This window comes from Peromyscus eremicus, chromosome 2 (genome assembly GCF_949786415.1).
Source record: "Peromyscus eremicus chromosome 2, PerEre_H2_v1, whole genome shotgun sequence".
In the NCBI taxonomy this organism is placed as follows: domain Eukaryota; kingdom Metazoa; phylum Chordata; class Mammalia; order Rodentia; family Cricetidae; genus Peromyscus; species Peromyscus eremicus.
The window spans coordinates 105,372,368-105,444,456 of NC_081417.1; positions in this window are offsets into that span (position 1 = coordinate 105,372,368).

Below are 72,089 nucleotides of genomic sequence, written 5' to 3' on the forward strand. Positions count from 1 at the left end.
CCAGTGGTGAGGTCTGGGGTTAATGTTACATGTACATGGTGAGCCTATCAGATAGTTTTACAAATAATTATATATCTGTGTGCTATATCAATATTTATATTTATTCCATAGACTAGTGTTTCTCTCTGCTTTGGTCACAGAAGCTTCAGTTATCAGTGTGAAACAGTTACTTCAGAGCCACAAAAATGGCTAACATTATGAAAAACAAGTTAAAGATGAGTGTTCAGTCCTAAATGAGACACCTATGTGGTCCATTCAATGATCAAGTATCATCACAGAAGAGGGAGCAGAAAAGGTGTAAGTGCAAGAGCAAGGGATGGAGTGTCAGGAATACTTCTTGGCATGACATGGTCAATGCAATCTTGAACTCTTGCAGCTGTGACTACTTGTACAAAATTGGGCCCAAAGATATTTAATCATGGAGAAAGGAGGAGCTTATGAGGCCCCACCCTTCCCAAGGATCTGTAGAAAGTTCATCATTGATCAGAGATCTAGTCCCTGGTAATATGTTGCCCATACTACTGTAAAATAATGTCTCACCCATGTTCCTATAGATACTTTAACTAAACTCATTATCTCATCCAAATAGGAAGCCATGAAAGTACAAGAAAGACTAGTCTGTAAAAGGAAAGGAGTCACTAGGAGTGGGAGGGGGAGAGAAAAAGTAATAGGAGGGTGGATGTGATCAGAATATATGTATCTATATAAAATCTAGAGAATATATGTGAAAGGAAATATGCTTGTCTTCTGAGTTGTCTTTTAATTCAGTTAATATAGTAATCTCCAGAGTCAGCCATTTCCCCACAAGCAATATAACTTCAATCTTTGTTATGGCTGAAGGAAATTCTATTGAGGTTATACTTTATATAGTCTTTATCCATATTCCTATCACTGTATGTAAGGCTTGCTTCACTACTTATTTATTGTGACTCCAATAAATATTGATAGGGAAATCTCTCTGTGATGTGGTTACTTGGGGATCCTTTGAAAAATGTCCTGAAATCATATATCTGGATCATGAAGGGGTCTTTTGATATTTAATTTTTGTGAATTACTTTGTTTAATTAATTATTTTTTTGTTTTCAATACATGCTGACCACAGCTTCTCTCCCTCCACTCCTCTCAGTCTTCCCCACAATTCTCAGAGTCTCCCTATTCCTTTCTCCCTCAGATCCACTCCTCCTCTGTTTCCCTTCAGAAAAGAGCAGGTCTCCAACGTATATTTACTGAACATAGCATAATAAGATACACTAAGACTAGGCACAACCCTCATATCAAGATTGGGCATGGCCTTTCAGTAGGAGGAAAAGGGTCCCAGGAGGAGATGAAAGAATCAGAGACACCCCCCCTACACACACACACACACACACACACACACACACACACACACACACACACACACTCCCATTATTAGGAGTTCTACAAAAACACCATGCTAACAACCATTACACATATGCAGAAGACCTAGCATGGACCAATGCAGGCTCTGTGATTGCTGTTTCAGTTTCTGTGAGCTGCTATTAACCCTGCTTAGTTGATGTCTATGGGCCATGTTCTCCTATGTCCTCAACCCCTCTATCTCTTACAATCCTTCCTCCCTCTCTTCCACTGAGTTCCCTGAACTCCAAGGGGAGTGACACAGTGAAGATCTCTAACTTGGGCTCTCTCCCTAACATTTGACTGTGGGTCTCGGCTCTGCATCTGCTCCCATCCTGATGCCAGAGGAATTCTCTCTGATGATGATTGAGCCAAACACCAATCTATGAATATATAAAGACTATCATTAGGAATCATTTTTATTGATTTTTTTCTATCCTAGGTCTCTGGGCTATCCAGTCTCTGATTCCTCCTCATTCAGGCAGTGTCAGGCCTGGACTTCCTGTCATGGCTTGTGCCTCAAGTTAGACCCGTCATTTGTTGGCCATTCCCACAAGCTCTGTGCCTGCACTGCCCCAGCATAATTTTTAGGCAGGATAGATCATAAATTGAAGGTTTCATAGCTGGGTTGGTGTCCCAGTCTCACCACTGAAAGCCTAGTCTGATTACAGAGAATGGCTAGCTGAGGCTCTGAAACCTCCATTGCTAGGAGTTCTCACTAGGGTCAACCTTGTAGGATCTTGGGAGTTTCTACTGCACTAGGTTTCCACATCACATACCCCCAACGTGGTGATATATTGCGTACTCTAATAAAATTTGTCTGAAGATCAGAGAACAAAAAAAGCCACTAGATTAAACATAGATTTGAATCTCTGTGAGTTCAGAGCCACCCTGGATTATATGAGATTGATTCAGTCTGAAAGAGAAGCAGAGCCAGGCATTGGTGGCATACACCTTTAATCCCAGTACTTGGGAATCACACACCTTTAATCCCAGCACTTGAGATCTCATGCCTCTGCTACCAGTATTTGGAAAGCACACACACCTTTAATTCCAGCACTAGGAAGGAAGGATTATGGCTGGGCAGAGAAATAATATAATAATAATATAAGGCATGAGGAGACAGGAACTAAGTCCTTTCAGCTAGAGGCTTTTCAGCTAAGGCTTTTCAGCTGAGGCATTTCAGCTGAGGCCTTTCAGCTGAGGACTCAGAGGCTTTGAGTCTGAGGGTTCGTGGAGATAGATTCTAACCTCCATTTTGGCCTGAGGATTCAGTAGTGGTGAGAAATCTCTCTAGTGGCTTGTTCTGTTGTTTCCTCTGTTCTTTTAACATTTACTCCAATATCTAGCTCTGAGTTTTTTTTTGTTTTTTTTTTTTTTTATAATAAGACCATTTAGAAATTCGAGCAATGTCCTCCAAGTCCAGTCATCTCTCCCTGTTCTCTGTCTCTCCTTCATCTTTTTTTTCCTTCTGCTTCTGGTATATGCAGCTCTTTGCTCCTCCCTTTCTTCCTTTTTCTTCTTAAAAAATATATGCTATCATTTTCTGAGACACTTTTCCATAAGCAAGTGCCTATCATTGGAAATTCAGAGCTCCCAGATCACCCATCTCTTCTTATAACTGCTAGCCTGCATTCTGCAGTTTATTCCCTGGAGATTTTAGAAGAGCATCCCTGCATATCATCACCCATCTTGGATCCAGCTGGGAGAAATCTTGTCTCCAGGGAACCTTTATTAATTTCTAGATGTTTGCAGTTGTCACAATGGAGGTAAATGGTGGAATTCACTGGCATCTAGTCTATACAGTCTGTGTATGATAGTAACCTTCCACAACACACATAATTGCTCCCACAAAGAACTGGCTACCCTAGAATGCTAATAGTGTCAATTTGAGAGGCCCTGTGCTGAAGAACACAACTACACAGCATGTCATATTCTAACAAGAATGCTCCTTGAGCTAATTCTAGTTATTTTGTTCTTTGAGTACAATAATAAACAGAAGAATTGAATGAGTGGGGCAGCTTGAAAGAATTAAGAAGCAAACCCTATACCATGTTTCAGAACATGAGACAAATAATGAAATATTATCAATAGAATATCAATAAATAAAAGCCTTCCTTAGAAAATTATTTAGCCATCATGTCTGACGTACATGGGTATACAGTACCTGCTCCCAAAGGTCCATTGTAGAAATTAAACTTAGAAAAATATAATTTATAAAATTAGTCACATGACTTGATTGTAGTATTCCAAAATTATACATCTGTATTCTTTAGTCTTAATATGCATTTTATAATATGATTCACCCTTTTGAACCATAATTTTAAGGTATTATAGAGATTATTACTTTCATTTAGCATGATATTAATAGTATATATATATATATATATATATTTTTTTTTTTTTTTTTGGTTTTTCAAGACAGGGTTTCTCTGTGTAGCTTTGCGCCTTTCCTGGGACTTACTTGGTAGCCTAGGCTGGCCTTGAACTCACAGAAATCCGCCTGCCTCTGCCTCCCGAGTGCTGGAATTAAAGGCGTGCGCCACCACTGCCTGGCAATAGTATATATTTTTCAAAGAAAGATCTGAAAAATGAGTCCACACACAAATGGCATTAAAAAAATAAAACCTTAGTATCTTGTAATCACTTTCTTAAGGACTCCAAATACAAGAATTTTCTGGTGTCTGAGAATGCTCACAAACCAGTAGCTACAATACCAGAATCATAACCCAAAGCATTTTAATTGGTCTGTTTTTATGCTGTGGAAAGTTTCTGAAGCCAAGTCAAAATTAAAATGAAATCCAGACTTTATTATAACTGTCAGCACCTGAAAACTAGAAAAATTGTGTGGGTGTTTGGAGATTGTTTTTTAAGAAATATCGGGCAAAGTCTATTTTAGTGCACAATCCCCTTGGAGAAGTGACTTGTCAGTTATGCTGAGTAGTCGTGTGGTTTTGAATGTGTGGAAAGCAGACATGGACTGACCTCAGCCTCCTTAAAGCAATGAGCTCAGCTGGTTGTAAACCCAGATCCCGAGGCTGCACAGGCGCTCCTTCCCCCTCTGCCTTAACTCACCCAGTGTGTTTCCTCCTACCGATGTCCTATACTGTTCTTTCTAAGACAGATTCCATCAGTCACAAGTGAGTGTCCTTGGCGTTAGAACTTTACAAAATGTCATTGCAATTTAAGAAGCAGTGATCAAAAGTAATGATCTCTTATCACCAGGAACCGGCTCTAGTTTTCTACACTAATCCAAAATACATAAAGAACACCATGTTCAAAGGACTATTTTGTGTAAGATTTCACTTTTAAGTCTGATGAATTTGTGAGTAAAAAAACTATTCGTTTGATCTGGGTGCAGTAGTTGTTACTTCCTATCTGAACATAGTTGGTGGAATAGATAATGAATTAGATTGGAATGTAAAAACTTAGAAGGTACAAGATAATAATTTCTCTAGAAGTCTGCTCTCAGGAAAAGTTACATTTTAAAAAATTGCCAGGCTCTATATCATTAGAACTAGGCTGAAAAGGAAAAATAGTGGTAGCAACTTGGTTGGGATGGAAATCCTTTCCTTTGAAACACCATGGTTCTATCGCTTCGGCCATTAGGGAACTTAAACATTTTGTTGGTTAAGTTTTATTTTTCCTTGATATTTTTAATTATTCTGTTTATACTTTCCCCTTCAGAGAAGCTTGGCAGAGCTACCAGTTTCATGGGCATGTACAGCATCTGATGATGTGCTTTGGGCAGAAACCTGAATATGGGACTCTGTGGTTAAAAGTTTATGACTATATACAGCCATTGAATTTCTTCCCTTGAGGTCAGTATCAAATATATTCAAAGTAGAAATGCTTTCCAAACAAATTTAATTCTGAGCATGAAGTGAAAAATCAATAAATCAATATGTTTGTGTATATGTAGATAGATATACATCAATTTATATGGTAAAGTAACAGTAATAAAAATATTGTGCAAGTAAGAGTGATATTTGTCACATATTCATATATTTGTTTTAAGGGAAAATTCAAACCTTCTAGCTTTGCTTGCTCATAGTTGGCTTAAATTAAGTCACTGATTTTAGTAGTCACACAGTAAAACAATGTATCACTAGCTCCTACTAGCTTTGCTACAGAAGACACTACCTATTGATGCCATGGAATCTATCAATACCCATTCTCTAACCAATGTCATTCCTATCATCCAGTGAAAAGAAGCTTTTCATTATCTTCTCATGGGCTCTAAAGGAAAAGATGTCTTTTGTGCCCTAATAATTAATTTCAAAGTTAATTACTCCAGTGAAAAAGAACTAAAAGAATACAGAGCATGAGCCTTTGTAATCAGAAACTTATCTTTAGGTTGACAGACCCAGAACATCTGTGACCTGAGTGTAATAGCAGAGTGTGGGGGGAAGCAGACAACCCCATATTTGTAACAGCCTAATTTTCCAAATAAATCCTTTTCCTCACTTAGCTTGTCTCTGAGTACTGGCCTTTTCAGGTAGCAAGCAATAAAATTAGGTTCATATTTTCTTACCTTTATACTTGACTACTTAAAAAAACAATGATTTGAAAATGTTATTTGGAAACATTTCCATTCGATCATTTGATTACCAAGTTGTAACAAAATTGGTGTTTGGATCTTAATATTAAAGTCCAACTTTCAATGTACAGTTTTTTTTGTGATTATACAAGTTAAATTGCATTGGACACTCATAACTTTATGATTAATGTTCTTTGAGATGTCATCCACATATTTTTAAGATTTCATTTACTGAATAGGGCATTCTGAAATAGCCAAGGAAGATTTATTAGCAATTTTAAACAAAGAATAAGTAGTCGTTAGCTACCTAGCTTGTGTTCTTGTTACACCCTTTCATGTAAGAGGTTATACTGTCATAACTCAATGGGATTGAGAAAGAGAAATATTGAATACATTCTTTGCTATTGAAACTCAAAATCAAAAAAGTACCTAGCTGTAAAAGAGACCTGGAAAATATATATCTATCTGACCCGTGATTTTCCTATGCTTGCTAGAAGATGCAAAGATATGTAGTTTTAGCAGCTAATACTTTCCGCCACGCAACCTTTTTATTTTAAATATCAATTAAATGATCTCCTTTTCTAGGGTAACTCTTGCCATCCAGAAGTTGCATACAAATACATCCTCTTTAGATTTACATCGTTGGATTTCTATTCCCTCATCTGCAACGAGAGTGGTTTTGCTGGGTAACCTCCTATCTTTGTTTATCTAAGACTTACAAGACTCATGAAAGGACACCACAGGAAAAGGTAATACAAAGTGATTTCAGCCTTCACTTTATATGTTGTGTAGCACCCTTCCTATATTATATATACCATAGGATTTTTATATACTTTGTAAAAGTAAAACATTCTAATTATGATCTGTAAAATGGTTATCTTTGTTATGTTTAATCATGAAGAACTTGATATTTCATATTAGTAATTTGGATTATTATTGCTTTGGGTTTTGATATTGGAATTGCAAATTCTGTAAGTCCCAGGCTCTATTAAAAAATGTATTCAAACCATCTTATGATATCTATGTCTTTTTTCTTAAATGAAGGAGAGCATTATAATAATTCTGCCTATCTTTTGTATCTGAGGTTAAAACCTGAGAAGAATGTGTTCCATGTGATCTTATGAGACCACAGAACACTACAGCACTGGAGGAATTTAATTGTTTCATAGTCCATAGATTAATGTGTGTATCCACACAACAATTAGAATCCTAAATGGAATTATAAGAATTGAGAATTCTTTCCATTTCTCAGTGGTCTGAGTGGTTGTATCTAGAAAAACACTGTAGCCATGGCAACTGGATGTTCAACTTGTAACTTTTGCTTTTTATTTACATTGTTATGATTTATAATCACACTAATGACCTCCCAGTTAGACATTTTTTGGCCATTAATAGTAGGCTCCATTAAAGGTCTCTAGTTTCACCAGAGACCATGAATACTTTCAAGTTGTTTATTAATACTATGAAAATATCAACTCTGAAGGTCATTATTGCTTAAATAATGCCTTGAAACATTATGCAAGGTGAGCAATTAGCTTTAGTTTTTGATAATTTTATAACATGTGTCTCAGCACCATGATCAGACAAAATAAAAATAATAATGAAAGCCCAGATGTGCAATGAAACTGAAGGAAAGGTAAAAATTTCTCTCCAGGTTGTTGGCCTTTTAAAAATATCTTTGAGACTTTAAGGATGTGAGAGGTATAGACAGTCTAGAATTACTAACTTTCTTAATAGTCCTTAGACTCCCATTAAGATTCCACCCACTCTTCTTAGAACTGTCTGCCCCAGAATACATTCCCTGCTGTGTTAATTACCTTGAAAAGTCAAGAGTATCATCGGCCTGTTTATATTAATTTTCCATAGTGGTCACAAGTGAGGAAAAAATAACCAAAAATTAATGTAGAAAGCTCTTGAGTTCTACTGTGTACAATCAATTGGATTACTTTTAATTTTTAGAAGTCGTTTCTGTTTTACTCCTGAAAAAGCAGCATATGCTAAGCAAGGAACCATTGAGGCCACATCAACATTTTTCCTCCTTGCTCTCATTGTACATATTTACCTACTTCATTAAAATCTGTAATCCAATCCTCACATCTTCTCCCCTTGAGACAAGCTATTTATAAATTGCTTCCTTATTTAAAAATGACCATCTTCTGTAACATGTTCTTTCCATAGCCATTTCCTCTAATCATTCCTTCAACAGTAGTTACTGAAACTATAGGTTACAGTCTCAACTGCTTTGTCCCTTCCATCCTTCATTCTGCGCTCCACTTAGTCTCCCAGAAACCCTCCCATCTCAGCCTCATGGCTTCAGCTAAAGCTTCCGGTGACCAATAAAGTCTCACCACCATGACTACCCTAAACAGGAGCTGAATAAAGATGACATCAATAGACATGCCAAAGTAGACCGCAAGAACCCAATCCTACACAAAGGAATGCTGGGAGTTGGGGAAATAGTCTTCCCCAGGAAAGAGCACACCAACTGGTTATCCAATACCAAATGATCATCCCAGAAAACACATAAATAACATTATACAGGTTATATTTAGGAATATATATGTATACAATATGAGAAATGCATGTAACAACAATTAATGGAAAAAAGATGTCATTAATTTGAAAGAGGGAAAGGAGGAGTATATGGCAGGGTTTGGAGTACAAAAGGGAAGGGAGAAATGATGTAATTATATTATGATCTCAAAAATAAAATTAAAATAAAAAGCTTCCAAGGACATGCTCATTACTATTTTGAATGGAAATTTCTCACTTCCTTCCTTATATGCTCTCTCATATCCACTATTATCACGTTACTACTCTTTTCTTTTAAATGATACAGATTTATATTATCAATCCTCTGTTATTACAAAATTCTCAACAGCATTCCATTCTTACCATCCTTTAAATTCTTATAAGAATCACCTTTTCTTATCTCTCTATACTTCCTCTAGGTGACTTATCCCAATACTGTATATTCAAATGTAGATGTAACGTTCTTGTTAAATAAGAAACACAGAGCCAATGCAAAGATGAAAGCCCAAGAGGTCAGAGTAATAGCTAAGCACTAAAAACCTTACCCTTCACTGCCGCTCCTGTCCTTCCTTCCACAAGAGACCTCTTTCCTGTATCTCTGTCTTTTTATAGACTTTCTGTTCTGCCTTCTCATTGGTTGTAAACCCAACCACATGACCTCCTCATCACTGACCATCTGTACAGACTTCCAGGTCTTCTATGGTTGGTATTGAGATTAAAGGCGTGTGTCTCCATGTTGGTGTTATCCTTGAACACACAGAGATCTGCCTGCCATGTGATCAGGGTTAAAGGTGTGTGCTACCACTGCCAGACTTCTGCTATGGCTTGCTATTAGCTCTGACCCCCAGGCAACTTCATTTATTAACATACAAATAAAATCACATTTCAGTACAAATAAAATACCACCATATTCAAATGTTATTTATATTTAAGCAGTACATTTGAATTTCAGCTACTCTTATGACTCAGCTCTGTATATTCTCACATTTCCTGTAAATGCACATATGATTTTCAGTATCAGTTAATCATCCATTATCCTAAGATTCTTTTTTCATGTGTATATTGCTTCTCACTGAGTGATACTTCCATCTAACAACTAAGAAACACAGAAAGCACCCTTTATTTCTGTTTTCTCTCACCACTCATATCTACTCTGTAAATGCTAGCTTGTTAACATTTCAAAAATTTACACCAGCTAAGAGAAGACCACAGCCATTGTGAGATGTCTTTTTCTGTCTAGATCCAGGGTACCAAAGTGTACTAAATCTGTAATCAAATAACGATCTTCTCAATATGCATATCATATCCTCTTTTTTGCTTCATGTAGTGACTTGATATTTTGACATAAGTCTATGTTCAAGTTTTTGTCATGTTTAGAGAACAAGTCAAATGTTAGACTAGAAGCCCCATGTGGGCAAATTCCACTCTTCCTAGTTGCCATTTTGTTTTTAGACTGTCTAACCAGGGCCAGGAGAAGCTGACATACTGATTGTTTCATTTTTCAGCACCATACATTTATTTTCTGAACAAGTCTCCAATCCTACCTCATTTTTAGCCATTTAAAACAGAAATGGTTTGGCCTTTTCTACATATGCCACTTTGTTGTAGCTTGTGAGTTTTGCAGGCTTTACTCAGAAGCCTCTCTTCACTCACTCACCCAAACATATTCACTTTTCTTTTATGATTCACCTTAAGTAGTATGTCTCCTGGGAGGATTCTGTAAAATGATAGCTCACATATAGTTTTACATTCTTCAATCCATAATAACTTTAATTCCTGAGTATACGTGTATCTGTTTCACCTATAAAACATGTGTGATATATATTCAATTCCCTGTGCATTTTATTAATAAAAGTCTTATAAATGATATTTTTAAGTAAAAAGAACAGACTACAAATATGCAACATTAATGTTGGGCCAAGATTTCTGTGTGAATGTTTTACACACACAAACACACACACACACACACAAACACAAACAGAGTATATTTCTGAACTACACTACAAATGCTATGTATTTTATATAGCAGATGTAGTTAAGGGGATTTTAAAAAGCCAACTAGACTGAATTTTATTTAAATATAGGAATTGAATTTTTACAATCTTTTGTCTCTAGTATAAAGCATTTTTAATAGGCATTTGTTAGTTATTGAAAAATGTTTATTATTCAATTACTAAGGTTTAGAATTTATGGGTTCTTGCAATAGGACTCCTGTTGCAGCTCTACTCTATTTTCCAAATTCATGTTTTATTTCTCAAAGGTCATGAAGCTGATGAAGCAAAAGAGGGGATTCACATGACTATGCAATCACATCACTTAGTGCTCTTCAACACAGAAAACATCAATTAAGCCCCAAGTATGGTGGCTCAGACCTACAATCTGAGCACTTTAGAGGCTGAGACAGGAGGATTTCCAAGAGTTCAATGACAGCTGGACTTTATAATAAATTCCAAGTAAAACTAGGTTAGAGTGACTTCCTGTTTCAAAACCTAAACCAAAGCAAGCCAAACAAAACTGAACCACAAAAAAATCTCCATGAAAACAAAAGTAAAAACAATGAAAACACTAATAATATATAAAAATTAATTTCAGTTGTACCTCTAAGAATTTTGTCACAGAAAACATTTAACTAGGCATAAGTAAACAAATCTTAGAGTTTCTAATTTTGGAATTTGATTAATTTTACTTTAAGATTTTTGTGGTAGCATGTTCAACAGTTCTTGAATTCTACTTGTTCTTTCTAGCATTTAATTATGGTTTAGTTTATGGTGATGCTGTCTTTGTGATGACAAGAGACTCTCGGTTCTGGTCTTTGTGTAGAATATCCTTGTAAGTAGAAGAGCATATCTGTTGGATAAGTACCATTCATAGGGATGGATAACAGTGAATATTCATAAATGGTAAGAACTACATGTAAATACCTTGCCAAACATCTTAAGATATCCACAGAGACTTCTCTAGCTGCAGTTTAGTGAATACTATTTGAATATAATAAAAAAAAATGTGTAAACTTCATTTTAAGATTTATTAACCCATGCTTCTATGAACTCCAAACATTTCATAATTTTAACAATTTTCTTTTTGATCTAAATGTTTTGTTGTGATATTTCCCCTTAGATTTCAAGAGTAATTTTGTCAGTAATGTCCATAAGATCTCATTAGCCAGACTGTGCCTTAATTTTAATTTTATATTTGAAAAGGAATAGAGAAAATTTAACCATGTCCTTTATTTTAGAAAAAGATATATTTTCTTTGTATCCATCTCATCTCACATAGTAAAATCTAGCATTTTCAGGGAGCAGATCTGAAAATTTGCAATTTTATATATTACACTTGGGACTCTAGCAATTTGTAGGTCCTGCTGATATGTTGTTTGGTTGTAGAAATCTACACAGCTAATGCCTTTTGCAATTCCTGATAGCCTAAGCAATGTCAATTTGTCAGGATTTAAAAATGGAATTTCATATGTCTGATTGGTCTTTCTCAGAATACATGTTTGTCTTCTCACTCTAAAGAGAATATAAAGCACAAAATAACATTTGCTGTAATAACAGCTTGGTGGACCTTTCTGACCTCATTTTAAAACTGCGTGCCTTAATTGCTCCACTAGCATTTCTGGTATGGATTATATCAATACACTAGCTCAATATTGTTTGTTGTATTATGCTGTCTATATTTACCACTATGTTATTTTTTACATTAATGTATCACACAAAAAATAAGTAGAAAATAACAGGTCATGTTTGAAAATGCACTATAATTTGTTAGCTTCTATGAATTATGCATCAATCTGGCCCTTGTTTTATTGGGATTTGTGGACACAGAGAAAAATGCCTTAATAAAAAATGTTTCTCTGTCCTCTATAGTAAGATTTTAACATAAAGAAATGACAGGGATATACAATCATGTATTGTTTTAAAAAGAAACACTAATTCATAGCCTAAATTTATATCAGCATTCGAGTCTAACTTAGATTTGTGTCTTAGCTTGGGGAATCATTGCCAAGACTGTTAGGCATTCTTCCCCAACCCTCAGTTTGTTCATGTAAAAAGTAAAATAATAGATAATTTTGTGTATGTGTATGAGAGCTAGGGATCAAAACTACGGCCTCACACAGGCTAGGCAAATGCTTTATTTATGACCTATATCCCCAATGTACATCACATAGGCTTTAAAGGTAGGATTATATTTATATATTTTTATGATATGTATTAGTTGCAAGAACATAAAGGAGTTTTTTCATTGTTCTTCAGCATCAGTTCCTTTATCTTTAAAAAATGCATTGTATTTCTATTGGGAGAAATAAATAAAAATAAGATACTATCAGAAAATATGCAATACCTGATAGGTTTCTATTATTGTCATCAGAATTCCTTTTAATATAATTGTCTATAGCTTGATAAGTGCAATAATTCTAATATCAAATATCTAGTACAATGATGACAATCAAGTACTAGGCTAGCCAATTTCCATGCATCCTATCACTTAGTCCTGATAAGTACCAATAAGACCGTAACTATAATTATACTTTTTGCAAACTAGAGAAGAAACATGCAAGCCTAAGCAAATATTCAAGTTTACTCAGCTTTTGTACTGTAGAGCTGAGACTTGCTGAATCCTAATGTCAATCTGAAGTTGCTATTAGTTATACTATTTGGATAACCACAAAGCAGTGCCTCGCATCATGCTACTACTAGTGGTATTTCTAATTTGGACCTTTTGATGTAAAAATAGGAGCTGACTTAAAGAAAAAATGAAAGACCAGGCTTTTGGATATAGCCTGACAGTCACTACATATGATTCTTAACCATTAGAAACTCTTCTCTCCAATACTAAATCATAATACTCATTTTTTCTTCTTTGTATTGCACTCAAAAATGAGAAGAATTAGTATTAAGTGATTTTGTGCATAACAACATCCAATAAGGAATTTTCATCTGCAGTAGAAATATCAAAGTTACAGGGAGGAGCTCAGTTTTACCTCAGCTTGATGTGCCATGCTTTGTTCAAGTCTTTGGGAAGCCTGCCCCTTTCTGAATGGAGACTGAGGAAGACTGGATGGGAGATGGGAGGGAGGGAATGGGAAGAGGAAGAGGTTGGGGAAACTGTGGTCGGTATGTAAAATAAAGGAAAATGTTAATTAAATAAAAATATTTTATAAAAAATATCAAATTTATACAATCTAGACAAGTAGATAAATAACCTTTATTATTTTTTTGATTGTAAGAAGCATAGCAGTGACATTATTACAAACCTTTAAAAAAAACCTTTTAGTCCCATTTTAAGCATTTTAAACATAAGATAGAGAAAGATGTGTATGTATTTAAGACCTTTGTAAAATTAAACTGTTACTAGGGCTGAAAATTAATGCTACCATGCTATATATCTCTCTAGAGAAACAAGCTCATCAAGTTCCCTCAAGGAGAAGGGGTATGAGAGCCTGCACTTAGTTCCTGTGTCTTTGCAAAGACTTTTTAAGGGTAAATCACTAAAACCCCGTAGAACTGAACTTAACTTTGAGAAAACTTTCGAGAAGAAAAAATGGAATAAGAAATTTCCTGCATCTGCTTCCATCAGTCACTGGATGAGGGTTCTATGATGACAGTTAGGGTATCTCTTTCCTGGCTCTCCCACTCTGTCCCTGTTCCAGCTCAAACCTCCCACTTCCCTTTGTTCTCCTCCCCCGTCCCTTGGCTTCCATTACCCCCCCATCCCCAGTTTGCTCATGTAGATCTCATCTATTTCTCCTTCACTGGGCGATCCATGCGTCCTTCCTAGGGTCTTCCTTACTAGCTAGCCTCCCTGGAGCTGTGTGTTGCAGTCTAGTTATCCTTTGCTTTACATCTAGTATCCACTTATGAGTGAGTACATACCGTGTTTGTCCTTTTGAGTCTGGGTTACCTCACTCAAGATGTTATTTTCTAGTTCCATCCATTTGCTAGCTAATTTCATGATATCATTGTTTTTCTCTACTGAGTAGTACTCCATTGTGTATATGTACCACATTTTATTTATCCATTCTTCAGTTGAGGGGCATCTAGGTTCTTTCCAGGTTCTGGCTATTATGAATAATGCTGCTATGAACATAGTTAAGCATGTGTCCTTGTGGAATGATTGAGCATTCCTTGGGTGCCAGGCCAAGCTCCAGGAGTCCAATCGACAAGAGAGAGGAAGATTCTATGAGAAAGGGACATTGAGATTATGATGGGAAAAATGTACAGAGACGGCCAGCCAAACTAGTGGAAATGCTGAACTGTGGACCAATAGCTGAGAAGCCCCCATGGTACTGGACTAGGCCCTCTGGATAGGTGAGACAGCTGTTTAGCTTAAACTGTTTGGGGGACCCCAGGCAGTAGGATCAGAACCTGTCCCTATTGCATGAGCCGGCTTTTTGGAGCTTAGTGCTTATGGTGAGACACTGCACAGTCTTGGTACAGAGAGGAGGGGCTTGGACCTGCCTCAACTGAATGTACCAGGCTCTGCTGACTCCCCATAGGAGACCTTGCCTTGGAGGAGGTGGGAATGGAGGGTGAGTTGAGGAGGAGGGCGGAGGGGGGGCAGGAGAAGGGAGGACAGGGGGAATCTGTGATTGGTATGTAAAAATGAATAGAAAATCTCTTAATAATGATATAATAATAAAATATTGTTAATGGAAAAAAAATTTCCTGATAAGTTTAGAGTAACTTTATATCTTAAAAAACATATTAAAGAGGAGTTGGATATTTCTCAGCTCACATGAAAGCAAAAATAAGCAAAACACATTTCAAGGAGAAATTTAAAATATTATGAAAATTGCCAGCATTATGCTAATGCAGAAAGCCTATTCACATTAATTTCTGAATTTTTTCCATCCTTCATCAAAATTTTTAATCATTATAACATGAAAGAAAGTAAGACATAGGGAAAATATCCAATAAGAAGTAAAAATAATGAGATATAATATTTAGAAATATATATGTATATATGTGCATCAATAACAACTAGTTTAAAAAAAGAAGCCATGAATTAGAAGGATAGCAGGGAGGATTGCATGCGAGAGTATGTAGGGAGGCAAGGGAAGAGAGATAGTTTGCCATTAAATTATAACCTCAGAAGCTTTTAAAAAGAGTGATATATGAACAGGCGGCAGGGGAAGATGACAAAGATCTTTTGTTTTTGCTGTTGTTTTTGTTATTTGTTTTGGACAGGATGTTACATGACACACATTTGCTTTGAACTTGCTCTGTGTCAGGGGTTACCCTGCTTCAGTGTTTCGGATGTTGGGATGACAAGTGTGTACCAACTTTTAAAGTGATGACGGAATTTTTAAAGAATAAGGACAAGTTGGAATGTCAGAAATACAGCATATGTAAGACTTACCCTTTCTACCCTTACTGAAAAGTCTTACTAGGATCTATTTATACCCACCCAATTTATAAAGTTAATTCTTAAGTATGTTAAAATGTGTTATGTTACCAATAAATCTGAGAACCAAGAGACTTGGAACACTGTCTGTGAGGTTTCACTGTGTTTATGCCACCTGCAGCATGTTTAGAAGGAGTGGTTAGTGTTACTATTCTTTTTATCAAGTACCATTCTCCTTTCACAATGTTCACATTCTAACCTAATGCTAGATACTGCTGTATCGGGACCAAGGAAAACAATTAACTGTTTTGTGGTAGCAGTAAGCGACTAGGAATAATGGTCTGCAAAATTTACTTGCTTAAGGAAATGTGCCTTAAGGAGATCCTACCACCCATCCCATCCCACTGCAGAACATGGGAAGAAAGGTTTGCTCTTTAACTAGTTTTCTCTAAGAGATGTTCCTGAAGAGACTAGCTGCAAGGCCCAATAGGTCTGTTCCACTAATCAACCAAATGTTCATTAGATTTAGAAATGTCTTCTTTTAATCTTCCAAACTGATTCTAAAATGTGGTTAGGGAAAACAGGAGAAGTGTTTACAAGGCAAAGTATGCTACTTTGATTATCTTAGACATAATACATGGACTAACTTTTACTTTAAAAGCTTCCTGCCGCACATTCTGTATTGACTATTTTGAATGCCAGCCATCTTTGCATATCAGCTGTGCAGGCTCTCAGGGCTATGGCCATTTGTTCAGATTAAGTCTGTCTTCAGTAGATAAGTCTCTTAAGCAGTTTGGAGCATGGAGGGGAAATGTAGTGCTTTTGATGGTCTGAAGGTGGAAAACATCTCCCGCCCAATTAATTCATGCCACTATAAAGCGTACTGTTCAGTGTGTGATTTTCCTCACACCTGTGAAGTTCAGTGAACAGCTTCAGTATATTTTTTCTTGTTGTCCTAGTAAAATAGAGTTCTGAGGGAAAAGATGTTTCCTTTTCTCAGTGAATAGCAGGTACCCATTCTATCACAAGTAAAAGTATGCTGGTTAAATCCTAGGCTTGGGTCTCATGCACAAATTCTATTGCAAATTATTTTAACTCTCTACTTCATAATGAACTTTTTGAGGAATTAATAGTAGGATAATAAACTAGGTTACATATGTTTCATGATTAATGAAATACATGGTTCATAGATGTTTATGTTGATATTTAGGCATATTGGTTATCATAATGTTATTTCCAAAACACATATAAATTATTTTGAAAGAAAATGAAAACCAAAATGTTTACTAATTTATATTAGATGAATTTTGTAAACTGAAATGACTTTAGCTGCAATAAATTCAGTTGCTTTAGTTATTTGGAAAATGGCACCATTCCCTACTACTTTGGAAAGTAAAGCAGATGACGAGTTGAACTATAGAATATTAATTTTTATTTAATTAGCATATTTAAACTTGTGACAGCTAAGTTTCTGTCTTCTCTGTTCACACATAAGATATATTTCTTATATCAGTTCTGAAAATATCTTTTCATGTTTACTGGAAAAGGGTATGTTCAATAAAAATTAGAATCAAATTGGATCAAAGTTTATGTTCTGAGAGAAAACAAAGTGACATCCCTTTTCAAATCAAAATAAGGAGAAGATGATGGATGGGTAAAACAAATGTGGTACATTCACACAACAGAGTATTACTCAGCTGTTAACAAAAACCTAAATCTGGAAGTTTGTAGGCAGTAGATAGAGTTAGATAAAAATATATCATCCTGAGTGAGGAAACCTATCTACTTATATCAGATGTGACCTGTTAAGACTTTGATAAGGAATATACAATCAGTATAATCACAAAAGTTAGGTAGAAAGTAAGGGACTAGAGGGGATGGAAGTATCTCCATAGGAAGAGGAACTGAAAGAGTTAGTTATGGATGAACAGAGCATGGCTAGAACTAGAGGATCAAACAGGAAGAGTAGTGAGGGGGCAATAAGGGAGGGAATACAGGTAGGAGTAACCAAGATGAAGGACCACTTGAGGGCTTATATGGAAACCTAATACAGTAGAAGTGTCTTAAAAGAGATAGATATATGAAAGGGATATAAATGGAATTACCAAATAAAGGGGAAGACAAAACCCCAACTTGATTTTTTTTTATCATCAGATGACACTTCCAGTGGTGGGAATGGCTTACATCTAGATTAGCTGTTGGTTAAAGGTGCCAAATGGAAACCCATAAATAACCCAGGCTATTGCCAAGGCTATTGGTGGCTCTCCACAAACTGATGGCAAAGCCCAATTGGTGAAGACAACACCTCTACAACTCATTAAACATGGAGAAGTTTTACCTGGTGCTTACATAGCACCTTCACCCCTATATTTTAGCATCTTTGATACAGGAAGGTACTCTCCATGCTACCAAAAGATAAACAAACATACCAACCGTCACAGACACTTTGATCTTTAATGGTGTATTGCTTGCAAAATATACTAGGACAATGGTGGCAAACAGCTTGTAGGAGTAATCAATCAAAATCTGATTTTACTTAAGGCCCATTCCATGAGATAGAACCCATGCCTGATACTGTCTGGGTGGTGAAGACCCAGAGACTAGGTAGGCCATGGACCTAGGGGAAATGAAAATACTACTGTTCTACTAAAGAAACATAGTAATAAAGTGACTCCTGATGACATTCTGCTCTGCTCATAAATCAGTGTCTTGACCAGAGAAGCTTCATCCTGCGGTAGATGGGAACAAATACAGAGTCCCACAACTGGACATTTCAGAAAGTGAGAGAACTTGGAATATTCAGTTCTAAATAGTATGTCTCCACCAAATCCTCTCCTCAGGTCTCACAGAACTCTGTGGAAGAGGAGGTGGAAAGATTGTAAGAACCAGTGTGGATGGAAGAACCAGAGGAAACACAGCCTTCAAAGCACAGCAGGACAGACAAACAAGAACTCACAGAGACTGTGGCAGCATGCACAGGGCCTGCACAGGTCTATGCCAGGTGGGGCCCTAGAGCTATGAGAAGAGGACACAAACCACCAACCCTAACCCAGAAGCTATCTGCAATAGATAACCACATACAAATGGAAAATTAGTTTTCCCCAATGGAGTCTAACTGTGTTACAAACCATACTTAAGGGCAGGCCCCAAGCTTAGCAGTAGATGGCCAGCAAAAAATGCACTCAGGAATATTTGTTTTTGAAGAAATTTTTGTTTCATAATGCTTTAGGGGGCATTTTTTTCTTTATAGATCTTTTGCTTATGTATTATGGCTTCTGATTTTATTCTTAAGCATTTTCTGTATGCGCAAATGTGGGTGTGTCTCAGTTTCTGTCTGTGTTTCTTGTGTCTTTCGGGGGGGGGGGGTTGTTGTGGAATGATCATTTTGTACACTGACGATGTGTCTTTTCCAAGTCACCTTCTGATGTGTTTAATAAAGAGCTGAATGGCCAATTGCTAGGCAGGAAGAGGTTAAGTGGGACTTCAGGGAAGAGAGAGAGAGGAAGAGATGAATCAAGGTGCAGAAGACACACCAGAGGACACAGAGAGGAAACAGGAAGATGGAAGAGAGATTAAAAAAACACGAGACAAAACATAGATTAATATAAATAGGCTAATTTAAGTTATAAGAGCTACTGGGATAACTCTAAGCTATAGGCTGAGCTTTCATAATAAATAATAAGTTTCCATGTCATTTTTTGTGAAGTCCAAAGAAAAATCCATCTATAGGTTCTTTTTTAATTCCTCTTTGTTTTATCCTATACTGATTTTTTTCTTATTATTTTGTTCTAATGAGAGAGAGGGGGAGAGAAAGAAAGGCTGTGTATTTGGGGAGGTAGGGAAATAAGGAGGACCTGGAAGGAGCTGGGGATTGGGAAATCATAATAAGAATATACTATACTAAAAATCTATTTCAATGATTAAAAAAAGACCAACACTAAGAACTGGTATGTAACAAATAATCTAAGATATTAAGATTTTAGAGAAAATAGCCGGGCGGTGGTGGCGCACGCCTTTAATCCCAGCATTCGGGAGGCAGAGGCAGGCGGATCTCTGTGAGTTTGAGGCCAGCCTGGGCTACCAAGTGAGTTCCAGGAGAGGCGCAAAGCTACACAGAGAAACCCTTTCTCGAAAAACCAAAAAAAAAAAAAAAAAAAAGATTTTAGAGAAAGTAGAAAATACTGTCATTTTTGCTTTATTCAAGAAAATGTTTATAGAAATTGACAAAACACTAGATACATATTTCGAGAGTTTGTGAAAAATGTGAAATTTTTGCTAAAAATGATTTGTAATATCAAACGATTGAGACCATAAGCCCTTCTGAGCACAGAACTCTACACAACTTCATATATAACACACATGAAGGCTGCTAGCATTGAGTTGAACACAGAGGTTAAGATAAAGCCAAATTAGATGTGTAGAAACTGGAATGGCATATTTCAGGTACACAAATGTGTTATTGAACTTGTCTTAGAAATAGACAAGGAAACAAAATTAGGACAAGAGGAAGATAATGGCTCTGACAGAAGATGTGAGAAAAAAAAATCCTGACTTGAATAAAGAGATAGTTTAGATTGTGAAGGTCTTTCCTCATGGAAGAAAAAGGAAATAAGCATGGAAGAAAAGACAAAAGAGGACTTCCCAAGATAATATGCCTTTGTCATTCATGCTGTGGACCATGGTGGATGCTGAATGAGCTATAGCCAAGAGCTGTCAACTAATAGCACCAGTGGAACAGCATGCTCTGTCATGACAGTAGGACTGAGCAGAGCTCGGCTGAGTTGTTCCAGAAAGCAGCATTAGAACATTTCTGAATGGGAGAAGATTTTAGGAAAAGGAAAAGAATTCAATTCTTCCCCTTCCCCTTCCCCTCCTCCTCCCTCCCCCCCTCCTCTTCTTCCTCTCCCCTCCTCCCCCTCCCCTTCTTCTTCTTCTTCTTCTTCTTCTTCTTCTTCTTCTTCTTCTTCTTCTTCTTTGGTTTTTTGAGACAAGGTTTCTCTGTGTAGCTTTGGAGCCTGTCCTGGAACTCACTCTGTAGACCAGGCTCGCCTCAAACTCAGAGATCCGCCTGCCTCTGCCTCCTAAATCCTGAGATTAAGGGCGTGTGCCACCACCGCTCTGCATAGAATTCAATTCTTTTACTTTTCTAACTACAACTTTTCTTGTCACTGTAACAAATACCTGGAAGAAGCAATTTAAGAGCGTAGAGGTTTATTTTGGCTCAGTTTTCAGTCCATGATAATGGAAAAGGCATGGGAAAATTCTTGGCAGCAAAACCAATTTTTGGCATTTTTCTTTTTGTTTGTTTGTTTGTTTGTTTGTTTGTTTTTGAGACAAGGTTTCTCTGTATAACAGTTTTTGTTGTCCTATGAGAAAAATATCCTGATTCTTCTTAAACCAGGCTGGCCTAGAACTCACAGAGTTCCACCTGCCTCTGCCTTCCTAGTGCTGGGATTAAATGCATGCACTACTGTAGATGTAATTCAGTGTAGCTGTAGCCAACGGTTTTATCAGATAGAAAACACAGAGCCGATTCAGAGAAGAAAGCCAAGAGGTCAGAGCCAAGAGCCTCACCCTTTCTGATTCAGGGATCCTCCTCAGCCAAGAGAGCTCTCCGCAAGAGGAGCCCTCCTTCCTGTGTGTCTGTCTCTATAGTCTCTCTGTTCTGGCTTCTGATTGGTTGTAAACCCAATCATGTGACTGCCTCGTCACTGCCTGTATGTATCCCCCTCCAGGTCCTTAAAGGCATACACCACCACTGCCACGCACTTGCTATGGCTCTAATAGCTCTGACCCCAGGCAACTTTATTTATTAAAATACCACCACATTTCCCCTTTTCTAATTTAATAAAAAGAAAAAAAAGAAAAAGGTTATAACTAACAAAAGAAAAACTACATACAAAAGTACAATAACTATACACAATGTCTAAATAATTTCTAGTCCATTTGTATTTGACAAATTCAGAGAAAATAATTTCATTATTTATCTTATTTTGTTAAGTCCAAAATGTATCTAATTCACTTTCTATCCTAATTAATCTTCAAATATAACTAACTAATCTTCAACTATAACTAACCAATCTTCAACTATAACTAACTAACTTTCATTTCTTTATATCCTAATAGTTGGTAATAATAACATTCAAGGATCAGAAAATTGCATTGTTAAATGAACGGTATAAGTACAATTAGAAATATACATATAGCATTTTCTAACAATATCAATTCCAATATATATAACTTGTATACTGTATAAAACAATCCAATCCAATGTAAAATACTTAAAACTAGTAATTGTCTTTTTCTTCTTCTTCTTTTTTTTTTTAAATAAGAACCTTAAATCTAATCTCCTTTGCTTAGCCTTTTTCCTAACCCTTGACAACAACTTGTAACCAACCCTCTAAACAACGAAAATTATCCCAGACCCAAAACCCATTAAAAAGATCAAAAAACCACCTGCCCCACACCACCTCTTTGGGAATGTGGGCGTCGTATTCTTAAAATTGTTTCCTACTGGGTATGGGCGAAGTTATCTTTATCCTGAAAGAAAAATTTTAGGTTAATTGTCAAATTCTAGGAAAGGTAACCATATCCTTCATTATCCAGTCTATGTATAATGCCAAAGTTCAGGGTTCATCTCAAGTCCTTATTCAAGTAGTCTTTGAGACTGGATCATCTCAGCTAGTCATCTCAAAATTACTCTGAGCACCTTGTAGTTCAAAGCTGATCAGTTGTCTCATTTGTCCAGTGTTCTTCAGATTCCTTAACCTCCATTCTCCTAAAAGACAAAAACAAAAACCTTTCCCCAAGACTAATTTTTGGGGATGTTCCTTTTTGGCAAGTTACTATCTGATTAAATGAAAAGACATGTGTTACTGGTATAAGTTAGTTTAAATTGGATGTTCATGTTGGTTGATGAACTATCACCTCCTCTAATTAAGAGGTTTCTCTTGTTCAAATCGAACCTTTATCAATTTTGATGGTACCCACAACTTATCTTCTCCTGTAGAAACAAAAGCAAAACCTCGTCCCCAATGTAACACATACCCTGGTTTCCATTCTGAGGTCAGCACATCCTTAAAGTACATAGGCTGATTTAATTCTGTAGTTTTTTTCTATTATTCAATGTCTCTCTGCAGCTGTTGTTCCTTTCTCATTGGCATTAAGGAAATTCAAAGTTAATAGAGCATTATGCAGTCTGTTTCTGGGGGTTTTTGTTACCCCTTTCTGTTTATTTAGCATATCCTTTAGAGTTCTGTTTGATCTTTCTATAACTGCTTGACCTGTAGGATTATGTGGTATGCCTGTAATATGCTTTACATTGTAATAAGCAAAAAACTATCATTTTAACAGAGACATATGATGGAGCATTATCAGTTTTGATTTGTGCAGGTATACCCATGATGGCCATAACTTCTAGCAAATGAGTGATTACAGAATCAGCTTTTTCAGAACTCACAGCAGTTGCCCACTGAAATCCTGAATAAGTATCGATAGTGTGGTGTACATATTTCAGTTTTCCAAATTCTGCAAAGTGAAACATGTCCATCTGCCAGATTTCATTTCTTTGAGTACCTTTTGGGTTACATCCAGCAGCTAATGGCGTTTGATTGTAGAAAGAACAAGTAGGACATTTCTTTACTATTTCTTTAGCTTGTTGCCAGGTTATGGAAAAATCCTTTTTTAAACCTTCCAGACCAGACAACAAAACATCATTTATTTTTATCGATAATTTTGGTCTTTGTTCATTAATAGAAGTTTGCCAAAAAATTTTCTTTATGTTTTCTCCTGAATTTTCTATTCTCTCTGTTTCATCATCCTGACCAGCATGACTTATTCCAATAGGCATTTGGTTATTTAATTGCTCTGAGTAGGGGTTTCCTCTATGACTGCAGGAAAGGTTTGAACTGGATTTGCTATTGGGGCCTGCATGAGGCCCCTCTGGGAGTTTCCCGAAGACTGAGGCAAAGGATTATTACCCTGTCTGTCCCTTGTTGATCTACATTCCTTGGTCCAGTGTTTTCCCTTACCACACCTTCTGCATACTCCAGAAGGAAGGGGCATTCTGTTGCCATTGTTCCTTGAGGAAACATTGTTTTTAGGAATGACCTGTTTACAGTCCCTTTTCAAATGTCCTTGCCTTCCACATCCAAAACATCTAACATTCCTCGAACCTCTTGAAATTGCTTCTCCTACCCACGTATCATCATGCTCATGAGTTTCAACATTAACCGTGTCTCTAATCCAATCTTCCAAAGGTGCAGATCTTGCCTTTAACGGCCTGATTATTGTTTTGCATGCTGCATTCGCATTCTCAAAGGCCAAAGTTTCAATTATTATCTTACCAGCTTCTGAATCCGGGACTATTCTCTTTACTGCTGAAGCCAGTCTTTGTAAAAAATCTGTGAAAAATTCTTTTGGGCCTTGTACAACCTTTGTAAATGACTCAGTTTTTTTTCCTGGTTCCTCAACTCTGTCCCATGCATTCAAGGCTGCTGTTCGACATAAAATTAGGGTTTGGACATCATATAAACATAGTGCTGGTGCTGAAGCATATTGACCTTCTCCCATAAGCTGATCCTGGCAGACTTGTATTCCTTTATCCCTCCACTGTTTTTCTATGTTTTTAGCTTCATCCTTGAACCAAGTTAGCCACTAAGCCTTTGACTGGGTTCCAGAACAGCTTGTGCCAGCTCCCGCCAATCCTGTGGTACAATCCTATTATATGTTGACCAAGAGTTTAACATTTGCTTTACATATGGGGAATGCATGCCATAAGATACTATTGCCTCCTTAAACCTTCATAAATCTAACATTTCGATTGGAGCCCAAATATTTTGTGTAGTCATTTGATCAGGCAACTGCTGTACGGTTACTGGACAAACTAAGGGTGACTGTGTGAAAACAGGCTTTCTTTCTGTAACCCTATGATCCAATCTTGAAGCAACTTCACTGTTAGTTTCTTCTGTCTGAGTTTTTACAAGTGTATCAAGTTTTTCTAAAGCTGTCACCCTGGCACTTAAATTGACTATCTTCTTAAATAGTAAAATAAGAATAAATATAGTAATAAAATGCATAATTCTATCAACATTAATCTTCTCATATAACTGTTCCATTGTTAGACTGTCTAAAATTGCAAACAAAGCCCAATTTTCTTCTAATGAACACAGAAAACCCATTCTCTTTTTTTTTTAAATGTGGAAAAAAAATTCTCTTTAAATAGTTTCCTTTAAAATATTGGATAACCAAGTCCTCGTAGAACAGTACAAATCCGAGGGAATTTCAAAACAGCCACCTAGTGTCCAAGGTGTGAATCCAGCTTAGCAGTTAAATGGTTTTTAACGGATTCTTGTCACGTTGGGCGCCAAATGTAGATGTAATTCAGTGTAGATGTAGCCAATGGTTTTATCAGACAGAAAACACAGAGCCGATTCAGAGAAGAAAGCCAAGAGGTCAGAGCCAAGAGCCTCACCCTTTCTGATTCAGGGATCCTCCTCAGCCAAGAGAGCTCTCCGAAAAAGGAGCCCTCCTTCCTGTGTGTCTGTCTCTATAGTCTCTCTGTTCTGGCTTCTGATTGGTTGTAAACCCAATCATGTGACTGCCTCGTCACTGCCTGTATGTACCCCCCTCCAGGTCCTTAAAGGCATACACCACCACTGCCACGCACTTGCTATGGCTCTAATAGCTCTGACCCCAGGCAACTTTATTTATTAAAATACCACCACACACTACCAGTCACCACAGAGCGGTAAATTAATAGTTACCAGAGAGCAGAAAGCCTAGACTAGAGGTGGAACAGAACTGTAGCCCACAATGCCTACATCTATTCTTCTAGCCAGGTGCAAGTCCAAAGCTTCTACAACTTCCCCATACAATATTAAAGTACTTGAAAATCAGTAAGACAGTAAGACCTAGATAAATATAAAGAATATGTATTAAATTCTGCTCTGGTTTAAATTTTGTAAGCATCTGAGATTACTTACCCAGCCAAGGTCACTTGATAGAGCTACAAGGAATTAAACCAGACTGGTTGGTTGGAGGGGTCACAGCAAGACTGAGGCTGCGAAAGTTTTATTGAGGGCAATCAGATGTTTTCTACCCTTATCAGAAGCAGAATACAATAGCAAGTGCCAGGATCAATACTGTTGGAGTTGCCAGAAGGCAATGATGTTTGCAAGCTATATAGAAAACACAAGATTAATGTCTAAGGCCAAGTGTTCTGTTGCATGTCCATGTTTCCTTGACTTCTTAGGAAACATACAGAGAAACACAAAGTGGCCTGAGCACTTCACTGCCTGAGGGAGTACCTCGGTTTCTCAGGAAGTGAAAGGTACATAGTGCCCAGGAACCATGAACTCTGGCCTGAAAAACCTATACCACATACCTCTCAAGGCCAGGCCAACTCCATGCTTCCCTGCAAATGTGAAGTGTCTCTCTCCTGGTTCCTGTGTTAGTATTCTTCTTCTCCAGCTGGTAGAGAAATCTTTAAGTTCTTATCTCTGGAACCTGTACTATATCCCTTATATGAAATAAAGAATTTTGCAATTATGATTAATAGTCTTGTTCTAAATTTCTATTCTACAGGAATGGGGAGATTACTCAGTAGTTAAACAGTATATACTGCTCTTATGGAGGACCCAAGTTTGGTTCTCAGAACCCACATGAGGCTGTTCACCATTCCCTATAACTGCTAGCTCCAGAGAATTCAACACCTTTAGCCATGGCTGGCATGTGTGTGTGCGCGCGCGCACACACACACACACACACACACACACACACACACACACACACACACCACCCCAAAACAAAAACAAAGCAAAAAAATACATATATTTAACTAAAGTAATAAAAATAAAATAATTTATTCTGTATTATAGTGGTGACCCTAATGTAACTGCAGGACCTTATAAGGAGACAATTGTCACAATAGAGAGAAGTGAGAGAGCCAAGTCAGAGAGACTGGCAAAGTGAGAGGAATAAGTCAGAGCACGTGGCAAAGCTGCTGTAATGCTGTCTTTAACATGGGAAGATAGAGTCAGAAGTAGGGAATGTGAGCAAGCTCTAAAAGCTTGAAAATAGCACCAACAATGAATGAGGATGACCTTTTCCCTCATCATCTCCAGCATATATTATCAGTGGTTTTGTTGGTCTTTGCTATTCTAATAGGGGTAAGATGATATCTCAAAGTTGTTTTGATACACATTCCCAGGGAAAATGAACATTTTGAGATATTTATTAGCCATTTTTTCCTTCTTTTGAGAACTCTCTGTTCAGCTCCTGGACCATTTTTTTGAATGGGTCATTTGTTTTTCTTTATTTTCTGAGTTCTTATGTACTCCTGATATTAACCCACTGTCAGAAGTATAGCTGTGAAAGATTCTTTCCCATCATGTAGGTATCCTATTTATCTGATTAATTGTTTCTTTAAATGTGCAGAAGCTTTTTAGTTTTATGAAGTCCCACTTGCCAAGTGTTGGCCTTAATTCTTGGTCAAATGGAGTTGGTAGAAAATTTGTAAAAGGGAAAAAGAACAGGAAATTTTCTCTGACCTTGTGTCACCTAGAAATAACAAAAGCCACACCTACAGCATCTCATCAACATGGCTGCTTAAACAAGCCCTTGAGAGGGATGACATAAGTAGACATGTCAATGTGGACTTGAGAAAAGTTCAGGAGTTCTCAACCCTAGAGAAAGAGCTAAAGGCAACTCATGTTGAAAAGTGGAGAAAGTCTTCCCCAGGGAAGAGGACACCAATGGGATATCCAATATTAAATGCTTAGTCCTAAAAACATATACATATATAAGTAACATTATATGAACTGTACAGATTTGATTACTTAGGCATGTGTGTATGTGTGTGCACACATCCACAACATACATACATATATGTAAGAAAAAATTAAAGGAAAAAAGGCCATAGATTTTAAAGATAGTTGGGACATTACATGGAGAGTTAGGAGAGAGGAAAGAGAAGGGAGAAATGATATAATTTTAGTTATAATCTCTAAAAATATAATTAAAAAGCTAGAAATATGTAAAGATACAGAATATGAGCCCACTGTCTCTCCAGCAGAAGACAGCTTAGACTACATGTTGATTTGCGGATAATAGAATTCATTTCTGACTCCTGCACTCTGTAACTGCAAAAATAAATTTGAGTTGTTTTAAGCCATTGAATTTGAGGTCACTGGCTCTAGCAGTAATAGGAAGCTAACACATTATTGCAATAAAAATGTATGAAACAGTAAGAGACCATGGAAAGGAGAATATTTGACCTATTTCAAAGAACTAAAAGAGCTTGTATTTTACATAAATAAAATTAAGAAATTTCAAAGTCAAGAAGTTGACCGTATTGCATGAGCATAAAATGGTGTAAATACATTTCAGATAGAAGAAACATTTACAAACAATGAATGTGAGAATAAATAGGAAACTTTTGAGAGCTGTACTTTGAATGTTCAGGGTATACTATACATGCAAATAAGACAGGGAAAAATTAGGTGGGTCAAACTAAGGAGCATGAGAGTAATGTGTTAAATAATTTGTATTAATTCTGTCCTCATGTGGGTAAGATCAGAAGGCTTTCAAGAACAGCACAGCAGGATCTTAGCTGGGCCATAATTTTTGGACTCTGGAATCTATTTGGACAGTGAAAAAAATAGAATAAATTCTGCTGGAGCTTTCTAGGTGAAAAATGTGGAGGGACAAAGGATTGAAGGAAGCAGATTTCATTTATACCTTAGAGATCTTCAGAACTAAAGATCAGAATGTGCCATTCCAAATATGAGAAACAAATTAACCTATATTCAACCCTAAGTTCCAAACTTACCTTTCTACTGAATTTTATCTTTTTGGTTTTCTGATAACAAAGTATTGTCACCTAGCTCAGCATTGACCTTTACTCATTGTCTAGGTTTTCTGAATGCAAAGTAGGGTCACCTTGGTCAGCCATGACCTTTACTCAGTGAGTCTGTATGCACACAGGCATGTGAGTTCCTGGGAACTCAAGTTGCTCTCCTGTGCTTGTACACACAACTGGAGAGCCAGTTCAGAATGTGAAGAAGTAGTTGACAATTCAGAGACAGTTTTGTTCTATTATTTTCATGTGAAGAGATATATTAAAGCCAAGGAAAAATGGATTACTTTATAATCTTTAGTACTTTAAAATCTAGAGCTGTAATTTCATGGAAATTTTCTTAGTAGACAAATGAAGAAAACTCAATTTCAAAATTTAAGCTGAATGGAAGATCTAGTTATTTGGGGCTTCTGATAGTTAATTTTCATGTGAACTTGTCTAGATCGAGTATCTTTATTTATGTCTGCTGAATATCATCTCTGCAAGTAACTGAGGGTATTTCAGGAACAGAACAAAAACTGAATTGATAACCTGAGCAAAGTGATCTGCCCTCTCCAGTATGAATGGCACTATGCTGTCACTTGAGTGCATGAACTGAGCATGTGTGTGTGTGAGAGAGAGAGAGAGAGAGAGAAGATTCAAGGCTCTTTCATGACTACTTCAACTAGGAGACAAATCTCCTTCCACGGATATTTCTGGTTTTCACTTTTAGGACCCAGACCAGAATCTATACCATTGACAATGCATCCCTCTGGTCTTCAAATTACATGACTGACTTACTTTGGGTTACTATTTGTAAATGGCAAATTGTCCTCTTATATACATGTAAACCAGTAAAATCCTGTGTGTTTATTAGTTTTGAACTTTTTTTTTTGTTTTGTTTTGGTTTTTCGAGACAGGGTTTCTCTGTGTAGCTTTGCGCCTTTTTCTGGAACTCACTTGGTAGCCCAGGCTGGCCTCGAACTCAGAGATCTGCCTGGCTCTGCCTCCCGAGTGTTGGGATTAAAGGCGTGCGCCACCACCGCCCGGCTAGTTTTGAAATTTAACTATGCAAGGCTCTAATCTGTTAAAGATTTTCATGGATATAGCAGGTTCACCTTTGTTCTGATAGCAATAAACTCTGAGTAGATAGTTATTACTAGATGAGCTTTGTTCTTGTTACAACTTTTACCCAGATAACATTAAGCTATTATTCTCTATGGCTTTATCAAACAAATGAATCCCAAAATTGTATGTGGGACTTTATGTGAGACCTAGGACAATATTACAGGAGGTCTCACTTCTCTTTCTATGCTGCCTGATCTCTATCACTGTACTGTATCAAAAACTAGACAGAGTCCAGATGGTGGTGGCACACGCCTTTAATCCCAGCACTTGGGAGGCAAAGCCAGGCGGATCTCTGTGAGTTTGAGGCCAGCCTGGACTACAGAGTGAGATCCAGGAAAGGCACAAAGCTATACAGAGAAACCCTGTCTTGAAAAACCAAAAAAAAAAAAAAAATGATAATTGTACTAAAAAGTATTTGTGGAATGTTCTGATTTTACTAATTTTTAGAGTTTCTAGTTAGGTTATCCATACTTATCTCTTTTATAAAATTCCGTTACCAATTACATAGCTTCATTAAGACAAAATCCTATGGCTAATTTAACAGGCATTAAAAATATGGTGGTTATTTTTTCTCATCTATTAACACTGATATATTATTATCCTTAAAAATGCAATGTTAAGATGATTTCTCTGAAAGTCTGGGAAATTGAAATTCTTAAGCCACTAAAAATATTTTTCTTTAAGGTATCAGAAAGCAAGAAAAAAATCATCTTAATTTAGTCTGTCACTCAAACACATTCACTTTATTCTTGGGAAAATATTTGAAAAGTTTATGCCAAATGTAAATAAAAATTGCTTTAGTGTGATTGCACCTAAAGACTTCGGGAGTTTTCCATTTCTAAATGAACAAAAATTGCTTTTGAAGTCATAAAATTGAGACCATCTCTAAAATTAAGGAACATTTGCAATGCAGTTGTTCCACATGCTGTCATAGAAGCAGCCCACATTTCAGACAAGGAAGGCATGCTGGAACATGAGACACCTTTGTGTTTAGGTGATGTTTTGTTTGGAAGTTCAATGGCAGACATTTGGTTTAGAGTTTTCATCAATGGTATAACAGGCAGTCAAGGGCCATGCTAACTGTATCTTCAGTTCCCTCACATACAGTTCAGGCCTTAAATGTTTTTGTTTGTTTGTTTGTTTGTTTTACCTGAAATAGTTTTTCTTAAAACAGATGGGAATAATTTGTTCCCAAAAGAAATGAAAAAAACTTGGGAAATTAAAAAAAAAAAAAGAAACTAAAAAAAATAAAGGAAAAGAGCAAGCCATATATGATGGCTCACACCTGTAATCTCAGCACTTGGGAAGCCTAGGATAACACTGAATTAAAGCCTATGCTACACAGTGAGCTGTAGTTACCATATGTGTCAAGGCTCTCTCCCAGACAAAGCAAACAATAAAAGCAACAACAAAAAATCAGTGCCTATGTCATGAGAACATGCATGAATTCCTGTCTTATGAAGTTTCAATTAAAATTGCTACTTTGTAATTATTTCAGGAGAATTTTATGTAGGTTATCCACTGAAAGTCAAATAGCATGAACACAATCGCCAAACACCATAGCTCAACCACACAGGAGATTGAACATCTCTGGCATGTATTCCCATGGCTCAGCATAAAATGAGAAGACTGAATCGAGAAAACAGTAAAAATTGAGAATCTAAGTACATTTTGTTCTGACTTTTATTCCTCATCTGCCATGTATGTGTTTATGGTGAGGAATAGCTGGAAGGGCCCTAGCACACACACTGCATCACCAAAAAAAAAAAAAAAAAAATTCAGATTCTAGAGCTGTGCTTATACAATTTTTACAAAAAAAAGCAAAACCTTTACCATGTTACTTTGGGGAAGGATTTGTTAGATATAATACAAAAAGAGAAAAATATAAAATAATAAAAAATACATGGAACTTGATTTTAATTTAAAATTCAGGTTTTTAAGAAACTATTAAATAAAAGCAAACCAGATTGAAAGAAACGTTTGTAATTCAAATAACTGATGAATACTATTATATGAAATATATAAGGAACTATTTTATCTGAATAATAAGAAGAAATCCAAGACAATAAAGATTACTAAATGGCTTTAACAGATAATTCAAACAAATGTCAAAAATAAATACCTTAAAAAGAGGCCAGTTACATCATTGAGGGAATGAAAATTATCATAACAACCTACAAATACAAGTATTGAATGGTTTAAGTAATATTAATGATTAACTAGACTACCAAGTGATCAGTAGAATGTAGAGCAACTGAAATTCATACACATGGTTTGTAAGCATTGAACATGGCATACCTACTTTGTAAATAGCGTTTTCTATAAAGTTCAACATTCTTATTATATGAATGTATTTGGCATAGTAATCTGAAATAAAGATTCTTTAGAGAAATAAAAGCATATGCCAAAGAGATCTATAATACAAATGGGTAGAGCAGCATAATTTCTAATTGCTCCAAACTGGAAACTATATCTAGTAAATTGGCCAGTGTATAAACAGACTGGGGACTATGCATGCAGCTTAACATACGAATAAAAGTCAATGAACTATTAAGATACATGCTACCAAGATGATCAAAAAGTACATAATGATGTATATAAGAATACCAATACAAGGCCCTACATGATCTGTAATTATACTTATGTAGCACAAATTTTAAAGGGTCTTATTAATAAAAACAAATCCAGTGCCAGTTATTGTGATGAATGCTGGAAGATCAGAAAAGCAGAACAAGCCACAGCTACCTCACCTCGCCAATTCCTCAGCTGATCCTGTTTCCTCAGACTGGAAGCCTCTGAGTCCTCATCCGAATGGATCTCAGCTGAACTGTTGCTCAAAAGCCTAAAAGCTTAAAAAACTACAGTTCCTGGTCCTCATGCCTTATATACCTTTCTGCTTCCTGCCATCACTTCCTGGGATTAAAGGTGTGAGTCACCATGCCTGGCTGTTTCCAGTGTGACTTTGAACTCACAGAGATCTGGATGGATCTCTGCCTTAGGGATGCTAGGATTATAGGTGTGTGTACCATGATTTTCTGGCCTCTGTATCTAGTGGCTGTTCTGTCCTCTGACCCCAGATAAATTTCTTAGGGTGCACAATATGTTGGGAAACACAATATTACCACATATTTATGATATTTTCTTTTTTTCAGATTGATGCATAGTTATTTTTCTAAAATTCAAAGCTAACAAAAAGGAGAAGTGGACCTTGTGTATGTGAATTCCTGATGGCTAGTAGTATTCACATAGAAGCTTTTCCATCTTCTGGTAAGAGCCTCAACTTGCAGATTTCTAAGCTCCTAAGAGTCATTTGAACTACACACTCATGATGACAGATAATGTTGTAGTGGGTTTGTTAGTCACTTTTCCTATGCAAGAAAAAAACTTATTAAAGGAGGGATGGTTTATCTCTACATGATTTCTGAGTTTTCAGTTCACTACTTGGTGACAGCATTGTTTTGGGTCTGAAGTGAGGCAGCACACCCTAGATAAGAGGTTGTGATCAAAGGACACTATTTACATCAAGGCAGCCAGAAATCAGAGTACAGAGAGAAAGACTACATTAAAGAGTTTCTTCCTACTTTCAGGGCTCCAGCATATGGTACATGCTCATTCACACTCCAGGGTGAGTGCAGAATTCTTTGCACACAGCATTCAGGTCACTCAGAGAAATACTCTCAGGAATGTGTTTTAATAACCTGCCATCTTTCAGCCCACCCAATCTGACCATCAGGGTTGATCATTACAGATGTCAGTCTGTATTTCTGATGTTTTTGGAGGCAGGGTAACACAAAGCCTAGGATGATCTTGGAGTTGCCATGTAGCTGAGACCATTCTAGTCCTCCTAAACCTCCTGCCTCTACCTGACAGGTGCTGAAGGTACAAGTGACTGCTGCTACACGCAGACAGAATCTCTATTTTAAATCATGAGCTGGAAGGTCCTGGTTCATGTGAGAAGTGTCAACAAGAACACCTAAAAGGAACTTCTTTTAAAGAGAAAGTTACATTACAAAGATATAGTCTCCATCTAATTCCCTGTCATGGTTGGGTTGATCTAGCTACATCTAGGGAGCCTAATTTTCAAACAGCTGTATCAATAAACTTAATGTTTGATTGCTTAAAGGGACAGATTTTAAAGAGAAATTTGTGGGATAGTGAGAATATTCTTGAATATGGTAGTGGTTGTACAATGGCGAGCGTATGTCTACATTAGTCAAAATAAATACATAAGACATTAAAAGAAGTGGTAGAGATGATTTGCCCCCAACACAAAGAAATGGTGAATATTTCAGGAGATAATAAGGCTACTATCCTGATACGATCACTATACATTGAATACATGCATTGAACTGTCACATAAATGCCAAAATATGTACAAATATCTGTGACAATTAGAAAGAAATTCATGCTCTTTAAAATTAAATTTCACTCTTTATAAATTATAATCAATAAACCTTATTGCAAAATCAAAACCCCCTGTAAATCATTGAAGATAAATTCCACCTAAAAAGACATAAGTACTCAGCTTTCTTCTTTGGCCCTGTCCTACAGCTTAGGTTGTTTTGCTTGTCTTTGTTTTCACGTTTCATGTAGATATGGGATGTCCATATGCCCTTTGTTTTCTGTCTCTTCACCCTTTCTAACCTCAACTGCAACTTCCTTCATGGGCCCTTTCTTAGGAACAATGATCTAGCTGAGTTCCTTGGCCTTCTGGGGATATATCAAAGCAGAATGATGGACACACATCTCCTGGCTATTTTTTTGTTGTTGTTTTTGTTTTTGTTTTTCGAGACAGGATTTCTCTGTGTAGCTTTGCGCCTTTTCCTGGAACTCACTTGGTAGCCCAGGCTGGCCTCGAACTCACAGAGATCTGCCTGGCTCTGCCTCCCGAGTGCTGGGATTAAAGGCGTGCACCGCCACCACCGCCAGGCTCCTGGCTATTTTTTAACTATCACTCTCCCTTGTACCATCTGGAAGAACACATGGTGGCAGCCTCCTTGGTTTCTTTCAACAACTTTTCCAGTAGCACTCAGCTATCCGTCGTCGTAGTTTCTGGGAAGTGCAGGAGACTTATGGATGAAATAACCTGTACTTTTACTCATTGTAGTTCATATTGTTTCATACATAAAGGTAGACCAGAAAACTCACATTATGCTAATGTGTCAGCTGTGGATGGAATTTGTTTTTCAGCACAATATTTAATCTTATAAGCAAGAAAAGATTAAATGTAACAGTATTTGTTCCATACTGGAAACCCACTCTATTGAGCGTATTTGACACACTTGACATTTTGGTCCTTCAATCCAGAAATTAGCATTACATATAGAATATTTTGAAGAAAGAAAGCATTTATTATATTAAAGTAAAAGTCTACTTCTTGTTAGTTAGCCAAAAAGAGAATCAAATGCTACAATATCAATTAAAACATTACTTATCCAAATATAAAATTATAACTATATTACATTTAAGTGAATCATTTCTTATGATATCCTGAAATTATATAGCAAGGTGTTTACCACTAAATCAGAGTATCTTTTCTATTACAGAGGTTCATTACTCTGCAATTCATATATCACACAATATAAATAAGTATGTACAGTGTTTACATGGACATTTTTTTCAGATGCTTCTCTACAGTTAAAACTAAAGCAAGTTCTAGCTATCTCCAGATTAACATTTCAGCTTCAGATTTTTATCTTTTACAATGACTATAAACAGAACCTTCCAGTTTGTTTACTGTTACATCAGGGTGACATGGCATTTCAGATGATTAAGGAGTAATACTTTGTTGAAATTTTCTCATTTTTAACCTAAAAATTATGTACATTTTATTCTTTTCCTTTTTTGATAAAGTAACAAGGCTACTTTTCAAAAATGCATTGTAAAATAATACACAACTGGTGATTTCATATGATATAAATTTTAATTTTCTTTTGGAATTTCAGTCCTTTTAACCGGAGATCGCATTAATCAGACTATTTCAGGACAAACTGGAGATCCTTGTCTTTTAATTTAAAATGAAAATTATATACATCCTGAGGCACTCTGATCACAGAGAGCTGTGGGAGGCAATAGCACAAAATCTGAGATGCAGAGGAACCCCAGGAAGAGAATTCTAAGCTAAGAGAACTTCACCACAAGAGCTATCTAGCTCTAAGGGAGGAGTAAGTTGAACATGTTTTAAAGTTTCCAGGTGGTTTGGTCAGTACATTACTGACAGGCTTGTATATTATTTTGAACGTAAAGTGTTTAATCTCTCTGTTTATGAATCAGAAAGATGGCTTTAGTATTCTTATCATATATATTTTTTCTTGTGAATTATTCTTCATGCTATGCCATACTAAATGAATCCTATGTCTAGTTTTACCACTGTCATATATACATACATATGAAGAGAGGAGCCTTTAGCAAGTTTATCGTCTGTTTGTGTACAACTTTCAGTTGTGTTGGTTCTATAAATTTATAGCCTGTTTAGAAGCTCTCTTCAGAGATGATGCTCCTGCATTCACTAAAAAGTGAAAAGGTAAAATGGATATACAGATGGAAAATTAAGAAATAAAGAAGGTAGAAGGAAAGGATGGGATGGAAGGAGAAGTAAGGACAGAAGGAAGGTTGAAAGATGGAAAAGAAAGAAAGGAAAGAAGAGAGAGATGGGAGAGAAAATGAAAGATGGAAGGAAAGAAGAAATAAAGGGAGGGAAAAAGGAAAAAGAAATTATTTAATGAAAATATTTCTAAGAGTTACTCCAGATGTGATTTAAATTGCTCATCATCTTTCTTCTGACATGCCTTAACCACCAAATTAGTGACTAGGAAACTGAAAGCTGTACTTTGTATGCATGCATTAGTTTTTCACATGCATTTCTTTGTTCAGACACTTCTGTGTTGCAGGTATCAATTTAATACCAAAGATACTCAGATAAATCACACAAGATCCCTGGCTTTAAAAGGTTTACAATCTGTGGGCATGATATGCCTGAGTTATCATTAAAGTCAATGAAATGAAATACTGCAGCCATGTGATGATTTTATCAGGTTAGAAGAAGGAGAGACTTGTTGTATCTGGTAAAGCTGAAGAAAGCTTCTGAGGAATGGCAATGATTGACATGAATATTTAGGAGTGATCTAGGGGATACATTTAAAAATTTTAAAAATTTACAGTGAAGACTGATCCACGCAAACATATATGAAAATAGCTGGGGGCACTGGAGTAAGGACGATTGGAATCCCCACAGAGAGTTGCCTGGAGGAGAGGAGTGGGTGGAATCCTGGATTTCTACATTTGCCTGTTTTTCAAGTTTCTCATAGTGCCCCATTTGTCTAAACTTATCCAGAGCATGCTGGGAGAAGTAGAATTATTAGTTCCATACAGAACTGAGAGCTGGAAACCAGAGGGTGGGTTCAGTGCAAGCACAAAGCTGATTCACCTCTGTAAATGGGTAACCTGAATTTTTGATTCATATTTTTGATCTTGAAACAATGGTCTAGATTTAAGAGTCGCATGCATTTTCTCCATAAATATAATATCAGGAGCCTCTTTTGCCTAAACATTCACCTTAGTATGGTAGTTTGAGTCCTCATTGGTAAAGTGAATCATAGAGAAATGCCCATTTGATTGTCTACTTGAAGGTGGTCATATTAGCCAGGGTTCTCTAGAGTAACAGAACTTATAGAATGAATTTCTCTCTATATACAGAAAGGGATATATTAGAATCACTTATAGGTTATGGCCTACTAATCCTGCAATGGCTGGCTATGAATGGAAAGTTAAAAACATCTAATAGTTTCTCAGTTCATGAGGCTAGATGTCTGAGCAGATAGATGTGCAGTATGTTCTGGAATCTCAAAGAAGTAGGCTAGGCTTTAATGTCACTGAAGGCATGGACTTGCTAATGAGGCAAGAGCAAGCAGGATAAAAAGCTTCCTTCTTCCACATCTTTACACAGGCTTCTAGCAGAAGGTGTAGTACAGTTCAGGGATGAGTTTCTCAGCTTAAGACAACTAGATTAGTGTGTCTTCCTGCCTTAAGAGCCATGTGTTTCTTACTAACTCAAAGATCTGGATTAGAAGTAGATCTTCCCACCTCAAATTAAGCAAAAATTCCTCACAATTGTGCCCCTCAACTTTTGAGCTTTAGTTAATTCCAGATGTAATCAAATTGACAAACAAAAATAGTCATCAGCAATATTGTTAAATTCTTTGCAAAAGTTGGAACTAACTGATAGATGAACACCTTAAGCTGTCAGGAATGAGTGTGTGTTTCATGGGTGTCTCAGTCACCCCTTTATGGATGCCTTGTCTTATTTTCTTTGCCTCTCTTCAAAAGTCTACTTCTTACTGCTTTGGTTGCTTTCCCTGTGTGTTTTGTGTTTAAGTGAGTGTCTGACAAACACATCAGCACATATCACAGTAACTGGCCAGTTATTTTGATTGATTGTCTGAGTAGTTACTCCACTTATTCCACCTTCTTTCCCTCATGAGACATGGACCCCCACAAATCTACACATGCTCCTTTGCTCAGAAAAATTACTTGGGTCTTAGTTCCAGGTGATTTACTTCCAGCATTGATTTTTTTTTAAAGATCCTGCAATAAGTATACACCAAGAGATATTTTCAGTCTTGATATTTTCTACCAAGCTTAAATTCCTGATGTAAGCAAATATTGCACTACTGACTCCTTTTCTAAATCAAATAACTTCCTGAAACGTTTTTATATAAATATTTGGTGGCAAAATATTTTCCTGGCTCATTTTATTTTAAATATACATATACTAATTTTCTAGGTTCTCTTCTGTTGTGATAAAACATTCTCAGCAAAGCCACTTGAGGAAGAAAGGGTTTATTTGACTTATAATTCCAGGTCACAAACCATCTCTGAGGAAAGTCAGAGAAGGAACTGGAAGCATAACACATGAAAGAATGCTGCTTGGTGGCTGGCTTTCTGGTTTCTACTCTTACACAGGCCAAGTCTACCTGCCTAGAGATGGTGCTGTCTATAGGAGGCAGAACTCTATTATGTCAACTATTGCTCAATGTAGCTTAAATTTTTTGTGTCCCAACCTGCCGGCGGTCAGGACAAATCTTTCCCACTTGTGTCCCCCAAGTAAACACACAGAGCCTTAAATTAATTATAACTGTATGGCCATGGCTCAAGCTTTTTGTTAGCTAGTTCTTATATCTTAAATTAGCCCATAACTATTATTCTATGTATCGCCACACATTCAGTGGCTTTACCTGTGTCTCATTATATGTCGCTCCTTAGGCAGCTTGCTAGAGTCTTCTGCTCAGCCTTCCACTTCCCAGAATTCTCCTTGTCTGTTTATCCCAACTATATTTCTTGTCTGGCTACTGGCCAATCAGCGTTTTACTTATCAACCAATCAGAACAACAGATTCACAACATACAGAGCATCCCACAGCAGATCAAGACAATGGCCCAAAGATATGTCTACAGGACATTCTGACCCAGGCAGTCCTCCAGTAGACACTTCTTTCTTCCCAGGTGTCTCAAGGTTGTTTCAAGTTGACAATTAAAACCAGAGAGGACAGTAAAACATTATTTTAATATAAACACAGTTTTATATGAGCATACAAAATTATTATTTATTTTTCTCCTATCTAAATGTTTTGATTTATTAATCTCTAACCACACCTAATTTTATTTCTTAGAAACAGTCATATTTTTGTGACTTTGAGAAGGAAATGATAATCAAATGAATTAGTTGTGCACAAAGTTAAGCAGAATCCTATCCTTGGTCTAAGACTTGTGGTTTCAGTTGAGGTTTCTCTACTTTGCATTTTTTCTTGTGTCAATATCTTCTTTGCTTCATACATGTCAGGCTATATCTACATGTGATTTGGAAACTCAGCTCATTAGATCATTTGAATAAAAATCCTAGTTCACTTGTGCTATTAATATGTTTAAATTTAATTCTTACAACAATTCTGAAGTAACTACATTTACAATAGTTCCCTCTTTTCAGAGGGGTTATACTCCAAGACTCTCAATGGATATCTGATATTGTGACTAGCAACAAATCCTAATCCTGCCTATACTAGTCTTTCTTATACATCCATGTTGGTGATAACAATTAACTTATACATTAGGTACAGAAAGAGGTTAACAATAATAATCTTTAAATAGAGCACTTATTATACAATTATGTAAACATACTCTTTCAGTATATCTTACTGCACTGTAAATACTCTTCTTTCCATGATGATGTAAGACAACAATGCTTACATGAAGTGATAAAGTGGGGTCAATGACAGTCACTATGAGACATAGGAGCTTCTACTGTCTGAAAACACCAAAGGAGGGACCTTATTTGGTTTGACAAGTCATATTATTATTATTAGTATAGTAGTAGTACTTGTCCTTAAATGGTGAGTTTTTAACCTTTTCACTTAAAGACATACTTATGGCTCCTGTTTGACATTTAAATTGGCAACTTCATTGCTTCTGCACCTTGTGTCACTATTGAGCACAACAAGGATTATTTAAGCACCAGGACTACTTTAGTACAGTAGGTCATCTTGTCATTTGGTAATTCCCTCTAAAGGGGAAGGCACAAAATGTTTGTGAGACTCAGGAGACAAAAGGTCACAAGTATGGTAGAACAGAAACTTAGAAGTTTGTCGGTGGCTCCTCCCCAGAAGTATAAAAAGGTGTAAATACATGCTAGGGGAGAGGATTCTGAAGTTGAAGAGACAAGATTGCCCTACTGTCAAACTGCCTGCACATTCGCTTCCATGTTGGAATGGGCATTTGGTGATGTGGCTACCTTTGAGTCATTTCTACTTCTGTAAGTAACCCCTCAACAATACTCCTGCTAATAACTCCAATTAAAGCTCAGCAATATGTGATGAAATCATTACTTTTGGTTTGTCTTAGACATCCTCTCAGGAATTCATAGACTTGTGTATCTGTCACACAACACTTATAGTCAAGGCTAAATCAGTGCCTGGATCAGTGGGCAAAGGGATGGATGACTCATGTTCAAGGTGGACTAGCACAGGGTAGCACAAGGGTTCATCATGTTGCTTAGAATTATATACAATTTAAAACTTATAAGTTGTATATTTCAGAAATTTTTCTTCAATATTTTCAGACCATGGTTTATTGCCACCATGAAAAGTAAAGCCATGAATACTTGTAGACTATTGCACTGTAATTCTTTAACAACAGTACAATTTTAAAGGAGAAGTGATTGGACTTAGGTTTCACAGTTAATAATTAGTGAACTATAGGAACATTTTATTTTAAATTTGTGCCTTTAATTTTTCCATTCTATTAACCTAAATAATTAGCATACAGACAGTCAGTTTACATGAATCAAGAAAGGTCATTGTCAAAATGTTGACTACTGTGAAATGATGGCGGATTAACACAACTATAAAATGGCTTAAATGCTAGCAAGCAAATCATAGTTAGAATCAAAGAAGCAATTGGCTTCTCCTGGTTTCTTTAAAATTTAGTAAGATGTAGATGTAAGTAAATATGAATGTAAAAATAGAGCTTGGTGGGGGCACTGGAAAGGTGGATCAGTGATTAAGAATGCTTGCTGCTCTAGAATTGCCTGGAGTTCCCTTTCATATGTTTCTCTCTCTCTCTCTCTCTCTCTCTCTCTCTCTCTCTCTCTCTCTCTCTCTGTGTGTGTGTGTATGTGTGTGTGTGTGTGAGAGAGAGAGAGAGAGAGAGACAGAAGAGACAGAAAGAGAAAAGAGAGAGGAGAGTGTTTCCTCTGGGGTGTTCTTCTGTTCGCTACGAATATGTGTTGCTCTGATTGGTTGATAAATAAAGCCATTTGGCCTATGGCAAGACAGCTTAGAGTCAGGCAGGAAATACAAGCAGATAGACAGGAAGAAGAAAAGCATAAGGGAATAGATGCAAGCCAGCCACCCAAGAAGCAACATATAATGGGATGCTGTAGCTGGAGAATTTTTCTCCAGCTCCCACCGCCAAGTCCCGCCAGTCCCAGAGCCCACTTATAAAATAAACACACAGACTCTTACATTATTTAAACTGATTGGCCATTAGCTCAGGCCTATCATTGTCTAGCTCTCACTCTTATATTCAGCCCATTTCTATTAATCTTTACTTTGCCACGTGGCTTGTGGCTTACCGGTACTTTACATCTTCCTTGTCTTGGCAGTGGCTCCAGCCGGTCTCCCTTTCCTTCCTCCTTCCTCAATTCTCCTCTCTCCTTGTCCCATCTATACTTCCTGCCTGGTCACTGGCCAATCAGTGCTTTATTTATATAGAGCGATATCCACAGCAGGATGCAGGTAAAGCCATGGAACATGTGGTGATACATAGATTAATAGTTATGGATTAATTTAAGATATAAGAGCTAGCTAGCAAGATGCCTGCCATAGACTATACAGTTTGTAAATAATGTAAGCCTCTGTGTGTTTACTTGGGTCTGAGTGGCTGCAGGACCAGGCAGGACACAGGAAAACCACTGACTACAAGTGTTAAGTATGAAGTTATGATCCAGATATTTTCTAGGTAACAGGTCAAAATTTTTTGGTGAATGTGTGGCTGGCTGCCATCTTGGCTCATCAAGATAGAAGCAGCCATGTGTAACCTCAAGAAAGATAAATCAAAATGGCCTCAATAGTATAATACCCCACTGAACCCTCTAGTGATCATAGTAATGTAACTACATCTCCAGGGCATCTGGGACCCTCTTCTGGCCTTAGAGGACACCTTCACACATGTGTACATACATGCACACAGACACACTCACATATGTAGCAGGAATCTTAACAGGTCTTATTAATAAAAACCAACCCAGGGCCTGGTATTGGGGTGAATGCTGAAAGATCAGAGAAGCAGAAAAAGCCACAGGCACCTCACCTTGTCAATTCCTTCAGCTGATCCTGTTTCCTCAGACTGGAAGCCTCTGAGTCCTCATCCAAATGGATCTCAGCTGAACTGTTGCTCAAAAGCCTAAAAGCTTAACCAGGGCTTATTTCCTGGTTTTCATGCCTTATATACTTTTCTGCTTCCTGCCATCACTTCCTGGGATCAAAGGCTCTTGTTACCACGCCTGGCTGTTTCCAGTGTGGCCTTGAACTCACAGAGATCCAGATGGATCTCTGTCTCCCAAGTGATAGGATTAAAGGTGTATGTGCCACCATTTTCTGGCCTCTGTGCCTGTCTAGTGGCTGCCCTGTTCTCTGACCCCAGATAAATTTATTAGGGTGCACGATATATTGGGTAACACAATATCACCACATACATACAATAAATAAACTAAATGTTTAAAAGAAAGATAATTTTCTTGAAGTAAGTTCAATAAGAAACAAAAATTAACTACAGTCTTGGCAAGAGGTTCTAGGTTAATCAATGAAGTCATTCATGGGTACTATCTTTGAAGAACTACACTGTTCTACTTCCCCTCCTCCACTATAAATGATATTTATATTCATTCCATCATTTCCTTCCTGCCTAGGTCAATTTATGTTTATTTCCAACTCATCATGGGATATGGCTATATAAATATAACATTCATAAACTCATAATTATAGCATCAAACCTGAATGCAGTTCTTTAAAACATTGAAGACATTAATTTGAAGCAACCATGGAGTTCCCTGTGAAAGATGTCTATATCCTCACTTATTTATGCTGGAAGTAGGTTATACAATGCATCCTCCAAAAGCTCAGAATTCTGGAGTTACTTTATATGAACTGAAACACAAAGGTACAATGTGGTGTCACCTTTGGTTATATTAAGTCATTTTCTGTTTTTTGCCATTCTAATTTAGCTTTGAAGGAATGATTGATCGAAGGAACTGCTGTTTGTAGCCCTCTGGTTTATTTTCATGGCAACATATCTAACATCTGGCAGGAAGGAGAGTGGCCCACTGTTAAGTGCCTGGAAATCTTTAAGCTGGCACAATTCATTCTTCACAGGGTCCAATCTCTTTGCAGCTGTCTGCAAGTTACTGTCAGTGCCAAACGATGATGAAATGTATAAAAGTTAAAGGAGAAAATACTGCATTATATACACAGCCGAGGCCTGGCATTCTCTAGCACCATCTGAAATTATGGATACTTTTTCTTGCAAAGTACTGAATGACACAATTGATTAAGATAAGAACATGACCCAGAAACCAAAGATAGCAAGGCTTGTCAAGTCTATGTCAAGATAGTCCAGATCAGAACAAACATGTACCCCCAACAAGTTAATTTCCTTCCTTTTCATACCTGGGAACAGACTGAGAATGTTGGCCTTAGTATAAAGTGCAAGAGTTTTGCCATGCAGTGTTTTCACAGATCTTCTGAGGTTTTGTCAGCTGTACTATTTAATATGAATGGAAGAGCCTGCCTTATATTTTCACATGTGTGTGCATGTGCGTGTGTATAGATGTAGTCATTTGAATATATCTTACAATTTGGCTTTTAGGTTAGGGCGAGATGTTAAATCCCAATTGCTTTTATCCCTGGTCTATCAGTTGTAGAGTGTGTAGTTAGTGAGACACAGTGGTACTGCTGATGAGAGGAATGCCTCTGTAGACATTTAGCATGCAGTGGAGATAAGGCTAAGAAAAAGATGCAAACCAATTTTATTATCAAAAACAGCTTTTATAATGCAAGGGAACCAAGCCCACAGTATAAACATGTGGGAGCCCCATTGTGCCATCCTTTCTGGATAGAGCAAGGTGCCTAATTAAGGCACTAGGCATCACACAGGCTACAAAAAGATAGCTAAAAGCAGAAAAGAATACATGCAAGTCCTTGTCCTTCCTATAAGAGCTCAAAGACAAAGCAATAAAACTCATTCTTTTCACAGAATCTTACACTTGTTTCATCCTTATTCCCCCACCACGACCACATGGGGTGGTTGGCAGTCAAAGAATCCTGCTGATTTTGAGAAGACAACCCACTACTGCCCTGGGTCCTCAATGCCTTTGTAATTAGATTGATGCAGAAAAATGATTTGAGGACAATGTCTCCCCAAATGCCTTACATTCCAGGATACTTAGAAAATTCTAATCCTTCTCTATTCATTACAGCTCTTACTATTTCATTTCAAAGGACATAGCCTCCAGTTTTCTCCTAATAAATAAAAGCCTGCCAGTGCCAGCAGTTACTACAGCAGGTGACATGAAGGGCAAAGAGAGAGTCTGGTTTGGCTGGGGTAGTAAACACTTGTGAATGCAAAGATATGTGGTGTTGACAGTTGAGGAGAATCTGGATCTTCTAAAGGCACAGTAGCAACATAGATACATCTCCAGTTTGGATATGTTTTGACTGATAGGGAAGAGCAAGAGGTACATAGACACACACAACTATCTGTCTATGCACAGAAACCCTAACCAACACCAAATAACAAGTTTCTTTGTTGCTGAATAATTAGAGAACAAAACAAATGAATCACTTATTCTCTACACTTCTAGTGCAGTTCAAAGGTGAAGTTCAAACACAAAAATGTAATCTTTATTAATTATCTTCCCTTCCTGCTTTGCAGAATAATTTTCCAGGCAGTTTTTTTTTCAAAGTGATAAATAAGGTTAAGATAGGTATAATTTTGGTTTTGCTTGGAGTTTGGACTCCCGTACATAATTGACAGATTCACCAAAATTTGTTAGAGTTAACTTTCAGAAGAAAAGAAAAGCACTAAAATGGACTTGGATGTGACTTAAATGGCCAGAGGGAAGCTTTTAAATCTCTGAGGATGCTTACATGTGTTCAATGATTCTTTCTCTTCCAAGCTTGCCAGTTTCATTGGTGTTTTAATATTACAGGCCTGACCATTAGGTATTGCCTCAGAATTCTCTGTTCCTAAATGCCAAGCACTTATATTTGGACCTTGTCATTCCTATGAGTATAGAGTGAGCAGGACTCATTTAAAACCAAAGGACTTAAATCTTCCAAGTTGCTTCAGTTCTTGTCACCTCTGCTAAAAATGTTACAACTATGATGACAGCCTGTGCTGTTACAGTTGCAGCTACCACAACATACTTCAGTTGGCTCCTGACTTTATGTGGATGTGTGTGTGTTTGTGGTGTGAGTCTGTGTGTATGTATGCATGCATATATGTATGTTGAGGTGGCTGCAACTATATAGACATGTGTTTTATATTATATATATGTGTGTATATATAATTATATATGTGATTATATATAAAATATGTATATATTTGCAATTTTTCGGAAACTTTGATATCCAGCTGGAATTTTCTGCATACAGCTCTTCCTTTTAGTGATTATAACCCTTACTTCTAGCTCATATGTAAACGGTACCACCAGCACAATGAGGAACAAGACCAACTATCAACTAAATACCCACTATGTACCAATCACTATTTAGATAACTTTTCTCACCTATTTACATTACAGCAATATCCTGATCAGCATTCATATCATTTTTATAATTCCTATCTTTCATAAGCTCAAATTAAATAATTAGACACTGAGCTATCTTATGTCCCAATAACTAATTTTCCTAACATATAGAAAAATTGCAATCATCTTTGGATTCAAATGCTATTTATTTTTCAATCGGTCTAATCTTCAACATAATACCTAGCAGATTAGCAGTCAGAAAAACTTTTTCTAACAAAACCAAAGAATAGTTTCAGATATCACAGGCCATAAGGTATCTTCACAACTGCCCAAGTCTATCCAGTTGTTGCCATGAAAATAATGGTATGCTATGTATGTAAATGGATTTTCATAGCTGTTCTCAAAGAAAAATTTACTCAAAGAAGCAGTAAACTGCCTATGACTCACAGCAGTTGGTAAAAGCCTCATGAGGTGAATTTTAACTAAGACATTTTCGTCTGGATCTGTGTCTCCTAAGTATATCTTCATTTTATTTTACTCTTCTAAAGTCTCCCCTCTGCATTCTTGGTGAGTACTTCCATCTCCCTTGACCTTCCTCGAGTCCTGTGCCAGCTATTGATTTTGCTGTCTTTCTAGAGTTCGTTTAATCCACACAATTTGGATTTTTTGCTTGCATGTCAATTTGTTGTTTCCTTTTCTCCCTCTGAATATAATCTTGTAACATGGTTGTTTGACAATTTTTAGAGTTTGAATCTTCAATTCTGGCTACAGTATTTATGGATCTAGGCTTAAGGAACATTTCAGAGTTTGAGCCTATTGTGCCACCACCTTGTACACGCCTACTGCTAAGCCACGCTTCTCTTACCATTGACTGAAATGTTTTTGCCATGCCTTCCCTGGTGGGACAGACTGTGACCCTCTGAAATCATGAGCCTGCATAATCTTTTCTCTCTTACATTCCTTCTTTTAGGCATTTTGGGGGATAAAAACACAGAAGTAACTAACACACTGATTCCTAATGGCTTCTTGGATTTACAGAATGTGAGAAAACTGAGGTTATAGAAGACTTCACTGTAGGAACAGTCATAATTTATATTATTTCTGGATAGCTTCAGCATGCATAGGCAGAAAGTACTCCTGTGATCTTCATCTCTCAGTGACTTTAATTCTTATCAATCAATAATTTCTCTAACAGCTTAGCTAACAACTGAGCCCCTCATCCGTTTGCACCCCAGCTTTATCTCTCCAATTTTCCCTTATTCTTTGGCTAAATTTTGACTGTTTCTTTGGATATTTGAAAACAGTTTATCTCTCCCTTTATAGTGTTTAATTTCTGGCCATTATACAAAATTCTTCCTTCCTTCCTTTCTTTCTTTCTTTCTTTCTTTCTTTCTTTCTTTCTTTCTTTCTTTCTTTCTTTCTTTCTGTCTTTCTTTTTCTTTCTTTCTGTCCTGACCACTGTTTCCCCTCCCTCTTCTCCTCCCATTCCCTCCCTCTATATTTTCTCTGTTGCCCCATCCACTCCTTTTCAGTTTCTCTTCAGCAAAGCATGACATATCAAGTTACAGTAAGACTAAGCACCTCCCTTTGTATTGAGGCTGGGCAAGGCAACCCAGTATGAGGAATAGGTTCTCAAGAGCCAGCCAATGCATTAGAGACAGCCCCTGCTCTCATTATTAGGAGTCTCACAAGGAGACCAAGCTACACAGCTGTCACATACATGTAGAGAGCCTAGATTGGTCCCATTTAGGTTCCTGGTTGTTGATTCAGACTCTGTGAGTTCCTATGATCCCAGGTTAGTTGTTTCTGTGGGTTTTCTTATGTTGTCCTTGAAGCCTCTGGTTCCTACACTCCTTCCTTGCTATGATATCTTCATCAGGATTCCTTGAGCTCAGCCTAATGTTTGGATGCAGGTCTCTGAATCTGTTTCCAACAGTTACTGGATGAAGGCTCTCTGCTGACAATTGAGGTGGTCATCAATCTATGATTGTTGCAGAATATCATTAGGTATCATTATGTTGACTTTTTTTTCTTTAATTATGTTTTGTTTTATTCTAGGTCTCTGGGCCTTCCAGCCTCTGGGTCCTGGTACTGCAGACAGTGTCAGGGGTAGGCTCAATCTCATGGTTGGTGTCCCCATCCCTCCACTGGAAGTCTTGGCTGATTACAGGAGATCGCCAGCTCAGGTTTTATATCCACTATTGCTAGTAGTCTTAGCTGTGGTCATCCTTGTAGATTCCTGGGAGTTTCCCTTGCACCAGGTTTCTACTTGACCTTAAAATGTGGCTCCCTTTCCAGTCATCTCTTTCAGTACTCTCCCTATCCACCTCCCAACCTGATCCCTCATGTTCCCATCCCCACACACTCCCAACCCAGGAGATCTCCTCTATTTCCCCTTCTCAGGGAGATCCATGTGTCCCCTGTTGTTGGTTGATTTTACTCTTTTGCCCTTTTGGGGGGCCAGCCACCCAGCTCCCAAATAAATCACACACGCAGGCTTAGTCTTAATTATAAATGCCCAGCCTTAGCTTGGCTTGTTTCTAGCCAGCTTTTCTTAACTTTATATTATCCCATCTACCTTTTGCCTCTGGCCTTTTCCTTTCTTACTTCTGTATATCTTACTTTCACTCTTACTCTATGGTTGGCTGTGTGACTAGGTGACTGGTCCCTAGCATCCTCCTCTCCTTTTCCTGTTCCTTGATCTTCTCTTCCCAGATTTCTCCACCTATATATTCTCTCTGCCTGCCAGCCCCACCTATCTTTTCTCCTGTCTTGCTATTGGCCATTTAGCTTTTTATTAGACCATCAGGTATTTAGATAGGCACAGTAACGCAGCTTCACAGGGTTAAACAAATGCAACATAAAACAATGCACACATCTTTGCATCATTAAACAAATGTTCCACAGCATGAACAAATGTAACACATCTTAAAATAATATTCTACAACATCCCCCCTTGTGCCCTCCTTGTTACCCAGTCTCTCTGGGTCTGTGGATTGTAGAACAGTTATATTTTACTTTACATATAATATTCACTCATAAGTGAGTACATACCATGTTTGTCTTTCAGGTCTGGGTTACCTCACTCATGATTTTTTTTTTCTAGTCTATTTATTTGCCTTCAAATTTCCTGATATTGTTGCTTTTAACAGCTGAGTAATACTGAATTGTGTAAATATACCACATTTTCTTTATCCATTCTTCAGTTGAGGGGCAATTAGGTTGTTTCCAGGTTTGGGCTATTAAAAATAAAGCTGCTATGAACATAGTTAAGCATGTATCCTTGTGGTATTATTGAGCATACTTTGGGTATATGCTCAAGAATGGTATAACTGGGTAATGAGGTAAATCAATTCACAATCTGCCATATTGATTTCCAAAGTGGCTGTACAAGTTTGCACTCCCACCAGCTTTGGAGGAGTGTTCCCTTGCTCCACATCCTCTCCACCCTAAGCTGACATTTGTGTTTTTGATCTTAGCCATTCTAACAGGCAGTATTTTTTTAACTTCAATAATTATAGGAAGAAATTTTTGGACTCACTATTCATCATTGATCTTGAAATTATACATTTGTAAAATATAAGGGGATAAAGCTCAAGGTGAGAGATGTTTGGGTAGTTTGTCATTAGCCTTGAGTTATTAATAGGTGAACAATAAGAAAAACTATAAAACTCAGTTTTTGCTTTTCAAAGTTGCTGCAATGGTTACAGAGATAATCAGATATTCTATTTCTCTATTCATTTGCAGTGAATATAACTGTCATGTAAGTTGCTTCCCAATGAAATACTATATGCAATTAAAAAAACTCATTGTTTTAGTTGAATTTTTCTCCATAGAGATTCTCTGTAACATTTCAGGTTTTCAAGATAGTCGTGCTGTGATATGAAGACATCAAGAATCATTGATTTTATGGCAGAAAATAAGGAATGGATGATCCTCCTCCACAGGACTTGATTCCTCTTGAGTATAGGTACATGATGTCATCATGACACTTTTATAAAATGTTTCTTGGGCAGAATTTTACAAAACACTCTCAAAGTTAATTGATTCTTATTTTCAAAGCAAGAATAGCTATAAAGTTAGTACAAAATCTTTTAATTTTAGCAAAGTATCTTTAAAACTGTATGGGACCTCAGCTATCTTCATGCAAGTCAGACTCACAGGCCAATAGACTTAATTATACAGTTAACTAATGCAAGTGAAGACACATTGCTAGTAGCAGAACTTGAAATAGATTCTGCTTAAGTCCAATTTATTGAGCTTAGAAAATGAAAATTACTATTAGACTAAAATACAATAATTAATCATACTTAAGTCTTAAATTATTTTGTAAAAACATGATTTTATAAGAAAAATAAAGTACATTTCAGAAAAGAGGTAAGATTTATACAGAAAAATACACATTTATCTGATGTTTCATCTAGTTTTTAGGTTTTTTATTTAGTTTTGTTTTGTTTTCAGAGAGCTTCTTTGTGTATTCCTGGCTGTCCTGGAATTAACTCTGTAGACCAGGCTGACCTCAGACTCAGAGATCCACCTGCCTCTGCCTCCTGAGTGCTGGGATTAAAGGTGTGTGCCACCACTAAGTGCTTACTTAGATATTGTTGTAAAATGTGATCTTATTAGGATGAATAAATTTTATCTTGATTATTTTTTTAACGTGGCTCTATTTTATAATGAGAATCATTCATCCAAATTGTCAAAATCTTGACTTTATGGTTGGGAATCACTAAAAAAAATTAAAAAGCGTTTTCATATAATATATTTTGATCATGTTATTTCCTCTACCTTTACCTATCAAATTTTCCAAGGTCTTCCCCACACCACCATCACCCAACTTCAAAGGTTATCGGAGTTGCCAATGACTTTTTTTTTTAATTTAAGGCCTGCTCTATGAGATGAACCAATACCTGACACTGTTAATGTCTCAAGAGTCTGTCTCTAGATTGGTCATGAGTCCCAGGGGAAGTCTACTATTATTCTGAAATAAATTTACTCCCAATGGCATATTGATATAGCCATTAGTCAATGCATTGCTCAACCATAATCAGAGAAGCTTCTTCTTACAGTGAATGTTAATGTAGAGACCCATACTGTAAAAAGTGCAGAGAGTGAGAGACTTTGGAGAACTCAGACCTAAATTTAATGTCCTTGTCAAACTTCTCCTCTCAATGCTCAGACATTTATGCAGAAGAGGAGGCAGAAAGATTGTAAGATGTGCATTTCAATGTCTCTATAAAATTTACATGCTTTTAGGTGAACAAACTAATAGCAACATCCATCTATAGTAACATCTCATCCCAAGGCTCAAGGATCATCATGGATAGTAGGGTAGAAAGATTGTAAGAGGCATGGATGAGGGATGATTGGGGATAAGCAGTGTCTTCTGGAAATGTCAGGACAGCTATACTTAGGAACTCATGGCAGCTGTGGTTCCATGTGAAAGCCCTGTACACAATCAAACCACTCAGCATTCCAGGATGGAGAGCAGTATCACAAGCTCCCATCTCTAGTGACAGGAGAAGACTGTTGGAAAAGAGTATATAGTTTACTTTAAGGGTGTGGCACCTAGTAGGTCATTCCAGTCCACCCTCCAGTGAATTGTCCCATATCCAGGAACACATGGACAACATAAATTGGACTCAGTAGGTTATAAAAGCAACAAAAAAGAAAAGGACATGAAGTTGGGAGGGAGATAAGGGCTGAAGAATGGATCTGGGAGGAGTTAGGAAAATTGAAGGTGAGGATGATCAAAATATACTAATACGTGTATGAAATTATTTGAAAATTAATAAAAATGTTATACAAAAACAAACCCTTGACTTGAATTTGCATCAAACTGAATCTTATATCTATTTTAAACTGTTGTAAAGTGTAAAGTAAAATAGAAAGTTCTGAATAACTGAGAGTGACTGAACATATAGTATAAAACAACCACAGAGTTTATTAAGCAATGTACTGCGGCCAATAAAGCCATAATTAATTTCAAATGTAGTAACAATACTAACTATAATCCTTTTTTAAAAATGACACTTTAAATTAAATGAATTAATAACCATTGATTCCATTAAGGCCCTTAACTCTGCTATACTTTGATCATGGTATTTACAATCAGTGTTAATTTTTACAGAAGACCATACATTTTTCTGAATATTATACATACTTAAATTATATATCTGTCATCCCTCGTTGAGGAAGCATTTTTTTACAGCAGATGAACACAGTTACAGAAAACCACAACTGGTCCAAATACACAGAAAAACTGACCACGGGGTATATAATCCCAATCAATACATCTATAATACCACCCTACACCTGAGGCTCAGAGAACACTGTGGAAAATGGGGGATAAAAGATTGGAAGAGCTAGAGGAACAGGGCATCATCTGTGATATAGTAACTTCTTTATAATGCTGGAAAGCTTCACCCATGGCATCTCAACAATATGGCTGGCTAGACAAGACTTGAAAAATGATGCCAATTGACATGGCAGTGTGGATGAGGAAATGTTACAAAGCCCTATACTTCCTGCCTGACTACTGGCCAATCAGCGTTTTATTTATCAGTCAATCAGAGCAGCACATTCACAGCATACAGAACATCTTACAGAACCTCCCCTTTTCTGTCTAATCAAAAAGGAAAAGTTTATTCTAAACGGAGCCAAAAACAGGTTCCTGCTTGATGTCTCATATGGGCAGTGAGATGCCACAACATGTGGGCTTGAGCTACTCTATGGCGGGTTCACAGCCTGTGGGCTTGACCTGCAGTATGGCAGATTCCTGCCAAGTTACACAGAGGTTTCTACAAGCTGTGCAACATGGTGTGTGGTGGATATAGGTTTTGCTACTAAAAAAAAAAAAGAAGAAGAAGAAGAAGAAGAAGAAGAAGAAGAAGAAGAAGAAGAAGAAGAAGAAGAAGAAGAAGAAGTTTCTAGGCTACACGCTGCTGGATGGAAACATAGAGCTATTGCTTCCCAGAGTTGGTGGGATCATGGTTCCCAGAACTGGCTGTAAACTTAGTTTCACCATGTTGGGAAGCTGAGGTGGGTAGAGAATGCTGCAGTTTAAAGAATAGATTCACAATAAAATAGTTTCAAATGAAGTAAACTCTAAACGGTTTACACTTTAAAGGGAAAATAAAAGTATATATATATATATAATATAGATAAATATATATATTTATATATAAAATAAGCAACACCAGAATCAGATAAGACAAGTTCTATATAGGCTCCTCTCTATCAAGGAGCATGACTTCCATCAACCAATGTAATTCCAGAATTGGGCAAGCCATACTATATCATATTCCTAAATTCTCAAGTGAGAGTAGCCCACTTTCTCAATGCATTTATGATTTTAATAAAGCTCAAGTAAAAGAAATACCTTTCCCATATACTGTTTGAATGCTTTTCTCTTCTGGATGATTAACTCTCTCTTGAAGCTTACTGATTCATTTGCTTGATATACCTTCATAACTACAATAGATTTGACCCTCAAACCATAAAAAAATAAAGAAGTTACCTTATCTAACAGCTGACTGTTTTACTTACTTTTACAGAGTTGAGAAAATGATCTATAGTAAATAACCAAGATTTATATAAACACTGTAACCAGATCATTTAAATTTGATGTTATTGGAATGCTCCCTTTTTAGAGTGTCTTCAGGAGGCTAGACAAAAGTCCACTCTGACTGGTTCTTCTTGTTTTGTACTGTAAAAATCCTTCTCCTGTGAAGCTTTCATAACCAATATGTTCTTGACATCAGAAATAAATTGCAAAAATTGTCACTGGGATTCAAGTTTTCTATGGATGATCTAAGCATAATAAATTTGGTTTTTATTATTGGGATTTAACAGCATTGGAATGGAGGGGACAAAAGAAGCTTAAGATACTTATGTGGGGGAACTTCTGTAGTTGTATGAGGTCCTATTGGACCTCTCTGAGTTGTCTCCCAAAGGAGATAAACAGATAAGTAAATACTATGGCAGTGGCACATTGAACTACTGACTTTTAAGCTTACCAGTTATAGAGAAAACTGATTGGTGTCTGCTTTTCTGACCTATTAGTTCATTTAATTTGTTTGTTTGTCTTAAAGACAAAGTGGTTTGATTTATCTTGAAAATGTTCTTCTCTTTTGGTAACTTGAATTCACTAACACTTAACAGAAATTTTGTGAAAACCTCTATTAGGGGCTGAGGAGAAGTTTCAATGAGTAAACCACTTGCTGCACCAGCATAAAAATCTTATTTGGGATCCTTAGCACCCATTTAAAAGCCAGATGTATCAGAGCTTTCCCGTAATGTGCCAGCATGGGAAGAGGTGTGAAAGGTGGAGACAAGCAGATTCCCTGGGGCTCACTAGACAGCAAGTAAAGTAGATTCAGTAACAATGACCTTGTTTCAAAAATAAGATAGATGACAGCATCAACCACTTGCTTTCACACATCCATGCACGGATGAATATACTTTTATACACACACACACACACACACACACACACACACACACACACACACACACACGAAGTAACTTTATAGCTTGGAGCAAGTCAAGACCAAACTGACCTTTCACCTTCTCACTGAAACAGAGGAGTTTTCCCTTTCTGGATAATTACATTCCAAAATGATCACTCTTAACTTTGAGAAAGCCATTGCTATATTCTAAAGTTTGAAAGAGGTACATTTTTAAATTTACACCTCAAAGGGGCATAACAATGATTTATTATGGCATGTTTTCTAAAATAAATGTCTCAGGAAAGGAGGGTCAACAATATGGAGTAAGGAGAAAATCAGTCTGATGTATGTGGGTGACTGGAGATGTTGGCTGCCTTTGTCAACACTGATCCATTTGAGGGTAAAAGCATGGATATATGATTTCCTATATTAGCTTACCAGACAGGGACAGGATCTTCAGAATTATTGTGTAAAACAGATTTTATAATTACAATAAATTTTAACTATCAAAGGCCACAAAATGTTTTCCTTGACATAACAATGGCTGGTTTTAACCAAGTTTCATTTGTTTAACGTATTAAAATCAATGTAGACCCCTTGAAATGGCTTCATTCATCCATTTGTATTACCCTTCCTGATAAAGGACAGCAGTAAGTAACTTAAGTTAGGCTCATTCTCCCTTTCCTTGCCTTTAAAATTTTCAGTCTTATTTAAGACTTAGGCCCCCACTATGTGAGAATTGCCTGTCACCCAGAATTGCCTTGTCAACAAAGGGTACTATTACCCCTTAATAATCTCACCCTCAGTGCTTGTCCTTAAGCATATGATAGCCTGATTTTGATCCTTGAAGAAGGTTCTATCAGTGCTGTGCACAGTCTGTAACCTTTACAAATTCAGCATGATGTGTGAGAGCCAAAGTTACATTTTAAGTTTTAATTGCTATGCCTTAGAGATCCATGAAACAAAAATGCCTCCAATCTGGAAGCCCCTGGCCCAAGGACAGATAGTTCCTGAAATGCTGGAGGCTACTGTATATGGGAGATTACAAGCCATGTTTTTCACTCCCCTAAACAAATTTGTTTGACCCATCTGCACTGGGTGTGCTTGATCACATGTGGGCAAAGGGTTCACGGAGAAGAAATGTGTCAGAATGTGTACTTGTCCCTGGTTGGATGTATGCCTGCCCCAGATTAGACCTGAAGGGAAATGAAATGAATTATAGGTTTCCCTTCTTAAGCTACTGTAACCTGTGATTCTGGGCCATTTCCTGGGAATACTAGCCACAGTGAAATGGAGCAAGCTAAGATCTAGAAGGCAGGCTATGTATAAGTTGCTGAGAATAGGGACAAAGAGGCAATCCGAGCCTCTCAAGAAAACCAAAAGTATTATAAATGAATCTCAGATATTGAGCTTTGGATTGTTTTCAGTGTGGGAGCTTGGTTTTGCCATATGCAGATTATGGTTATAACCTGTTTTCCCCCTCTTGAAGTAAAAAATGATACTTTATTTTTGATATTGCAGGAACACACAGTTGTAAGATTTTAAACATTTTTAAAGAGGAAACTTTTGAGTTTTACAGAAAATTTAAATTTTAAAAACGACATTTTTTAAGAAACAGTTTTTAAAATATTTAAATTTATAAGGCTATGGGACATTTTAATTTTATAAAATGTTTTATATTATTAGTATTTGAACTTTAAAATAAATAAAAGGCTAAAAATTAAGGCCATAGCTATGAGCACCAAATACTAAACATCAGAAATTGAGATATTCCTATCTTATGATGCACCAAGACAATGACCTAAGCAGTCTGACAAAAAACTTGGAGCACCTTCTCAACCTACGAGTCTCTACCCTTGACCCTTTGGTGGTTGAAGTACCTTTATCCAGGGGTAGCCTAAGAACATCTGCATGTTGGATGTTCGCATTGAGATTCATAACAATGGCTGTAGACAAATTTCTAAATGGTCTTATTAAATTAAAAAAAAACATGGAGCCAAATATAGGGGTGAAAAACCTTAGAGAGATCAGGGAAGTAGAGAGAGCTATGGTAACCTCACCAACTCTGCAGCTTCCAAATGCGAGTTACTTCTTGCCTACCCACACCTTTATATGCCATGCTTTTCTGTCATCTCGTTGGCTCTTAGCCCAGCTACCTCACTTCCTCTTCCTACACAGCTCTGTCACTGTCTGTTTGTCTGTACAAACTTCCAGGTCTCTATGGTTGGTACTGGGATTAAAGCATGTGTCACAAAGCTTGGCTCTGTTCCCTAGTATGGTCTTGAACACAGAGATCCAGCCTGATAAGTGATCGGATTAAGAGCGTGTGCTACCACTGCCTGACTTCTATGTTTACTTAAAATGGCTGGCCTTTTCTCTTGATCTCCAGGCAAGCTTTATTAAAGCACAAGTGAAATATCACCACATTTCAGCACAAATAAAGTATTACCACAAATGGCAAAATTGCAGTTGTGAAATAGCCAACAGGAATGATTTTGTAATTGGGATCACCACAATGTGTGAACTGTATCGAAGGGTTGAAGCATAAGAAGGTTGAGAAACACTGGCTTGGAGAATGATGTCTATCCTCCTTGTCTTTGCTAACTTTGTTAAGCTATTTTGATAAATTGAGTCACTTAAGATACTATTCTGTAATGGTGTACTATAAAAGGATCAAGAAATTTCTGTCTCTCAGTGGACTGTGTCTATAGTTAAAAGTTTTACTTTGTTACTAAAACAAGCTTCAGCTGAGACATTGTTATATTTTTAAGGCTCAAACTTTACAGAGATAAAGCTATAAATTTGTTTTCCCAAGTTTAAGCATTTAGACAAAAGTCCCATTCCCTCAGGGATTGAAGAAAGTTCCTGCTTGTCAAAAAGGAAGTCATTCTCTTTATTGCTGGCAAAAGGAACTTGTGGACCTTCCATTAACATTTGGCTGTGGTGCCTATTAACTTGTCAAGGGTTATGCTAGCCTCTAGGCTCCCTCAATTCCTGCTCACATGCCCTACCCAGCAAGTCCTAGTCTTATGAAAGCTAATAAGTTATTGTAAACTGTTAAGGATAATTAAGAAAAATCTAAGTAAAGTCTTTAAGGATAGAATGAAGTAAAAAAAAAAAAGAAAAGCCACATAAAGATGGGAAATACACAGGGCTCTTGGATCCTGTATGATGCTTTGTTGACTTTGAACTTTTTAAATGCTGATGAGTGAACAGCAGCTGCTAAGAGACACTGGATTGTGGAAGGAACTGCAGAATTAAACCAACCTATATACTTTAGGGAAGTCTTGGCTTCAGAATAGAAGTCAGGAAATAGGTTACATTGTGGGAGAGGTTGCGCTTTTGTTTTCACAGAAAATGAAAAGGTATGGAGCCCTTTACAATTAATAAAGATCAGAATTAACTGGGGTTGGGGGAGAGGGAACTTTCTGAGGATTTGGGCTGTAGACATGAGGGAGGAAGCCAGGAAAGACAGGTAACATGTATGCTGATCCCTCTACATAAGAACAGCACTGAGACTGCATGAGATATGATAAATCTTGTTGGCTACAGAGTCCTCATAACAGTTTGGTTATAGAATCCAAATGTACTTATAAAGTTGACAGATGTCTTTTACCTGCTCAAACACAAAACAAATTATTTTAGCTGACTTGTGCACACTACACATTCTACACTTGTGTTAAAACAAATATGTATGTTACCTTTAGAAGTTTGTATGTTTTAAGAACAAAAGGACCAGGTATGAATTACAAGATAAGTAACCCAAATGATCCAACCTCTCAGAATGCCTCAATTACAGTTTCCTCAAAAATCTACATCCCAAACAACTTCAAAGCTGTTAACTCAGATGATGCAGCCTCACATATTATTAGTCCAGCCAAGACTTCAGATAAGCTCTATACTTTCCCATTATACAGACACTAAACAAAAAATAATACAGCTAGCTCCCCCAGGACTAGATCATTATTGCCATTTTGTAAGGGTTCCCTAGAGATGTCATCACCCCCAGACAACAGGAAGAAGTCTAGAGAACATGACACCCACATTCTCAAGAAATGGGGTGTATGGTTCTGGTCATTTGATGGAAGTTTGTCATTGTTTGGTAGTGGTGATGATTCAAGTTGTTATTGGTCATGGCCAAGGGAGAACAAAGAAGGTTAAATTCAGGCATCTTTTTCAAAAAAAGGGTGGGAGTATAGGAAAGGATAGAATATATAATCTACTTTTAAACTAAAAAAATAAAACTACTAGTGTCAAATATATCACATTGGTATGGATTTTTGTGTACAAATTTAAGGTTATTTTTGTTATACTGTATATTTGTTTCTAATCTTGTTTAAGGTATTGTACCCATGCAATTAATTTTAAAATTTAATATATAATAAAGAAATTCAGGTTAATAGTTAGTCATCTATAATAGTCAAACTTGTCACGTTAGGTATGTTTTCAAGGTTAAGCCTAGGTTTGTTCAGCTCAGATATACTTAATAGATAATAGTCCTCAAACTTGTCAGAGATTTGATGAATATGGTATTTAAAATGTTTAATGGAAAAAACTTACTATGACAGACAGAGACTTTCAGCTTCTAGCAGTGATCCTAAGGTAGCCAAAGAAGATGATGGGGCACCATGATGACTTCACCTGGATTGTGAATAATGCTAACTAACCACTGGGTGAGAATGCCCCAATGCAGCACCTGCAACCAGGACCTAGCCCAAACTGTGGACAAGCTGGACACTGGAGAATTAATTGCCCCACCTTGTCTAGACAAAGTACAATCAGTCTCCCCCATGTTCCTCCTCCACAGGAAAAACTCACCTTCTGGACCTGGCAGCTAAAGACTGATACTGTCCTTGTATCTCTGCCCCCAATGCCATGGAGATCACAGGAGCCTGGGTAATGGACTAGTCTCTGTCATTTTAATGGATACATAGGCCATTTGGATTACACTTCATGCTACAATTTATCCTTTGTATATCTCTGATGGTATTGGTGGCTAGGCTAAATATAGCTTTGTCAGTTTAGTAGCAACAGGCAATCAGGTTCTTTGCCAAGGCTATAGCCAGCTTGTTAGATCATTTAATATTTAAAAATCAAACCTTGCTTTTTCTAAAACTATTATGTATCCTGTTGAGAAAAAGATAGACAGGTTTGTTTTGCTAACAGGCTTTATATTAAAAGACAAAACAGGTTTCGGATTTAACTTTCCACTAAAGGAACATGATTCAAAATGATTGTTCTCAGTAATAATTACTTTTGTCTCTGGTAGAATAATAGATGGAAAGAAAGAATGTTAAAGTCTATGAAAGTTTTAAAAGTCTAATAAAATGTTTTAAGGTATATAAAGGTCTGAGGATATGAGAGTCTATGTAAGTCCTGAGGGTTTAAGATATATAAAGCTCTGAGAATATGAAAGCTTAAATAAGTCCTGAAGGTCTCAGAAAATGATTTAAGATGTAAATGCAAACTGTAAAGGAATACATAAATGATTTAAGGTATATGAAAATGAAAAATCTTTCAGATTTCTTCCTTCTTCTATGCTATTGTTAAACTAAGCTTATATAAGTTCAGAGTTTTAACAATGATCAATGGAGTTCTGATAAGCTGGTAGAACAGTAGCTGCTTATTAAATAGTCACAAGCACAAGATTTTAAATTTCCTTTGGTTATCTTCTAAATATAGACTTAAAGTTGCTTCTCCTTAGTCCAAAGACATCCCTGTCCAATCTATATCTAGCTCTCTGGACAGAGGAAAAATTGTTCATGCTTTTTAATCCAAATATATAGCTTCTGCTGGGACTCAAACATGTGAGTCTATTCCAGCTGTTTTACAGACACCTGTTACTTGATTTTTCTACAATGCATATTTTAGTACAGATTGGCAATGCTAATATATCTAAAACCTTTACACCTTTTTGTAAATTAAAAAATTCATGTAAGCTTCAGAAACTCGAGAAAGTCATCAGACTTGAATTCACTTCTCACAAGTCAAAAGAACTCCAGATAAGTACAGACTAAGTTTCTCCACCTGTCTCTTCCTGGGGATGGTATTTCTCTCTCTCTCTCTCTCTCCTGGTCTTGGGACTCCTTCCCTTCCCCAATTACTTGGGCTATGGGCCTGAAAGTTACAAATGTAATATTTTTCTTTAAGTTCATGAATTTTAACTTCTGTCCCTAGTCTATATCTGTCTCAGCGGGTATCCACTTGGTTGACAGATACATTCAAGCATTAGCTACTGATTACAACCTGCTCCAAATGACTGGAAGCTCTGGACTTGCTGAATGCTAATGTGGACCAGTTCAGCCAATGTGAATGTTCCCTGTCTTTTCAACTGGATCAGTGGACCAGATGCTTCCGATGAATGCCCCATTGCCTGAATTCCCTCCTTGCCTTTGACTAGCATTCACCTTTGCTGGGCCCTGACAACAATGCCCTCATCTCAGCAAGAAGCAGTTACAGAAGAAAGTATTTGCCCCTTGTCACCAACAGGCTGTAATGTTAGATCAAAATGAAACTTCCTATCATAGGGGATAAGATAGCTACCTACACTGCTTAATGGCATACCAGGAAATGTATATGTTAGAACCAAATAGACCAAGATCTATCAACAGGAAGATTCATTAGCTGAAATAGTTCTATAATATGATAGGGTACTCAATTTCTTCTATGTAAAACAAAAAGGTTATTGTACAGCTTTAAGAGAAAATTGTTATTTCTATATAAACCACTCAGGAATCATTAGAAATAACCTAGCTGTACTTAAAAAAGAAAAAAATAATTGCAAAAAAGGGCACCTGAGATGAAGTAAATAACTGGTCCAGATTCCTATTTCCAGGTTCCTTCTAGATAGTAACTCTGATGTCAGTTATCACAGGGCCTTTGGATCCTCTGCTTCTGCTAATTTCTGTTAGCTCTTGCATCACTGATGCTTTAACTAAATGATAATTCCTGTCTGGGTACCATTAAGCTGATGATTATAAGATCCCAATATAAACAGGTAACTACCACAGAGTCAAGGATGTGACTCAGGATACAGCTCAAGGGGAGAATATGAGAGCCAAAGTGACATTTTAAGTTTTAATTCTATGCCTTAGAGATCTATAAAACAAAAATGCCCCAATCTGCAAGCCCCTTGGCCAAGGACAGATAGTTCCTGAAATGCTAGAGGCTATTCTTTATGGGAGATAACAAGTCACATGTTTTTCACTCCACTAAATAAGTTTGTTTGACTCATCTGTGCTGGATTTGCTTGGTCACGTGTGTATGGGAGGTTCATAGCTAGGAAGTACATCAGGATGTATGCTTGACTCTAATTTGATCTGATGAGAAATGCAATGAATTATGGGTTTTCCTTCTTAAGCCACTGCAAACTGATTCTGAGCCTTTAACCAGGGAACTGGGGTACGGACCTGGCCAGAGTCAATCCATTTGGCCAGTATCTACTTAACACTTGCTTCAAATTTGGCTTTAAACTGTGGTACTGGTCTTATTCTCAATCAGTGGTGTTAACAGATGCCTTTGAAATCCATTCACATAATCATTTTAATGAATCACTTCCCAACTGTACAAAAGCTTTATTAAATTGCTCTTTTTTTAATTTTAAAATAACTTCAAACAGAAAAGTTGCACTTATGATACAAAAACTGTTTTTTTTTGCTAAATCCCTTGAAAGCTACTTCTTCTTCACTAATTTCAAGTAATTTAATTTTTATATCCTGCATAAATATTATCTAATATGAGATATTGTAACCATCAAAATTAGAAAGTGATATTATTATCTGCTAAGTTGGAAACCCCATCCAAATTTTGTCAATTGTCCAATAATGTCCTCTTTTAGGAAAAAAAAATCAGTCTGAACAAGGACAGTTACAATGCTTGAGGACCAGTGCAAAATGAATATGGATTTGTCCAAATAGTTAAGAAAATAACTATTTTCTTATTGGATTGACTGGGTGTCTTTTCTAAGAACAGGGCTAGTACCACTGCACAAAGCTAGTGTTCAAAGGTCAGCTCCAAGCTGGAGGTCAAATACCATGCTTCCATGCTTTCATAATTTCTAGTATATGCTTGGTGTCTTCCCTTTAACCTTCTTAGAGTCCTGTCCTTTTTCTCATTTTGATTTGAAGCCAGTTATTTATAAAAAGGCTTTAGATTTTTGGCTTATCTGATGTTTCCTCCAATTAAATGACTTTGGCAGGAATATCACAGAGGTTACACTGTGTGATTATATCTTATCAGGTGGCAAATGGTTTCCTTCATTTTATTTTGATAGCATTAATTTTATACATTTGATTAAGGTGATGTCTGCTAGTGTCCAGCTCACAAAAGTTTTCTCAACTCATGATCAGTAAGTGCAGTATTAAAAAATATAGACTGCAAATATTTATGTTTTGTCAATTTTTTACCATGAATAATGTTTTCTTACTTAACTATATTATGATGAATGAAAATATGTGTGGTTTTCTTCTAATTACACCATTCCTTTTATTGCCTTATTTGGCAAGATTTTATTTATGCATTTAACTATATGTTTATATTATGGAAAAATTGATTTCATCTTTAGTAAGTTTAAATTAAAATCTCTTTGCATAATTGTTTATTTAGACACTCACATTGTTCTTTATCTATGTAAAGTTCATTCAAGCTAGATTTGTGCTTGTTTTTGTGTATGACTCTGCCATGCACTTGTGTGCTTTTGACATGTTCCCATGATTATTTGGTTGATTAATCACTTTTCAATGCAACATTACAGTCATGTCTTATTTTCCAACTTTCTTTTATCTGTCCTAAACTTATCAATATAAGGATTTGTTTTTAAAAATTAAAAATTAATATTTAGCAAAGAAAAACTGGGGCTATATTTTTTCACTACTATAGGAGTGGTAAATCTTCAGAGCTCTTATAGTGAACAGAATAAGAGAATATAAGTGTGCTTTCTCTCTCAACACACACACACACACACACACACACACACACACACACACACACCTATATATTGCCTGCATCATCTCTATGCTCTAAAACTTTGGGATTCACACAATTATCTCTAATCCCAATTTAGTAGCAATGTTAGAAGTTTGATTGTAGTTTTCCTCCTTTTGATGTGTCAACTCCCTTACTCAACGATGTTTTCATAATTTTTAGTATATTTTTCTATTTTATAGTAGCCCACTGTACACAATAAATTTTTTTCTATTCTGTCTCATTATATAGATGCCCTTCTCTTCTTACCAGGTCAAGCTTTAACATTGTTTTTTTTTTTGTTGTTTTTTTGGTTTTTGTTTTTTTTTTTTTTTGGTTTTTTGAGACAGGGTTTCTCTGTGTAGCTTTGCGCCTTTCCTGGAACTCGCTTTGGAGACCAGGGTGGCCTCGAACTCACAGAGATCAGCCTGGCTCTGCCTCCCGAGTGCTGGGATTAAAGGCGTGCGCCACCACCGCCCAGCAAGCTTTAACATTCTAACAGTGAACAAAAGTAAAGTGTTTAAGGCTGATATATTAATGTTAGCTTCTGTGATTGTCCTTAATCCAACTGGGCTACATGATTCTAGGTCTGAAGTAGAACTATCCTGATCTTAGGACACAGTATCCTGTCAAGGCATGCATGGGTTGCTGATCAATTCTGACCATGATCAGACACTGATCCCTGCATGATGCTGCTACTATCTACAAAGATTATGTTCTCACCCTTACAAGCTTTATGCTCTATACCAAATCAGATGGCTTTGCAGTTTACCCTCTTTTATGTAGAAGTGTCATACTTAGACTGTAACAAAACATGATGGAGTCATGATTATTCCATATTCATGCATCCTCTTTACCTATTTGATTTCTGGTGCTTCATGTTAAGGTGTCCCTCACCAACTACTTGAGAATGATTACTAGGAGGTTGGCCACAGAAATGGTCTTCTCATTCTATCAGGCTTTTACATCTTTTTCCAGCCCATACATGGTTTCCTGATACTCCCCTCAATCCTATACTAAAGGATTGCCATTACTTCATCTTCTATCATCCACCACACACATACAAACATCTTCCTCATTTCATCAGCTAACACATTTATCTTCCAGCACCCCTATCTAGAAAATATTATATCTAATAGCTTTAGGCTAAATATTCATGAAGGAAGGAAAGAAGAGAAAGAGATTTATTCATTGTTTTTAAATGTTCATAACTAAGTTTTCTCAAAAAGAGTTGTTTTACAGAATATGGAAAGATAATCTTCCTTGTAAATTAGCAGCTCAAAAAATATAGTTTAAGATTATTTCAGAAAATAAAATGACTTCCTTAGTCATATATAAACTGGTTGATGGAAGCGAAATGATTCCTCTCCTCCCAAATGTATTCATGTCTTGATTCCCGAAAGCTGCACATGTTACCTTACCTAACAAAAGGAACTTTGCAGATATGATTAAAATAATTGAGCCTGAGAAATCACATTACACTGGATCATGTAGGTGGGTATAATTCAAATTCATTAACCCTTTAAAATAAAGAATCTTTCTTGGATATAGTCAGAAAGACATGTGACCATGAAAGAAGAGGCATGGTGTTGGAAATGTTACTGCCTTTATAGATGGATTGTAAGAAACATCTAGAAACTGGAAAATTCAAGGAAACTAATATTTTTCTGGAACCCATAGAAAGGTACCACAACACTGACAATAGCCCATTGAGTCATGAATTAGGCTGCTGACAAGCAGAATTGCAAAATAACAATTACGATTATGATTGTTGACAAGTTACAGCTTATGGGGAAAATAAACACAAACACTCAAAGGATGTAGTATGAGAAAATATTTAAAATGTGTTGAATATAATTGTGAGATAATCTGAGAACTGTTTTTCTCCTTTTAGTCATCATAAGTGCTCTACAAAAACAAACAACTCTCAAGTTTCATGTTTGCTCTCTTTATTTTAAATACCATAATTTAAAAGCTCAAAGAAGCTATATCTTAACATAATAAATCATTCTTATAATGTATATTGTTCCTTTCTTCAGTTACATATATTTAATTCAACTGCAGTGAAATAGCATTTATGATTAGGTATTCATACTCTTCCTTTCAAACTTCATGATAAATTTTCTATGTATGTATAACATCTTTATAACTACCATTTAGTTTAATGGCTATCTCACTGAGCTAATATATATTGATCAATCAGCTCTGCAGTATTTTAGCTTATTTACAATTTTATTATTAAAAACATTTTAATGAATCTTTGAAAATATAGTTTTTTCTTGTTTCTTATTTTGATGTATTTATGAAAAAGGGTCTGTTAAGGTAAAATACTGACATAATTTTTGGGTACCTTTAGAGCTTTCTCTAGTCATTTTAACAGGGATTTTTCTATATTTCTCATGTTATTGTAGAAACATTGGTTACTCTTCACATGAAGCTAATAGTATTTGCTGACATTAAATTATCATGTTCTATTTGGTCAAGAAGTCCTTCTTAACTAGGATAAGAACAAATGTCTTAAAATGATCAAATTCTATTTATTTATTTGAATAAATTATAACTGGCAAGGAAATAGAAGATAAAGATAGAGTTGTGATCTCAAAAAATTCCAATTGATACATCTGTAATGCCACCCTATACCTAAGGCTTAGCAAAAATCATGGAAGAGGTGATTGTAAGAGCAAGAAGACCAGGGCATGTGCTGTGAAATAGTGTCTTCTACATATGACAAGGAAACTTTTCAACACTCAACACCATGGTTGCCTGAACAAGATCAGCATAATGACAATAGTAGTTGACATGCCTCCAAGATAAAAATGCTCCTGTTGCACCATTGTGGATATATTGATGAGTTAGTCATCATATGGTTCAAAGGACTTACAGATGGGAAAGGGTATTCATTGTTTCTCCCACTTCAGCTCCATAGCTACATAGCACCTTATGATGCTGTGAGAAACAGTTATCAAGGAGCAAGTACCCAGGTCATTTCTAGCTCGATTCTTTGAGGGAGATAAAAGCAAGGGTACTCTAAAAGGACGAAATAGTAAAAAATGAGGAGTCTCTGGGGAGGGGTGAGGGAGAAAAACACTGAGGAAAAAAGAGGGAAGAGGAATTAAGACACATCTCTATCTACAATCTATGTATGATCTATCTACCTATCCATCTATCTGTCTACTATCTATTTATAAATTAGATAGATTGATAGATATAATTTAAATGAAGTATGTCACGTAGAATTATAATGTTCTCTCCATGAGCCATAGACATCTAACAAAAATCTGGTGGTGTCAGGCATAGAAAACTTCCCTTTGAGTTTTTGGTCAGAAGAGTCCAAGAGATTTCCAAAGCATTGTAGTCTGGGTTGCCCATGTTTACTAACCCAAAGTTAAAAGATAAGCCCCTACTGCTGAAGACATCACATACTTTGGACACAGGACTGGGAGTAATTTAGTGTTTTGTAAAGAGGAAGCAAATTAAGTGAAGAAAATAAAGTTAGAGTAATGGAAATTGTAAAAATAAACAGGAACAAGCAATTTGGTGGAAAAATAATATAACACTTTTCTACTATTTTCCTTTATCTTTATAAAATTGAATTTCTGAGAAAACTAAAGTGCTAAGGAAAGAATAGTGCTTTTACACAGAAACAAAACATTTAGAAATGTTGCAAAAGAGAAATTAGTAGCTGGTTACAAAGTGTTTTGTGGTGATTTTTCATTATTTTCTCTTGTGTCTGAGGCTTGGAAGTAGGAAGTTAATTAAGTAGCACCAATTCTGCTTCAGTAGATATTTTTATAAAAGGATCCTTAGAGAAAAATGTCTTTGTTACTAGGAAAAGGTTTGAGATGGAGCAACCCATGTGTGCTCATGTGATAGTGACCACATCATTGTTTCATGTCCCCCAAATGTGTTAGTAATTGGACAGGGGCCTTGTGTACAGTCTGGACTATCTAATAAGCAAGTAATTCCTCCTCTGTACCTGAAAGTTTTTATGCAACTGAATGAAAATAATGGAATAGGTGTGAGTTGTCTGCCACATATACAACTTCATCAGAGGGCCACATGAAATGCAGCACAGTAGCAAGTGGAACCAAGAGGTCTGAGGATTCAAGCCAGATGAAGAATAGTGCATATATAAGAGCACATATTTATTTTCATACTGGCTTAAAGATGCTATATCCTCTCTGCACTACACTAGATTTATTATACATAAGAAAGTTGATAGGCCAGTAATCACTCCTTGGTCATTGATTTTTTTTTAAACAAATGAAGATTTATGGATTTTTATATGTAAGATAAATCAAGGAAGAATAATTATGTCATCTAAATTAGTTTGACAATAATTCTAATCCAAAGGACTATATACTGTGGCTGACAGAAGGACACATGTAAGTGCTGTGGTCTCTTTGTGACTGTCTAAAACATAGCCTATAGGAATCTTCCACTTTGCAGGATGTTAAGTGAGATCTTGTGTGATGGTCTCAGGAGGAGCTATGTCCAGATCCAGATCTAAAGCATTATCCCTTCCATTAGTCCCATCAAAACCTGCTCTCCAGATTTCAGTCCACATATTGAAGGAAATAATGTCTATGTAAACTGGTCAGAGGTTTATTTTGTTTAATTTTTTTTTCCTTACCTCAATCATAGCAAACAGTATTCAAGATGATGACTGTTGCCTTAGACCAGACCCAGGTACTCAAGTGGCCGTGCTGAGAAGATTCCCTCTGATAAGGAGTGATAGAGATGAAATTAACTCAGAAATCAGTACCAACATGTGTGGATCTGAGGAACATAGCAGGGAACAGAAAGACTGTAGGAGCCAGAAAACAGGGATAGGGTAAGTATGTATGGGGGTTTGAAATATAATCTTTCAACATGATACAGCCATTAAACTCAAGATCACACAGCAGCTGTTGCAGCCTACATAAGACTGGGCCTGTAAACTGTCAATCATAGATGAAGGAGGGGGTCATAAGGTCATATCACTGCATGCTGAACTATGAAACTCAAACCTAATTAGTCTTGCAAATAAAAACTTGGACTGACTTTGAGGGTGAAAGCTGAAAGATGAGAGAAGCAGAGCACCCAGCCACTAGAGACGTCTTATCTCTACAAAATCTCAGAATGGGGCACCTGAGATCCTGTCTCTATGAATCCTCAGACTGAAACAGCCCTCCTGTCTCCACCAGCCTTATATTCTTGTTTCCACCTCCCTAGTGCTGGGATTAAAGGTTTGAGACCCCCCCATGTGCTGGGATCAAAAGTGTGAGCCTCCCTAATGCTGGGATCAACCAAATGCTGGGATCAAAGGCATGATCCTCCCAAGTGCTTGGATCAAACGTGTGAGCCACCACTACCAGCTCAATTTCTCTTTTAGACTGATTTAATCTCGTGTACCCCAGGGTGGCCTTGAACTCCTGATCTTCCTGCTTCCTCCTCCCTAGTGCTGAGATTAAAGGTGTGTGCCACCACTGCCTGGCCTCTGTGGTTAACTATCGGCTAGCTCTGCCCTCTGATCTCTAGGCAAGCTTTATTTGTCAGAACACAAACAAAATACCATATAACAGATAACAGAGCTATTAGCTCCTGATGGATTCTGGAGGAGGGCAGTTACTATCTTCAGTTGTGTACCTACTTGTGAGTCACCAGATACCAAAGGTTAGTTCTAAATCAAGTTCACACAAATGGTCTTCCTTAAACCCTGTGAGTCACAAAACCAAACAGAAAGTCATAAATGTAAATGGACTTGTAGGGAGAAATGCAATTGACAGAATGAGAGAAAGGCAGTAGAAGGGGATGGATGAGGATAATCAGCATGTATTATATTCACACATAGAATTGTCAAAAAACAAATTATACCCATAGACCCCAGGGAAGTGCCAAAGTTTTTTATTAGTAATCAAACAAACAAAAACTACTTCAATTAACTGGAAAAAGACAGACCAAACCTGGTGACCAGAGTTTTGTTCACAGACTTGAAAGACACTGGCAGCAAAATGTAACTGTTTTTGTTGTTGTTTTTCAAAAAGAAAATCTCTTCAATGGCTAACATTATGTTCTTTGGAGGAACACTGGAAGTGTAGATATTTTGGTGTGCTCAGTGTTATGCCCAGAGTCTGGACCCCTAGAGACCATCAAGATACCAAATACAATGCAAAAGCAAAGTCTTTTTTATTTTGAGTTAACTCAGGTCTGTCCATCCATCTGACACAGCAGCCGAGCAGGAGAGACCCTGAGTAGCAATGAGATAATATTTTTATAGGACGTAAAGCAAAGGGGAGGGTTGGTTCTTGGGGTCTACAAACCATATAGGAACAGACTCAGGACTGGTTTGTGCAAGTGGCAATAATGTTAGTAACTTTTAATTGGCTAAGGCTAGTTGAGGGTTTGTCATGGCTACAGTTACCCATTTTGGGGTAGGCCTGGACAAGTCCCAGGCTTTGTTCTTGAGTTGCTGTGGAGGCTGACTGGCCTAGCAATTACTGATTGTGAGGCTTGGCTCAGTGGCTCAGGCTTGGTTTGTCCTATCTCCCTGTCCCTGCTGACAGGGGCATCAGTGATTAATTGTCTTTTGCTCATGGCCCTCCCAGAAACTGCTTGCTCAGTCTCAGGAAACTGAAATTAAGGCCTGATCTCTGAGAGAAGACCAAGAAGCCTGTTATGGCATCTGCTTAGTTCTCTCATTCAGGTCTAAACTATTTTATGCCTAAGCTAACATAGTCATCTGTGTAGAAAATACAATGGGATGAGCAAAAGAAGCTGATGAAGTCAATAAAGGAATTGGTAGGACTTGCTGGATGCAAGACCATGATATATGAATGTATTGTGTTTAAAAACATTGGCAAAGCACAATTTGAGATTGAAAAGTCAAATGGCATTTAAGTTGGCACACCAATTAAAATATTTAGTAGTAAGTCTGTTAAACTGTGTGAGTGACCTTGAAGATTGGAAACTAAAAAATGTTGAAAAATCTTTAAAAACAAAATCTAGATGCAATCCTCATCCCCTGGCCAGAAGGCCCTCAATTGTTAAAATATCACTTCTCTGTATATTAAACATTACAGTCCATGCAATCACTCTAAGAGAAAATGAGAAAATAGAATTCGTAGGTTGTGGTGATATTTTATTTGTACTGAAATGTGATTGTATTTGTATGTTAATAAATAAAGTTGCCTGGAGATCAGAGATAAAAGCGAGACATTAAGCAGAACTCTGGCCGTGGTAGCACATGCCCTTAATCTGATCACAAGGCAGGCAGAGTCTCTGTGTGGTCAAGGACACAGCCAAGTGTGGTGACACAAACCTTTAACCCCAGTACCAACCATAGAGACCTGGAGGTCTGTATAGACAGGCAGTGAGGAAGAAGTCATGTGGTTGGGTTTAGAGCCAATAAGAAGGCAGAACAGAAAGGCAATAAAAAGATAAGTCACAGAGGAAGAAAGTCTCTCTCTCAGGGGAAGCAACGGCAGTGAGTGGTAAGCTAAAGGTAGTCTTGGCTCTTCACTAGTGCTCTGATCTCTTGGGCTCTTAACTCTGTATTTGGCTCTGTGTTTCGTATTTACTAAGACTGTTTAGAATTTCATCTACAGTAGGTAGTTTTAAATTCAATGGAAATGAAAATTAAGTAATAGCAAAATAATCTTTGATAAAGAAAAAGAAAGGTTTGTCTTAGTTGAAGCTGCTATAATAAAGTATCAAGGACCAAGTGACTTTTAATTTATTAAATGTTTTTATATTCCTATGTATGTGTGTGTACCTGACTGTCTATATGTATGTCATATGAAAATGCCCATGGAGCCCAAATAAGGGTCTCAGGTCCTCTGAAACTGGAATTACAGGCTGATGTGAGCCACTTACCATGGGTACTAGAAACCAAACCAAGGGTTTCCACAGAGCAAGAAGTCTTGACTGCTTAGCCAGGTCTGCAGCACCTCAAGTGACTTTTAAATAGCAAAGATTTTATTGAGGTTGTATAGAAAGTTCTCATACATGTTTACAGACTGCTGACTTACTGTGGAATCCTCATACAGCAGGAAAAGTACAGGTCATTAGAGTTTGAATCCCATTTTGTGAGGCCTCCATGTGACTGAGTTGTGTTCCCAAGGTCACACTTCTTAACACTGTAATGTAGGGGATTAAATTTTAAAGTAAGAAATTAGGGAAATATAAACAGAAAATGCATAACATACATAAATGGAACAGTGTAGCTATAGATTTTTCTCCAGGTCCTGCCAAGCCCCAGCAGTCCAACAGTCCATTTATAAAATAAACACATAGACCATTATATTATTTAAACTGTTTGACCTAATGGCTCAGGCTTTTAGCTATCTAGTTTTTATATCTTAAATTAACCCATTTTTATAAATCTATACCTTGCCACATGACTCATGGCTTACCAGTATCTTATATGTTGGTACTCATGGTGGCGGCTGGCAGCGTCTCCTGACTCAGCCTTCCTGTTCCCAGAATTCTCTTTTTTGTTTGTCCTACCTATACTTCCTGCCTGGCTACTGGTCAATCAGCATTTTATTTATACAGAGTGATATCCACAGAATTCTGGGAAGTGGGAGGCTGAGGCGGAAAGACACTGCCAACCGCTGCCATGACAAGCAAGATGTAAGGTACCGGT